This window comes from Hetaerina americana, unplaced genomic scaffold (assembly GCF_022747635.1).
Source record: "Hetaerina americana unplaced genomic scaffold, ioHetAmer1.1.p SCAF_1, whole genome shotgun sequence".
NCBI classification, from domain to species: Eukaryota; Metazoa; Arthropoda; class Insecta; order Odonata; family Calopterygidae; genus Hetaerina; species Hetaerina americana.
Window position 1 is genome coordinate 51,650,738 of NW_027286069.1, and position 72,089 is coordinate 51,722,826.

At 39.9% G+C, this 72,089-nt stretch overlaps 1 protein-coding gene across 1 annotated transcript; it reads right to left on the reverse strand.

Annotated features, from left to right (window-relative positions):
• Window positions 1–4,622: 4,622 nt before the first annotated feature.
• spab (space blanket) lies at window positions 4,623–52,994 on the reverse strand. Its single transcript, XM_071589768.1, has 5 exons — window positions 52,376–52,994; window positions 14,296–14,467; window positions 9,968–10,201; window positions 7,754–7,842; window positions 4,623–6,528 (listed from the first exon to the last, which is right to left on the reverse strand). The coding sequence occupies exons 1-5, from the start codon at window positions 52,658–52,660 to the stop codon at window positions 6,391–6,393; spliced, it is 918 nt and encodes a 305-aa protein (XP_071445869.1). The 5' UTR covers window positions 52,661–52,994; the 3' UTR covers window positions 4,623–6,390.
• Between the last annotated feature and the right edge of the window lie 19,095 nt (window positions 52,995–72,089).

Here is a 72,089-nt window from a genome sequence, read left to right on the forward strand (position 1 = left end):
GCATATGAGATGTGATAATTGAAGACTGGTTATAAGAGATTTGAGGTTAAAGTTTGGCTGCGTTGTCATATGATACGTTTTCTCAAATAGGAAGAATGCTGTGCTTTTTCTTTCATTAAATCTTAGAAAATCAAAGTTACTTAATAGCAATAGATACTACTTTCTGAGGACATGATGCATCAATTTGGGGTTTAGAGGAGCAAGTCATGGGAGAGGCAAATCAAGTCCATTTTTAATTTAATTTTTCCCTCTCATCTCTTTGGAATGTTTTCTCAAAAGGGAAAAATTTCTTCCCAGTAAACAGGTGATTACGGTTTTGATTTGCTATTTCAAGAAAATGTTAGGTATGGATTTTGATCCCCATCATTTTATGGAAATTTTCACGCAGTGAGCGAAGTCTTGATAACATAGAAATTTTCACTGCTTCTGTGGATTTCCATTTTAAATATTACTATGGTTATCCATGAATACGGGAGTTGATAGCTCGTGTTCTAGTGGACCTGGAACATTATTAAAAGTGGTCCTGACGGAAGGTACCAGTCAGGCAGAACAAATCATTTGTCGCCTGGGTAACTCTTCCTAAAGCTTAGACACCTTAATATTGTAATAATATTCGGCAAGGGTGTGAATCAGCGCACTCAATTTCGTTGTAATTGGGACAGTGAGGCACCGGGTCAAAGCATGAAAAATTCAGTCTATGTGTATCGTTCTGGAGGTCGTCCATTTTGTCTAATGCTAAAAAAAATCTGTCTTCAGAGTTAAATTTTAAGCTTAGCCGTTGAACTGAAGCCACTGTAGTTGAACACCAAGTCATCGACACAAAATCAACTACGTGACGGCACTAAGTCGAGGCGGGGTTCGAACTCCTGGCCATGCGAAAATCCTGATATCGACCAAGTTATCCGGTTCGATTTAGTGTTCCGGATTAGGAGAATAAACATAGTTACGCTGAAACGGGCCAGGATACAGACAAGATCTTTAACGTTCTAGTTTCTTATACGTGGTTTCATACGTCGATCTTACTAACCCCATCCCAACTATGTCACAATATTAGAACATTTATCGTATCACATTTAAACGCGTTTGCATAGCGATTCTGCTCGTACGTAATTTCTTTAGCATTTGTGGACGGTCGAGGGCAGGCTAAATTTATAAATTTCTTGATTCGTGAAAAATGCGATGATTACAAGAAATGGTGGCGGAAACGAGCTGTTAACGAATTGACATATTTCAACAGTATTACCATAGAATACCCGTTTCCAAGAATTGATCTTATTCACAGAGGAACTAGAAGGGTCCCAGTGGCGATAATCAAACAACATAAACGTAATGATAATATTTAAAACTTTTGTTGTTAATTCAGTAGCGTATGCCATATATTGTCAAGTGTTCAATAACAATTTCAAATACTTAGTTTAAAATTGGAGCGGTTTATAAAAATGAATTTTTCTGAAGTGCGTGGTAAGAATGCCGCTATTGTCTCCTCTCTAATGCATTTCGCAGTCGTTAATCGAGCTTCACTCGAAGCAAAGATTGCCGAATCAAGCTACGTACGAGGTGTATGGCAGGGGATGAATACGCACCAAACTAATTTTGACCCGAATATTTTTACATCTACCACGGCCGGACAATGTTATTTTGATCCCTTATTGTTCGTGGGAAAAAAAGAATCTTAAAAGCTAGCTGTTCTACACTTGATCTCTCAAATTTTGTTGACTGACCTCGCCTGCCGTAGTACGATAGGGTAATAATACATTTTCAACAGTTGCTAAAGAGACATCTTTCCAATTAATACAAGAGATTTGATCTGCAATTTAACCTTCGCTAAAATAATTCCCAGCCTAGCTCCTCTATTATTGTGGATACGCTACTAATTTTATCATAACAATTTTCTACATATTTAGCTCCTCAACTCTCCACGCGATCCAATACGGCAATCAATCTAAAATCGTCAGGATCCCATATACTGACAAAGCTGCTCTGTCCTTAGGATTACGTATATTTCGGTAAACCACTCCACCGTCGGCAAATAAACGTATCTTGCTGGGAAATACGGAATCAATGTCGGTAACGTAAATAAGGAATAAAAGAGGTCCGATAACACTCCCCTGGTGAACACCTGAAATAACTTCTACTGCATTTGAGCTAACTCCATCTTTGACTATCTTTGTACCAGATCGTTCAAAAAGTCTTTATCCAACCACGGGTAATTTTATCTATGCCATATGCTACTAGCTTTATGAGTAGTTCACTATGAGGTACGTTGTCGAAAGCTTTCTTAAAATCCACAAAAATCGCGTCCGCTGGAACATAGCTCTCTCCCGAAGGAAGAATATAATGAGCAAAAAGCGCAAGTTGTCTCTCGCAGGATATACCATTTCGGAAATCGTGCTGATTTTTCATCAAAAACTATTTGACTATCGAGGTCTCTCACGATCGACCTGGCAACTAAACGTTCCATGGCCTTGAATGAAATTGATGTGAGGGAAATAGGTCTGTAATTGCTTGTTTCCTCCTGGTCACCGTTTTTAAATATTGGTGTTACATCAGCCATTTTCCAACCACTGATAACCTTATGATCTTCTAGTGAATTCTTATATATGATTTATGGATATGGTCCAATTTCCGACACTAGCTCCTTAAATGTTCGAGCGGGTGGGTCATTGGGCCCGGAGGATTTTTCAGGCTTAATTTTTTTCAGCAAATGTTGTATTCCATTCTGGGAGATTTCAATTTTGGGCATCGGTGGGCCGGAACGATAAAGTAGGTAAAGTTGGTAAAAATAAACTTGGTAAAGATTCTTTGAAAGAAGGAATTTAATAACCTAGCCTTTTCCAAACTGCTGGTTACTCTTTCGCCATTTTCATTTTTGGGTGAATTAACAGTTTACTAATTTTCCTGAACTTCTCTGACGCATGGCCAAAATGCTTTTGGGATCTCTTTCAAATTTTCTGCTAATCTTTTCCCTTTGAATTCCCTTAACGCTTTCCGAAATTCTTTACTGGCATTCGCCCTAGATATCTTGTAATCATAAGTGATATCATTCCTTTCATCGCTAGAGATATCATCCCTAATATTTTTCATTTTGGTTTGACATAGCCATTGACGTCGTAATGCCGTTCTAACATCTGCTCTGTACCATATAGGTTTTCCGTTCCGTTTTATATTTTATAAATTTACTGGGAATACTTGTTGACTGCTGAGTGCGAGATCTCAAGGAAGTGATTCCACATATCCTCAATATTTCGGTGATTACTGCCTTTCTTAAAACTAGCTAATTGATTCTGTAGCACGCACTGTAGGCCATTGTTGTCCCCTTCTTTAAACAAGTAAACCTTTCTTTTAGGCTTCCTATTTTGGATCTCACGAAGCGAAAACTTATCATTTACTGCCCTGTGTTCACTAATTCCTTTTATAATCTCTATAGTTAAGGCAATTTCGGATATGTTCGTTGCTAACAAATCAAGAATAATATCGACCACCCATATTTGGTGGAGTGACAAGTTGATGCAAGGAGTTTAACCATGAGGAATTCAGTAGCGACTTGCAGGTATCTTTTTCTTTAAATCCCGTTTTAAATTATATAAGCTCCAATCATCAATAGATGGGACATTGAAATCTTCACTCATTATAACGTCGCGGTCATTGTATTGGGGTCAGAAACCTTTGATTTGTTGATTTAATTCTAGTATTGAATTATCTTTGTCGTCCGGCGGCCTGTAAAAGACGCATAAATTCTTTTGGATTCAGGACTTTTCATTGAGCACCAAACGCTTTCCAAGCCATTACCTGGAATTACCTCATCCCTGCTGACGCAATAATTTTTAACTGCAATTACTAAAAGACACCGCCCCCGATTCTATTTGCTCTGTCATTTCCGTTAATGGAAAAGGACTTGGAGAAAATTTCACTGCCGGTGACATCAAGGGATTACCAGCTTTCTACCGCTTAAAATTATTGTTGCTAATCATTAGGAAAATCCTTGTAGAAAAAAAGATTAACCGCATATAATAGAAAATTATATAGATTATCTACTTCATGTTGTTCACTTACCTTACATTGACAGACTAAGACGATGAACTTTAAATGCAGTATAACAGAGATGGGGTCGGCATATGAGAGGCGTAAAAATCTGCCAGTGATCCTTGTAGTGGCCAAGCACGATTCGTAGTACCCAAATGTCTGTCTGCATTCCCAATCTCAACATGCAGTGCGCGGTGCGGGCTATCTCGAAGCGGCAAGCTCAGCCTGTTTCACAGTTCATAATTTTCGCAGTACTTGTATTCGGAACGAATTAAAAATGTTGAGTGAGGGTTTTCAGTCGCAGAAAGCCAAGTGTGAATTCGATTGGAATGAAACCCGAGAGAGCTTATATAAGATTTTTTTACATATTTTATTCTCCGTTTATAACAATGAGATAAGATCAAATAGAATATTCAATCATCTATATGCGGTCTACTTTCATGGTTTAGACTCATTGACTACTTTAATTTACAATCTTTCACGCTGTTCTGGATACTTAAGGGCATGCTGCGATCCAGCGTTCCCATCCAGCGATGGGTATTTATAGGTATAATGTAGTTGAAAAACTTCATGGGAAAATTAAAATAATAATTCTGATGTCACACTTTGCAAGAAGTTTATTTTACAGTGAGTTAAATCAACATATATGGCACATTAACCATGTTAACATGAAACAGTATATTAGTTGACTTTTTAAAGCCAATCCACAATCAAAAATTGACAGAATCACTCCTTAAATACCACATAAATTTGTTTGGCGTATTTTTTGGATGAGTCCGCCGACCTTTAAGAGGACCTAGAATACTCCGATCCTCTCCAGGTATCACGGTCATTAAAATATATATTCATATCCAACAGCCCAAGGACATAATTTATCAAAAGAATAGTCATTGTGATTAAAACTCTGTGAATATTGATATGTATCTTTTGATATGTTTACATTTAGGCCCGTGTACATTGCGGCCCAATTAGAATAAGTAAGGCCATTTAACGACAAGAATCACATTAAAGAGTAAGAGGGCAAATTTTGCCTCATCTGGACGACAAACGAATCCTACAAGTAGTCTAAAAAGTCCCATCCACAGCACATTAAATCCTTGCCATTATCCCTTCTTGCAACGACTCTTTTTTCCTTGGCATCGTTTCCGTAGTCCGTTCACTCATTTTCAATCATAATAAACCGTGCTCACAAAAATATTCTTCAGTGACAGATATTTATAAATATAAAAAATAGACGTGATTGAATATGAATTGTCTCATGCTGTGATATGGCATGCATTTGATGATCCATTGATATGTTTAGCGACTGAGCGTTTGAAATTAATGCTCTCCGAATTTGATTGCAAATCATTCTCTATGCTTGCATCATTTCGGATTCGTTTGAAGCATCAGCTTTCTTTGATGCCGTTCAAACGTTTTCCAATAATTTTATTAGGTTGGAACCGATTTTTAGAGCTTATATTTACGAGAGCGTCTATATATCAGCACCATTTCATGATCGATCCTAAACACGGAACCCATATGCTCCGTGGTATTGTGACTCTCGTAACAGGATGTGACCACTGATTATTTTTGCAATCTTTCAGAATGTTGTCAACAAATCAATTTAAATTTCCATTAAAGAATAATGGCGTGCTCTATTTCGATACAAAAATTCAATGAAATGCACCTTAATGATTACTGAATGTTGAATTCTGCTCCTCCAAATACAACAGCGACTCAAAAAGTGTCCTTTGCAAGTAATCTTCTAACGATGAACGGACTGTTTCTCATTCTTGTAACCCAGTCTCATCCTCATCTCAATACCTTTTCGAAATCTTTATCTAGCTATTTGTTCGCCATGTTTGGCGTGATATGTCTTTACCACCGTCAAGGATGTGGGACAAACGAGGGTATTAATTTTTAAGTACTTTGAACCTCCATCAAATGACGATCAGCTTAGCAGGAGATATCTCACACAAAAGTGGTAAGAGTGGGTGAAGGGTAAGAGTGGGGAAAGGGTGGGGTAGTGGGAAGAGGAAAGTTCTTACCGGAATGAAAAATGGACGCGGCATGATAGCTTCTTGAAGAACAACCAACGAGAAAGGGCGAGGGGATTGAGATGATCAAATCGCACATTATCATAATGGAAGAGAATTATTTGTTAACGCTCACATTAAGTTTTCATTATTTTCGACTTTCTTTTTTCTTATCATGACCATCCTCTAATGAGCTTGGTGGGTGTGGGGGAGGGGTGGGAAGGCGGAGGCTAGCTATCTTTTCTTTTATCCTGATATATTTTTTTGCCGAAAAAAAGAAAAACTCAAGAGGGCGATACGTGCTTTAGTTCGCACGTTGCCCTCCCTCCCGTCGTCTCTTCCTCGTCGTCTACTTCCGGATCCTGCCGAAGGATCCGGCTTTGCCGGTGATCCGCTTCTCCCCAGCGGTGTGGCGAACGGCTTCCTTCACCCTCTCTTCAGCGACGGGGCCGATGCACGTGAGGGAGTCCTTGAAGTAGGAGCACACCTGTGGGGAGAGAAGAGTTGATATTAGTGGACGGTGAGCTTCGCCCTTATCGAGGAACCAACCGGGTTACGAGTCCCGGATCTGAGCTTCATGTAGGATTTGTACTGTGCTGATAATTGATTACGATGCGGATGGAAGGTCGCAACCAGGTTTGCAGTGTTGCAGAGTCGAATGTGTTTCTCTTTTTTTAGAGTCAGGGATAGTCTTTCGAATCCCTTTTTGTGATCAATACAACGCTCTATTGCATGTATCTCGTCAGCATATTTTAATCATAATTTTATTTGTTTTTTCCAAAGTTTTGTAATTGAACACGCGGAAGGTTGGGGTTATACACATATGGAGAGTATCGGCTCGGCCCTTTCATCCCCATCTGCGACACTTTACGCTAGCTCCGTAGCGAGTATGGTAAGGTATTGGTTATTTACGACTGATGCAATATGTTAAACTAATTAAATTTCAGAAGTCAGTTTACAGATATTCTTTTATGACTAGATTATGGCATTTAATCCGTTAAATACGACTTTATTTATTTTAATCACAATTTTGAAACAATGGTGGTTCTGTGACATTAAAATAACAGCATATTGCGACGCCTACATTCAAATACGATGTATGTGACACGGCAGTGGTTAAAACAAAGAAATCGGCCGCTGTAAAATAACGAACTGACATTACGATGCCCATTGCCATAGATGAAAGTGATAAAATAACATGTGAAATAATATGAACTTTGTTGTTTTAGATGGAACGAATAAGAAACCACGGGGCAGAACGCTCAAAATAATACGATTTATTGTCAATCGTGAGATCAATTACAGAAAAAAGCAATTACACTGAAAGACGATAAAACCCCCACGATAAAATCACACGCCGCATAACAATGAATCATTTGTACGTCATAGTAGAGAAATAGGTGATCGTGAATTGATGGGGAATATAATGTCCTTTATATAATTCAATTAAAATAAAATGAATAAATTAATTAAAATCAGTATTGCCAATTTTAATTAATGATACATCTTGATTAAAATCAACATTTTCAGAATGTTTAATTTTGCTTTAACAATAAAAGTGAACTGGAAGGAATAGTTGGTATTGAATGGCATATAAAATTAAATATACAATGCAAAGGGAGATCGAAACTATTTCATAAAGGATAAGTCAAATATTTTCAAGATTTTAGCCCATCAACACATATTTTCGGAGACTCTCGTTTCATCATTACCTTGCGCGGAGCTTGTCGGTGCCTTCTTTGAAGTTGGCAGCATAGGCCCTTGCTGATGTCACATTCGCTGCTCAGCAGACATTCCTCTCCTAGATCAGACAAAGGAAAAATGAAAGTTTGTCAGAATTGTATTTCTCGAGATGCAGAAATTAGCACTAAAACTTACTAAGGATAAAGATAGTTAAAATAATAATAAGAATTTTCATCATTCAGAAAAATCCATACATTTCTTATTTTTGAATTATGAGAGGTAGCGTACGTGGAATCAGAGTGCAATGCTGCATATTAATTACCCCTGTATAATCCGACTGCATTTATCTCTATTAAGCTTGTAACGGGTCTACATTTTTTGGGTCGCTCCATATGGGTATACATGGGAAAGACTACAGAGGTATTAAATTTAAATTGAAATGGAAAATATAAATAAACCCAAAATGTAAATTGACGCAAAATGTAAATACTGAAATGTAGATCAACTCCTTGAAGCTCGATTAAAACTAGAATGCTGCTTTTTGATGGTTTGGCCATTTTATTGGCCAATACAAGAATCTAAAGTTTTGCACTTCAGTTTCGAAACCAATATATTAAATACCTGCGTGTATCTAATCGTAGAAAAAAATACTTAATGGTACGACTAATTACTGGACAGATATGAGATTTGTCCTATCCCAGGCGTTGGAATGTTTAAAGGGGGATTACACTTAATCCAGTTTTCCCTTTTGGATATGCCAAGAGCCTAATAACTATACAGCCGAAACGCTACCCTTAACACTAAAATTAACGGATATGCCAGTTTTTTTAAGGACGTGGAATATTAAACGACCGATCGGCAGCGCTTACAAGCGATCATCAAATAATTAATTGGTGGCCATCTGAACGTAATTTAAATGATTTTTCCTCCATCGAACGTATTCCCCCTGATGTTTGGTTTCTTTTTTATTGACAAGCTACCATTTTAAAATCAGGGTTTAAGTTTTAACTTTTAAACTTAAACCCTGATTAACTAAACCTAAACCCTACTTAACTTTTAAAAAAAGCTATCAGGGTTTATGAGTACGCAAGCTGTTTTACCAGTCGTAAATAGTGAAAACATTTTTGATCTTGTAACTTGCAGCCGAGTGCCATTTCATTCATTTTAGGATGTCGGCTATGAAATAATGTAGAATCGGGGTTAGATATTGGAAGGCCGTGGTGACCCAGTGGGTGCAAATCCGGGCGATATCCCTGATACCCCAATTTAAAATCCAAGTGCTTCAATTTTTTGGTAATTAGAACGTTGTCGTAAATAAAATGTTAACAAAGGGGAGGGATTTTTCCTCCCACTCTGAATTCGTGAATTTCAGATATCTTTGAAACAGGATAAGCCCCACCCACACCAATGAAACCGAACTTTCGGATAGAATGCTAGTTGGTTAAATATTAGAAATGGTAGGTAGAAACGTCATGTCGTGGCTGCGCTGGTATTGAGATGTGAAATCTTTCGTGGATACCTCATGGTAAACTAGCAGCAAATCAGCATCGTCGTCCGTTAAGCATACCGATATACCTATTATTTTCTATACCATAATGGATAAAACCCCTAGATTCACGACTCTCGAGCTTACCATGTGGGTTATAATTTCATTTTTTTAAATCAATGCAGAAAATAACACGGCTGTTTTGCAAAGCAAAACAAATAGAAAATGGCGTTCACGAAACACGCCATCTTGGAGCTGGTGTTTATTCTGCATGCTATAAAATTTGGTATTACTGCTATGGATACCACGGGAAGACACCAACCATTTAGGAAAAACAGCCTAATCCAGCCACCGTAACGGAAGCGACAGAAACGAACTTTTAGTAAAAACGGTAACACGATCACACCATGCTATCTGTAAATGTTGATGTTTTTAATATTTACAAATATACTAAAATTGTAAATGCACTTCGTGAATACAAAACCAAACCATGGTTAATACGTTAAACAAGTTGTTCAGGCAAACCTTGCCTTTCTGATCTCAAAATCATCCCTGCAATGAGAAAAACAAGCGTTCAGATGGCGATGACTCGAATAAAAACTTTTATTGTAAATGGGATCATTCTAATGTCGTTTTAATCACTTAACCATTCAGTCGAATGATGGCGGAAGCGTTTTAATGAAAGAAATTATTTTCTCTTGGGGCGTGTACCGGGGAGGAATGGAATCGGTGCCACGATCGCGGCCTGCCCACTTACCATAGAGCTTTCTGGAGCGAGTGGGCGGCTGGCACGTTCGGATGATGGCGGAATCGGCCACCTGTCGTGGGGCGGATCTTCCGTCCGTGCTGGACACCACCCGGCCGATAACCACGCCACTGGCGGTTTCATCCTCGTCCTCGGCCGCGCAGAGCAGGCCACTCTCGCAATCCCCGTCACGTCGGCAGAGCTCCCCTTGGCGGAGGCCGAAGGAGAACAAGCAGGATCCCACAACTGGAAGATGAACGAAAGGATCATTTCTATAGCGTTTTTTAAAAAAATAGTCGCGAGACCCGGTATATTGGTTTTACCAAGCTTTGGATCTGTCCAAATTTATTACCTTTCGCATTACCGAACAGTATCACTAACCTTCCTGTACTCTATGATTCTAGAACACAACATCAAAAGAAATTTATCCCATTTTTCGGTAGTGAAAACTTTAAATATTCTGCGTTAGAGCCAGCAGGGTTTTAGAAAAAAAACACCGTATTAGAGACAATGAGATATTTTATACGCGATTTTTTGAAAATCAGGGGAAAAGTGGAGGCAGTATTTTTTGGTTTCAAGGCAGCGTTCGATGAAGTCCTTTATAAAGTTTGTCATATGAAAAATCTGTTCCATTTTCCCCCTTGTAGACTTGTATCCCTATATTTTACATATCTGGTGACCCAATTGAAGGATGCTAAACTTAATAAAGGCGTATTTTTTTGATACATTTTGAGAGTCTCACATTTCTTCGGAAACTTTTTGTCAATCCCTTCCATCCGGTAATCTTTCTCGTCAAGGCATACGATTCTTTCTTGAGGGGCTATCAAAATGTCATAATGCCGTACATAGGCAGCTAGAGCTGCGAATAGGGTATATGCCAACAGGGGCAAATATGAATTCTGACGTCCCTCCTTACAAATTGTAGACGTTGAATTTGCTTTTGCTTTTCCCTTTGAAAATTTCCACTCGTCTGTGTTGTGTTGAGTGTGTCAAGAAACATTCAGTGTGCAGGGAACTATTTGCAACTTGAGCACCCCATTACCCCACTCGGCACCTGGTTCTCGTGCCCCACCCTGTTGTGACCCTGTTGGTGGATGTAAATGGGTAGATTTTCATATATAGAATTTGAATATCCATGTACATCTTTTAAAAATCAACTCGATCTCAATACACCGGAACCCTTTTATATCCCAGCAGAGGCTCCACGATGAACCTTGACCACTCAATTTAAGATATTATAGGCAAGCGCATGGAAAAATATCAACCGCTGATAAAAAAAATACTTATTACACAAGAGACCATTTTCTTTCTCCCGTGACTTATAAGCATTCAACGGATCGGGTTCTTCTACAGCCTTACGTGTAGAGTGAAATTCATGGACTGCTTTCGTGGTGTTTTTTTGGGCCCAGGAAAACGGAAACTAGAACCGCCACCACGGAGATGTTGGAGAAAGGGAGTTCTATTTTTCTTTCCTTTATCCCCGGAGGTATAACCTCCAACCGTTAGAAAAAAAACTCCGTCCTCACCTCCCCACTAGCAGCGGTCTTTCGCCGCACTTTTATTCTTCCTTCACTCACGTCGGCAGAATTTATTATCCTCCGGAGTCACGGAGAGGAGGGGGAAAACTCTACCCGTCCTGGGCTCTCCGATTAAAGCCACGGCCTCGGCGATATATATTACTCCTATGGACGGCAGCCGGGGTCAATGGGGTGGCGGGACGCCCGCTCCACTCGACATGTGTCGACCTCTCCCGTGCGTACGACTGAAGCGTCATCAACCCCCCTTTAGTTTTTCATCCCGTGTGAGGCTCTTCCAAGATACTTAGGTTGGTTTTTTGCCGGGGGGGGGGGGGTCTTGAATCTATTGGAGAAGAGATATGACGCCTCCTGTGCCTTTGGATAGACAGGGAATGTTCGAATTACACCATCAGGCCAGGCTGGTGAACGCCTGCTGCTGACGACCTATTTTTACAGCCGCGGAAAAGTAAAATTCGTATAATATGAAGTTTTAACTTCCCACTTTAATTCTGTTAAACGGCGATCACAGAGAGGAGTTGACTAGTAAGGTCAAATTTAATGTGTGTCATGCCTACTTTCAAACGAGGGGGCCGACGACATTGATCGGCGGGGCCCTGATATGGCAGCAGTAGCTGTCGTTCAAGTCTTCGTCCGGAATGATTCGATTACTTCGATCGCATGGGGTCGGACTAGTAAGAAGCCGAAACTGAAAAAATTTTATACATGTTTCCTTCGAACTATTAACTAATTTGATGATTAATTCTTTATTTAATTCCCGAAAACGTTTTGAAATGGCATCGGCGTTATTAGCTCTGTAACTATATTGAGCATAATTTTGAACGTGTACATAAGACATCTTCCAATAAGGTCAATTTTACATTCGATTTGATAATAACTGATCAGTGACGATTCAACTCTCGAGATGAACTCGGACTTGTAAGCATGTACTGAGAACTTCATTTAGCCAGTAAGCGACCATGAATTGTAAGCGCAACGCCGGAAAAGTTTGAAGTACATATTGAGCGATAATTAGTGAAATGAAAAGTGGAAGATAAACAGCGACTCAAAATACGATGGTGCTTTCGTATGAACAGTGGCATTTTGCAATCGCGTGGCAATTCCTGCAGAGAGCCGAGATACCGACATCCGACACCAACCTGATGAAATGAATTGGTTTTCACTCGTCGAGCGCTGAACCAAAAGCGTGACCTTTGACGTAGCAACTGAAGCCATCTAGAATCCACAGGCGACCTTGAGTATTCAGCCCATAAGCAGAGAGCTGCAAAATACGATTCTGAAACGGATTTTTCATTTCCGTTTGAATCACCCCAAAGGACTGATTTAATCGCCAGCGCTTGGGATCGAATCTTGACACGTACGACTGGAATGTCATCTATAGACGGCAGGGATATCCGGTGCCTCTCGATCTACACCAGCAATGTCATTTCACCTGGGGGCATCCATCTCCAGCTAACGGAACCCCCTGTGACATTACGAAATAATTTCACACCCAGCCATGCGCGCGAACTGCCGAATCCAACTCAGGTGAACTGGCCTAATACATTTGAAAGCGACTCTACTGGCGCATTAGCCTAGCACATATTGGCATACAACTTCCAATGTGTGCTATGTTTTTACATATGGACTTGTGGAATGGATCATGGGCTTTGATCACGTGAGATCTTTTGTTTTCGAGCATGCCATTTACTTCTCCCGCTTATAACCCTCAACCGAGGTGAGATCTATGGCTTTTGGCGCGGTTATTTATTCATATATGTATACTTTGACTTACTTTCCCCCATTGCTTTCATTTAAGTTTAGACTTATAAATTTTATTTCTCTCATTCCCTGACCTCACTAAAATATCCTCTCTCCCGAGCTGCATAAATCTGCCGAGAGTATCTTTTAATTTTATTGTATATTTTTGGGCAACCATTAGAGATGTGAAAATACCATGAAAGCGCTAATTTGAAACTTGGATTCAATGCGTATCCGACGATAGCACGCTGGTCGGTTGAGGGGCGATCGTTCAGGCGGAGGTCGAACGCCTCCTCAGTTACCCTGAAAGATCTGTAACGAGCGAGTAGCTCAGGTGTCAACCGTTTCGGAGTTAACGCGCTATTATGCAAATGCGACTTATGCGACACGCGAAAGTAATGTGACGATGCTGCTCCTCTTTATTTTTTCGTGGTGCTATATTCTAAATACTCTGTTGTGAAGGAAAAATAAAGTGCAGCAACAAGAAAATGTTCAAACAATACAGTATTGGCGTGGTAATTACTTAAACTGAATTACTTGGTTATTTACGTTAGTGATGTTTTTTGAGAGGTTTGCATACGAGTTGCTCGTATTACAGATCATCAAATCATTCTTAAATATTTATTATGAAAATGATTCTTCCTTGATATTCTATGAACACATTGTGGTTCCGAATACATGCAACAGAGTCAGGCGAGATATAGTGGAAGTTTACCATTGTGATTAAAACAAATTTCACTTTTCCACAGATTTATTTGTAACGTACAACGCGTTTCAGTTTAGTTTTTTTCTCACAAATCGTGGTTGTAATATGACATTGTAATTAAACATACACTGCCTGCCAATACCATTTTCCTCTACCTTAAAGTTAATTGGACCGTTGTTGACAATTATTAATCAAAAAGTTTCTCACAAGAATTTATTTCAGCTCAGCCTACCTATATTGACCTAGTTATATAATATTCAACTTTCAGTAATGCGTTTGAAATAAATCGTTTCATTCATGGGAATTCTATGAAATGATTCATCGCGAATAAAGCAGGCAGAGTGCCAATCCACCCTTACCTCCGTCCACGTCCACGCAGACGGATCCCGGGCAACAATGTTCGTTGGAGGTGCATTTCCGTCCGTAGCAGGGATCAGGCATCTTTCCCCTGCTCGCACCGTCCTCGTCCTCGTTCTCTGCTTCCTCAGCCTCCCTCACTTCCTCTTCGAACAGGTCCAAAGGATGTACCTTCTGCGCGGTTCCGGGGACAATGTAATGAAAGAAGAACATAATAATTATTTTCATTCTATTAGTACCGTTAATTGGCTAACAACAAGCACTATTCATTCATTCATTCCGGAAAACTCTTGCTTTCCTTTTAGGAGCAAGGGCGAAGCCATTATGCACCTCTTGCTCAGACACACCAGTTCACAGTAATCAACCCGAAGGTTGGTTTGATAGGGGAGCATAGGCTTCACCTAGTGCTGAGCCCAACGGCGTGTGGAATGCTCATATCAGGGTGGGAGGAGGGCTAGTTCCCTTCCGTGTAATTTCCCAGGAAGGTCTGGTGCCCGAAAAATCACACAATTTGGGTGAAGTCGAGGTGTATAGAGGCGTCACCCGGAATCAAACCGGGTTCTCCTCACCGTGCTATACCAACTGGACTACTGCGTTCTTTCCGGCACGCACTATCCTGAAAATTTAACTATCACCCTATTTCCCAGATCAAATAAAATGGAAGGGAATGGGGAAGGAGCGCTTAGCAGAACAAATAATAAGCTGTTGAGTATGGTGTAAAGGATTGAGTTTAGTGTAAAACGCCCAGAATAAACAGTTGAGGTCCCAATATTTTGGGTTATTTTGAGGTCTAAGAAAGTCGGTATTCAACAAATACTACGATTCAAGTATATTTTCACTAAATTAAACATGTCAAACTATTGCAAATATTTTTCCTTGCTATATGAGTTGTTGCTCAGAGCGCACTATGGTTTGCAAAATGCTGTCTTCGAAGTTTCCCAATATATTTCAGTTTTATTTATCATTTTTAAATTTATTATTGAATTTATTACTTCAGTTATTATTTTATAAATGAATCGTAATGTTTCGTTTTAACGAACGATTGAAATTCCTGAAACAAAGCTGTAATGGAAATTTTAAATTAGTTTGTAATGATGTTTAGAAATATTTATGATGACATAATAAACATTATGTATTATCCATCTTAGCGGAGGTGAAATGGGCTGCTTAATTAACTGAGCTGAAAAAGGAAATTTATCTTTAATTATTCAGAAATGTTTTTTTTTCGTTTTGCCATCTGTCAATAGTGTGCATAATAAAATACAAAAGTGATTAAACAGCTTTTAAATTTATTATCGTCGGTCGGAAGGGTTTAATATCAAATTTCATGCCCCCTGAGAAGGAAAATTTGCACCGCACTATACTCTGGCGATGGAGAGTGATTAGCTTAGCGGAGTCAGATTTAGCCAGCTAATGCAATCTTACAATATGGTGTGACCTGGGGTCAGGAGACCGAGGCCAGCGTTAAATGTATTAAACTTGTGGTGGGCATGGCGTGCGAAAACTGGTAAGAGGAGCGAGAAGCAGGAGTTATGGGCTCGGAATTTAAGTGGGGAGGCCAAGTGGATCCACCCTAGATCGAAATAGGGAGAAGGGAGAGAGCGAGGGGGAAAAGATTAGAGGAGGGAAAATGATAGACTGCAAACGCAGGACCTATTGTGGAGGAGGACGAGGGAAGATTGGCTATAGAGACAGTGGCTCCACCTGTGGAGGGCCAGCGCAACTGGTGTCCTCGTGGCCTTGGAGTGAGTGCACGTTACGCTGATTGAGAGAGTGGTGTCGGGCGTAGTCGACCTTTTTGTTGCTGGAGGGACCTTGGTGGAACATCTCACTTCAGCCCTGAGGAAGGGAAGTAGTCGTTTTGGATGCCTTGATGGAATAGCGTGTGGGATTCTATTGTTTTTTTTAGGATTTCGATGTCGAGTGCCGTTGCTCATTGATTAGATGATTGGCCATTTTCACTTTTAGTAGCTTTAATCTTTATCAGGTGCTCAGTTATTAATTTTTATTTGTCCCACTTTGGGAGTCATGTTTATCTTAAAAAAACACAGATTTTTCATTCGTCCTATTTTTTCTTATCATTTATTAATGGCCTACAAAGTGTATGAATGATATTTTGCGATGTGTAATTTGCAATTTTTTTAACACAATCTTAAAAATACTTGCGCAAATGAGAAGAAGCCGAGCACTAATTCAGAAATAAATAGATTATTTACAATTGACTTTTATTCCATAAGTTCGGAGCTTTACGAAAAGTATGACAAATTCAAATTGACACACACACACGTTGTTGTACGTGGTCATAATGGCTTTTGAAGTTCTTCGAGGGTTGATTCCATAATTATACATTGGTGACACTTGCGGAAAGAGTGGTACGTCGACTCTCTTAACTAGATCAGCTTCATCTGTCCGGTCTGTTTCCTCCTAGTGCCGTCGGCCAAAATTGCTCTAAAAAAACTGGCGCATGAGAGGTGCAACTGCAACATGCAACTTTCTTTGCCTTCAATCTATTTTATCGCGTCGAGTAGGCCGAGGCCCGCTGGAGGTTTGCTCAAGTGCAGTGTGGCGGGGAGTGCGGCCGCTGCCCGAGCACTCGTCGAGCACGGACGGAGACCGCCGTTCTCCTCGTCGCTCGCTTCTCACATAAGTAATGTTGGTTGCCTACACATTAGGATATCATTATTTAACCAATGGCGTCTTTTGAAACCTATTCCATGTTAACGATTCATTGTCACACAAAGTACCCGGGTTATCATAGATGTATTAATGTATTACTATAGTCATGAACTTGGTGAAAAAATTACATTGTTAATGCATAGACATCAAAGGTACACCAACTATAACCATAAACACCTGTAGAAATTCTGCATGTAAGAACTTTTTAATTATGGAAGGATTTTACTACCTCAATTCAGGATAAGCATTTCAATCATTAATACTTTTTGAACAATTTTCTCAGTGATTTTTATCTCATACCAATCACAAAGAAATCCTTCACAAACAGTGCAAATAACGTTACTAGATATGACATTTGTATTTCGTATCTTTATCAGTTCCAAAAGATGTATGAATTCTATGATAGTAGGTTATTTCATCAGCCAACAATGCACACGGAGAAGTTAAGGTAACTTGCGATGATTCTCCGATATTCACGTGTTAACTTTACAGACGAAGTATTTTTTTAATTTTGCACATGAGTTTATTCGAGTACAGTTAGGTAATAGATTCGCCGACCTATTCAAGCATTAAATTTTTCATTTAGTTCATGCAAAATATTTCTGCTGTATTACCTTAAAAACCATCATAACTATGAAAAAGGACCACACAGTAAAAATGCACAACCTTGTCTCCATTCACGAAATACGTATGCTAAAATTATGGAGTGGAACGGGGAATCAACTATCTATAATTCTAGAAAATAGTTGTAACTGTTAAATAATTATATGCTAAAAGTGCTTCCCAAGAGAATTATGCCTGAGTACTCTCTTGAACATTACGGCTACATTAACTTCTTGACGAGGATAATATTTCAATTAATTGCACTTTTTAAGTAGCAAACAATAAAAAAAACGCGTATTCAGGAAATCTTCAAGAAATCCGCACCATAACCTATAATTTTCATCAATGACAAGCTAGGGAGAAAAGTTTACGGTTGGATAATTCGTTGTCTCAGGCGTGACTTCATGGAATCGACTTAACATAATGAAAGGAGAAACTTTGTAATTCCACATAGATTTATTCGACGGACCGTCGAATAAATCTATGTGGAATTACAAAGTTTCTCCTTTCATTATGTTTACGGTTGGAATCTCACTATTTAGTCCAAAACGCATTTGGAAGCTGATTAAGCGCAGTTAATTGTATAGATTCAAGTCGGTTAAAAAAGTTCCACTTATTCTTTACGTATATGCATGTGTTACATACATGTTAAATGCTGTTAAAACTTTTGTAAATATTCATTCAATGGAGGATCAAAAAATCGCGTCCTTGGAATTAGGCTTTGATAGTAGTCGCATGTAATCGGTGGGCTACTAATTCTAATGATACAACGATACAGGATTTTAAGCGTGGGATTGTGCAGGTGATATATATATATATATATATATATATATATATATATATATATATATATATAACACTTTTTGAAAGTCTCACGGACGTGAATAATAATGTATAACACTTAGCACTAGTGGACACAGACAAAAACACACAGAAATGAATGTTTTGAGTTTCAGTGGAGGATCAGAGGGTGAAAGGGATGCTATGATGGATGCACTATAGCATTTATCAAAGGGAGTGTTGTGTTCGGAGGCGTGTTTGGGGATTGGGAGCATACCAATTAGGGAAGAATTTTTGCATGAGGCTCGATGAGGCTCGGTGGTTGTTAATTCTGATATTGAGGGGTGTGGTGCACTGCCCAATATAATAGGCAGGGCAAAGTTGGCACTTCAGAAGGTACACTTCATTGCTAGATGTGCAAGTAGAGGAGGGAATTGGTGGGAGAGAGTTAAAAAGCGGGTGGGAGAGGGATGGGCCCTCTGATCCTCCACTGAAACTGAAAACATTAGAGCAATCTTTCATCTGGCTCTTCTGTGTGTGTATGTGTATGTATATATGCACCATCTTCCTCTAGGGAAGGATCTTTCGAGCGACGATTCCCCAACCCCCTTACAGTCTCAACTTGGCACCACCAGATTATTTCCTATTCCCAAAAGTAATACCCTCCCTCAAAGGACACCACCATGGGACCCTTCGGGCCGTCAAAGAAGCTTGCACGTATACCCTTGAGAACCTTCTGGAATCCGCCTACCAGGGAGCCTTCGAGTCGTGGAAAAGCTGCTGGCAAAAGTGAGTCGACGCTCAAGGGATGTACTTTGAAGAATTTCGAGGCGTCGTAGCAATATCTGAAATAAAAATTTTCCTGATACTTGTTATGCAAAACTTATATTGTGTCAATATTATCTTTTGCTTGTAGAATTATTTAAGGATCCAATGAGAGGAGACTTGAGTGGACGAGTGAAGCGTATGACGGATATCTTGAAAATGAAACAATTAATCAAAAGAGAAATAAATTATTATTGCCGTAATTTCAATGTTACACCAAAATAGGTGCAGAGCCACGCGCCTTAGTTTCTTTACTTATATTCACAACGATAGTATTTACTCTGCTCTATGATCATTGAAATAATATTGAAACTGGATTTGCCGGCTTGGTGTTGAATATTATATTTTAGGGGCACGGGACCGGACCCCCGAAGTTTCGAAGTTCTTCGGAAAAGAAAAGTTTCACTTGCCTTCTATAGGCACAAGGTTCCATTTCGTAATTTACCCAGGCTGATGGAACTGTCTCCGAAAATAACTTATGGCTCCACTAATTTCACGGAACAATTAGTAAGCTTCATCTGCTATCTTTTTCTGTTTCTGTGTCGTTTGTTTTATTTCATCCCTACGTATCCAACTTGCTTCCCGAATTAATCCCACGTGAATCCCATTTTCATTTTCCCTGCTTCTCTTTCCCCATTAAGATCCCCGTGCTCCACTTCTCCCAACAGGGAAGTTTAAGGCACTTCATCACGCCCGACTGTTCTCAAAGGGAGAAATAGCTGCTTTGTCCTTGGAGCGAAGATGGTCCCAACAACGAGAGAAATTTCTTCCTCCGACTGTCATGACAGTACCTCATTTCAGGAACGTCTGAAGTTGTGTTTCAAATGTGTTTTTTAAGTTGTGAAACCTTTACTTTTGTTTTTTAACCTTACTATCATAAATAACAAAAATAGAATCCGTCATTGGGGAAAAACATCGTTGGAAACATAACAAACGGAGAATAAGTAATCAAATGAAGGGAACGAAGTTAGGTTATGTATAGGATAGGTACACCTATAGTGAAGTTACCATTGGATACCAGCCGTGACAAACTGTAACGGAATTAGTCCAACATCAAATGGTGTTTTCCTTTGGAAGCTAGTTTTAAAGTGTATTGCCTTGTGTGAACCTTATTATCACTGCTACATTAGAGCGTTAAGATTTCATGTTTTTAATTCATTGCTATGGTTGGTATTAATCTACGTATTATACCGTGAAGATTAAACACTACGATACTTTGGTGTTACTGGTGACTTCCACTACTCAGTACATACATATTTTATATGTTTTGCATTCGCTGACTTCTGTTTGCATATGTTATTCGACCTGAATGATACAGAGACTTATTATTGAAGATTTTACAATGGAATCTCAAACGTGATTACCGTTAGCTCTTAAAATTGCCTAATATAGTCTAATTTTGTCCAAAATATATTTTTAGCTCATCATCATTTTTAGCGTTATAGGTTTATTACGTTGCATGAATGACAAATAACAGTTATAAATATAAGTGTATTGTAATAAGTACCCCAAAAATAATGTATTCATGAGGCAATTGTTAATTATCGGCATAATGAAATATTAAGGACTAAATCTATGCATATATGATAGAATTTTTACCCAAAAATATGAATTCGGTTCTAACTGACAGGTTATAACTTAACCTGTATGTAATACCTGAATGATTCGGCGTTTCTCGGGACAACGATATGGCACATGAACGCGGACAAAACACGTGACTTAATCACGAATCTTGGACAGTTGAACAAAAACTCAGTTATTCAACAAATATAAATCAATATATTATTCATCCCGAATGTTTAAAGCTGGTCACAACTCTTGAGATAGTGCACATTATTTTAATACGATTAATTTTGAAAATCAATAAACATTTTGTGGCCACCATTTTAGCGTAGCCACTGCTTTAAATGTTTTCATTTACTACGCATTTTCTTATCCTTTTGTTTTTCCTTTGCGGGCTGTTATTTGCTCAACATCTTGGTCAACCGGAATTTATATTGGTATTTAATATTAATTCAATGGACACATTGAAAAATCTTCGATAGTGGGCCAGTACTTACTTGGAGAAGTAGCAAACCTGTTGTATTATACACTTGATCAAAATTCCTAGTTGAAAAGGCTTGCTGACTTTGAAGCAACTTAAGGCATACATATATAATAAATAAATTGTAAACTTAATAGCATTAGGTATAACTTCGTGAAAATTATGAATATTTAAGTTATGCCTAAATGATGAATAATTATGTATACATGAGGCAATATTATGCGTTCACTACTATATTAATGATTGCAAAGTCTATGAATGAAAGAACTTAAAGATAAAAATAGATTAAGTTTTAGAATGGCACCATTATCACTATTAATCACTGTTTATTTGTTTTCATTACTGCATGGTATAAGTGCCTTCGCTAAATATAAAAAAAATATATAGAAGAGAGAATTCCTTTATGTTTGAGTTGCGGGCTTTTTGGGCCTCGTCTCTAGTCAACTTAAGCTGCTTGAAGTCCTTAGGGAAACTTCGAAGAGAAACTATTCTGTTTTCTCACAGCCTCCTGTGTTTTGAAGTCGCGGTTTTCTTGACTTTTCTCTCCCTTCCCTTGGGGCATGAGTTGATATCTTTGCCATGATTCGGATTTTGCCCCTTGAATTCTATTTTAAATATAGAAGGGCGTAACGCATCTCTAGTTCAACTCTCGTCCATATCTTTTTATTTTACATCCTTCTAACTCTTTGGCTTTCCTGGAATACAGAAAGTACGAAGATTTTACGGGGTTCACACCGTGTAACATTACCAAACGTGGACGTTTTAATGGCTGATTCCGTCATAATATTCAGGATGAAGTGTCTTAGATCGAAGTCAGATTCAAACTTAAAGGTATCCATTGATTTATTCCGAGATAGTGAGTGTATGTATATATATTTATATACACACACACATATACACACGATATAGACCATAAACACAGTAATCAACCCTAAGGTCGGTTTGGTAGGCCCGTAGCCAGTTCCTTTCCCTTTGCCGGCTATGGTTTCCCAGAAAAACCTGGTACCTATATATACTTGTGTGCCCGGTTGAAAGTTAATGTCTTGACATCTCCCGCAGTTTCTTTGAATTTGTCTTAGGTAAAACCTCGTAGACCGTAGAGCTTCGCGCACAACTACGAATGCCAGTGACATTGTATGAACGGCATTTCGTCACAACATCTTTTTCCTTTGAAACCCCCAAAATTTCGGAGTTTTAAAGGAAAACTCGGTAGCTTAACTGGTTAAAACACTCGGCTGGGCATCGAGAAATCTAGGTTCGAATCCCGGTCAAGGGGAATAATGTGGACACTCTGAAATTTCTGCATTTAATACGGAAAACCACTAAAATGACAAAAACGCCAAATAAAATGAATAGATATGACGGATATCCTATCCAAATTTATTGTAAATAAGTCCTTCGAGAAAGAGCCATTGAGAAATCAACATTTACACGGTATATCCTAAATAAATAATCGCGGTCAAAAATTCAATCCGATATCTTCCACCTGAAGACGCAGGTTAGGACACCAACGAAGCTGTTGTCAGCAATTTCAACGCACGTGGTGAAAACCCGAAAAATAGTAAAAAAATCGATTAGATTTCTCACGTTTACACCAATTATATAAGAATTTCGAGGCTTTAAGCGCGCTCTTAAAAATATTCACTATTAAAAAAGTATTCTCGCCATTAGTAATTAATTGGTTATTCATTAGACTCGTATTTACCGTTGCAAGTGGCGTAATTCTGGTTTCCCCTGACTATTTCAAATTCAGATGTCATTAGCGTTAAATGGGACGAGACTCACAAAAAAACATAAAATATCATGGGAAAAGAGAGCCAAAATACGTTCCCCATGCGTGATCAGGTTGAGGTACCACGGCCTTTCTTCCTCTTTTCTAGACTATCATGCAAAAGATTTCGCCAACTGGTACCTAAATACACATCTCCTGCATTGAGCCAAAAGTGAACAAATAGATCTTCGTAAGAGACAGATGAGAAGTATTTTCTTTACTGTATCACTGTAACGGCATTTCTCTCCCACTCATTTTGTGGTCTTTTTTTAGTTTCCTTCCAAGATATTATTTTGTAACGTACTCCCAACTTAATGAGATTTCTGTTTTTTTTTTCCCGCCTTGTTCACTCCTCCCTCAGGAAGGATGGGACTTCACACTCCGTGTTATTCAAATTTTCAGCATCTATCAATGCGTATTCTTCATGTGGATAGTGATACGGCGTCACATTTTTGTGAGCTATATTAATTTCATACGTGAATAACGGGCCAAGTTATGTACCCGAGGAAATTATTGCTTTCATTTACTGGCGTTCATTTCGTGGAAACTTTCCTCCGTTATTTTAATGAGCTGCCGCATCGGTTAAAAGGATCAGGAATATCTAATAATTGTAAGTCAGTATACGACATTATGCTGTCTGCTTTAGAGGTTCAGTTCTAGGGGATACCCTCTATGCCTCGAAGTACACTCTTCGTCTATTAGTCTGGCTTCCCTCCCATATTTTCCGAAATTTCACTTCCAGAACCGTTACTTCCCATCTTTCACTCTCGCGAGACCGTGTTCAGCATCCACCCCACACTCCCATTTTCCCAAATCCTAGGCCCTACGGCTACCTCTTCGGTGCTTGCCCGGGTCTCACAGTTCCATGGGACCAACACACCGTGGGGCGCGAGGGAAGGCTCCCGAAGCCCCATGAGATTCGCTTCAGGGCCCGAATGGGATTAGAAGAAAATTAAATTGAAGTCTTTACATCTCCGAGGTTCTCTCTATAAAGAAAATGGTGGACGGATGCTATACAAGTCAACGAAATGTTGTGAGTGTGATTGCAGTGAATAATGGATATGAAAACATTTTTTAAAATTCATTCCTTTCTAACTTTCTTGCTTTAGCGCAATTTTAATAACTCCCGAAACGATACGCGCTTTTGTCTTGTGCAGTGCCGAATCTTTCTGAAAAATAATAATAGTAAATGGAGTCTCGCAAAGTCTCTCAGTCTCGGCCAGATGAAACAAAGACTATCCATCTACGAGTGGAATAGTACCTATTTGGAGGGCGTTGGGAGATCTATGTAGAAGGCGGGAGACGTTGGGTTGGCCCGGAGCCTCCTGGCGTGGGGTGAGGGGGGCTTATTAGGATCTAGGAAGTGGGGTGGGGGCGAGTAGGGTACTAGTCGCGAGGGGGAGGGAGTTAGGTGGCCGCCGCAGGCAGGGAGGGGGGTGGTTAGGTACGGGGAGAGGGAGTCGGATTTGAGGAGGGGAGAGGGGGGCGAGAGGATGGGTGATGGGTGGAAAGGGAGGGGAAGAGAGAGCGTGAGAAGGGGGGGATGGCACGGAGAGTCCTCCGCAATGGGATCGATAGATTCAGAGCCCTCCCACCCCGCGTTCGCCCCCATCCCCTCCCCAATCCATTCACATTCGCTTCACCCCCAAACCCACCGAAGTCACCACCGGCGCCCACCTTCCTCAACCGCTGCCACCCACCGTTCCACCTTTCTTTCGTTCATCCATTCCGCCATGCTCTCTGTCAACACATCTCTCCCCACCTCCCTTAAATTACATCTTCCCCCACTTTATTCCATCTCCCCTCGGTTGCCAACTTGCGGCCTGCAACTGTCTCCGGTACGTGAAGGTGGGGACAGGGGGTGGAACCCCGCTACCTTCCCGCACCCCCGGCTCAAAGTTCAGAAAATGACGTCATTCCCGTGATTCATTTTGAGGGACTTCCAGTAAGGAAGGGAACGTGAGGGGTCTGAAATATTTTTCGCACTCGGCCGAAGCGTGTCTGCGATGAAAGAGGAGAAATAGAAAAAAAAGGCTGTCGTGCCTTCATTTCTCTTCAAGTTGTATAAATTCCTCACGGATGCAAAATTGTCCCGGTCTTATCATATTTCGCGTGCGCGTGTATCTAAAGGAAAATTATATATATATTCATACTATGTATGTATTTTTTATGACTATTCCTTCATCTCTCGATCTCTATGTTATGTTTCCTTCTGCCCCACTTCCATTTTTTCTTTGGATCCATTTCAATTTTTTTTACAATTTCCAGCCGACAGGTGCAATCTCGAAAAATAAATCACTGGATGACCGAGTGGTTTTTTTCCACGGAGAATCTCACGCTCGATCTCTGATTATGTGCCCGCCATTGGCTGATCCGAATTGTTTTTCCTCTCCGCTAATCTCCCCCCCCCCCACCTATTCTACTCACAAAGCTATCATCGTCACGTAGCACTGCTGATGGAGGTCGGATTTTCGCTCCGCAACAATGAGAAGCTCGAAGAAAAAAAAGAAACGAGAGCTTGGCGTGATGCAATGAATGGGAGCGGTGTTTTGCTCCAAATTGTACGTATCAATTATTCCTCCCGTACATTACTCGGGGAAAGACGCAGCGACCAGTTGGGAGCAAAGTTTATGCGTTATTTTTCATTTTAAACGTTGGAACAATCACGGATTCCTGGCTGAGTGGCACTTAAAATGGAATGGGTAAGTGAAAAATTTGTTTCTTTTGAGCGCAGATATCGTGTCTCTAAATAATCGCTCACGTCAGCCGCTCCTAAATGTGCGACATAATTGAAGTGATTAGGAATTTGGAATCGAAATGAGCAGTTGTGAATTATTCATTATTTGATAAAGTTTAATTGACCAAATAAATCCTCTTACCTTCTGGTACCATGCAATGAGAAAATAATTTTTTATCACTATAAATCTTGTGTTTTTTTCCGCCCAAATATACGTGACTATTCTGTGGGATCCACAAACGTAAGGGTTTATCTCTCAAGGACATCAGCACGATAAAGCGCGAGTCAAGATAGCCAAACTTCCTTCACGCCCTCTTTATTCTTCCACATTATATCGCCGTCTTTATTTTTCCGTATTAACTTCTTTTCTCTTCTTTTTCTCTTATCTCTATCAAAACTTCTTATTGATGAGACTTGAGGGAGCTAGAAAATTATATCGTTGAGGCAAGACGAGGGTTTCAATTTAATCATCGTTTTGTATCCATATATTCGGTATTGTATTTCTACGGTGCTTTTCTCTTCCTCTCTTTTAATCAACTAACCACGTAGATAATTTATTTTTTATGTTCCTTTTTGTTTCACTTGCTATTAAGTACCTGCCATAGTAGTAATGTTTTTGCTGCTTGTATTTCTCATCAAGGTCAAGTAATATCAACGTGAATTGATGGCTTTAATTTTTTTATAAGCAGGCGGATTTTCCTCTAAAGGGATTTTGAACTTATTTAACCGATGCTTTATCTTCTGTATCATATTCGTGTAATGATATTATGGAGATAATTTATTACCAAAGCTTCTCAAGTGGAAAACTCGTCCACTGAAGTATTTCATGAATACGATCGTATACCAGTATTTTAAATGCATTTTAAGAATTTAAATTTCACTCTCTTCAAGGAGTATGTGCTTGAAGATACTATCTAAAGTATCCGATGATGACGAGGAAAATTTAAACAATGTCATCGCCAATGCCATACAAACACAATTACGATCTTTAGGATAGTTTGCACTGCGATCTTCAGCATATTCTAAGCATTGCAAGGCCTTGGGGCGAGTTTCAACGCGGAATGAAGAGGGCTACTCGTGTGTTTTTCTTTACCATCCGATTCCTCTCTCCTCCCCCAAGGGGATAAATAACTCAAAGGATACTTCCTTTGTGTCTCCTTCCCCCTACAAAACGCCTTAAACGTTCACCTGGACTTACTCCACGCCTCTCTTTCCCTTTCGGCACCCTTTAATCAATCCTTCCCCACACCTCTTTCCCACGCCAGAACTCGTTGACAGCTCCTCGCCCACTAAAAAACCTATCCTCAACCCTCCCATTCTATGCGCTGCATCCCTCCCCTCTCCCCTTTGTGGTTTTTCCATTGTCTTTCCTTAACTTCGTTTTGTTTGGACACCACCTGATATCTCCTCTGAAACACCTACGAAAAAATCCTCTCTCCTTATTTCTTTTCGTTTCCCTCTTTCCCTAATCCTCCGTCACCTGCGACTCATTCCGCCCTAAAGTCAGACATTAGAGGAAGAAAAAGAAGTTAGGCTGAATCAAGCTCATCGTCATTTCCTTCATTTTATCGGAGCCAAACGGATGGGAGAGGATTTCTGAAAAATTTGTCCCCGTGACACCGTGGTTTACCGTTTCTTGCTAATTTTGAACGGGGTGGGAAAGGAAGAGGTATATAGGATGGAAGGCGACCTCTTCCATTTCATTCCACGTTCACCTATTAGTACATTCATTTCAATGACTCTCTATTCACCACCAACGGGACTCATCTTGTAAACGGGGTGACGGATGGGTCGGCCGAGACGAAGCCGGGATCCTTACCCGCAAAAAGAAATGGGCACAAAGGGAAGGGAATCAGTGCTGTGAAGCGAATTCAGTGGGGCTGGGCGTAGGATGTTCCACGGGATGTGATCGGAGCACCAGTCAAGGAGGAGAACTGTTGTGTTTATCTATGTCACCATTTTGACGCGCTTCCAGCCACAGAGTTTTTTAACATGTCGTCGGAAACCGGTCGAGCGGACATCGAATTCGATTCTGGAACCCTGAATTTCCCATGCAGAAAATATAAAGCTTAATGGGCTTGAAATGTGTGTTCTTGGAAGGTATTAGAAGATGCCTTCAATATTGTCGGTCATCGTGAAGATGTTGAAATCCAAGCCAGAGGACCGGATATTTCCGAGGAATCAATTTCCTAATTGATTTTTCCCCTGGACCCTTGCCCACCTCGACGAGCTAAATGCTTTTGTTACCTGAAGAGTATATTCCGACTTGTACCATAAATAATGGAGTGTGTCATTCAACCGAATACATCTTTTGCGTAGAAACTACCGATTGAAAGAAAAAATATTTAGAAAAGGTGCACAAAAATAGGTATCGCCTTGGATGTTAAAAATCGGACTGAGAAGTGCTGACGCGGGAAGAAAAAACTACAAGAGAGATTGTTTTTTATTTATTTTTTAATTTCCGGCCGCATTTGGCTGTCCAGGTGACTCTAAAATTCCGATAAATCACTTTGTAATCGAGTTTTCCAGCAGCCTAACCACCGAAGTTGACACAGCACCCTTGCCCGAAGTGGGACTCAAAGCCAAAAACTTGGTGTTTGCAGGCGAGCGCGCTACCCTCCTGACCGACCCGACGAAGAAAGAGTGAAAGTAACAATGCCCCTTCTCGTTTCCCTCTTCCCGTCGTCGTCATTTACGCGTTTTGCATCATAGCATGTAGGAAAGAGTTAAACGACGCATTTACGTTTGACCATTCATAGTTGAAGTGAAGGGGATACATGAATGAATTTCAATATTTGAAAACCGCTATTTGAAGTGAGGAATAATTCGTAAAATTTCGCCATTCGTAAAATTCGTCGCCTAAAATTCGCAGTTTGTAAATTATAGTCAAGGCCCATTGGTCTTATTAACATCAGTCACACTGACGTTACGGTTAAAGTGGGGGAGCAAGAATCGGAAGGGTCATGGAATGGGCGAAGGAAGCCTCGCGTCTAAATTTGGAGCTGTCGCTTGATTCCACGTTATAGAGAGGGAAAAAGGAACGCATCTCAGAAGGACGTCGACACGTTTCATCCCATGTTCCCCTATTAGGGAAGAGAACAACTCCTATGTGAACTCAATGGTGAAAGGGGTCACGGGATCAAACACGTTGATGACGCGAAAAAGAGGAAAAGGGTGTTTCACAAAATAAAAATATTAACTTACGAACGTTATATATGCAGATTATCACCGCCCGGTTTAGCAAAAATGATTTAAGGAAACGGTTAAGTTATCCCTTTCTTTAACGCTGTAACTCACTCGTCATTCTCGCTATCATATCGCTGAGTAGGGCGATATTAAAATCCTATCGGTTCCAGAGGCGACGCCGACTTGCAAAGGTGGGATCGTGGACATAAATGTTAAAGGTATGTTCTCTTATGTTAGCTTTGAGGTCATCCCCACCCCGCTTTGAGGGTCCGAAAAAACTTTGGTCACAGGCCTGGGGGCTGTTTTATTTCCGGGTTGAAAAATGAAGCAAACTAGGGGTTGAGAGGACCTTCGAGTGTGCTCTCTCCACGCCACTTCCACTCACACCCATTCTTTCCGTTGCGCGATTTCCAATTCTCCGCGCTTCCCCTCACCCCTTCAGACCCTCGACGGAAAGAATGCGTTTGATCCATTTCCAAAGTCATTTCCGTCCGTCGCGCTCGTCCCCTCGTGTCGCACAAGCGTTAAAAATCAAACTCTTCGACACACTCTCGGTCCTAAAAATACCGGGCAGATGTCCCGCTCGAGGTTGATTCGCCGTGATTCCCCCGTGATTTTTTCACTGCTATCGAACTCTTTGTGCGTTGGGGTTGGAGGTTTGAACTTTCCAAACAAACGTGAAGCGGAGCGAATGCCATTGTCTGCGAAAAAAAGAAACGACGACAGTTTTATAAATATTTTCTCGTCGGCGAGCATTCTATCTCGCCACGCGCTGATGAGAAGTCAAGGTCGACTCAACCAAGGTTTCCAAGTGTTCTCTGACATGTGCTTGCCATTGGCATCTCGAGGATGTATGCGTGACAGATTCGTTCAACGATATGTTATGCATTTAATCAAAACTTTAACTTACAATTATGTTCGATTGTGTGAAATCAGCTTTCCAGTTAACGATCCATTTTAAGTGAACAATAAAGGTTTTTGAGCTTAACAGAGAGATTTTCAACTGAATTGCATTAATGAAACATTTAGGTAGCCATTATTAGGTACCATTATTAAATATATTTATTATTATAATTGACAATTATAGTATAACTGAGTTATTGTTATAAATTTTTTACTGCAAGTGGATTCTGTGATATGACATATTAATCAAAATAGTGCTTTTATTGTTTATTTGAGATGCTGAAAGACCTATGTGGTAGAGTTGAGGTCATTTTCGTGTTCCAGGAGTCGTCCAAGAAAGTCAGGCGGCGTTGTAGCTTAGTGGGATGGGTGTCCTGCCGCTGACCGTAGTCTCTCGTATTCAATTTGATATTTTTAGAGATCCCTGGCGGCTATTTCATTTTCTGGCCAACAGAAATTTCTCGGTAACCGCAGATGATACAGGAAAAGGGAGGTCTGAGGTGTAAATTTCACACTCCGCAAAACTTGGCACTCGGAGCATCTTTTTGCAATATCGTCACCTATTCAATCATCACACGATGAAACGAATCGTTGGAATTCGGTGTATTGGCATCTATTCTCGAATAATTTCTTATTTTTGGTATAAAATCAACCATGAAATTGATGGTTCATTTCGTGTAGGTATCCGACATTCCGATACCGCAAAAATATTGATTTCATTAAGTTACAATGTTTTTATTCTTTTATCGGAGTTACGGATAAGTATTCCTGAAATCTGAAATACCTATCTGAAATTAATTCACGAGGAAAAATCGCGGAGGCGATAAATATTATCACCCTAAAGGATTTGGAAGACGCTCCTAATGTATTCGCCGTGAAACTTAGGTCATTGTATTCGCTCTGAGTCAAAGGTTGCAACGGTCTATGTTTGGGATTTTTAAGACAGCAGTTATAGCCTCCTTCGTCTGCTATACGATTCTGAAATCACCACCACCATGAATGCCGACTGTTGTCATTTCACAAAACCCATTGTCGTAGAATTCGCTTGCGTTACATCACAGTAATAATGTCCCCCCCCCATTACATTCCGTCCGTTTACCTAAAACGAGCGTCTCCTCCTCATTTCTACATCTCACCACACGAGCTGTCACGAGAGAGATGAAGTGAGGGACTCACGACATCTTGTCATCCGCGAGCGTAAACAACAGTTTCCTGCCGATCCGATTACATTTAGGGACGTCGTGACGCAGGGAGTGCGAATGTTTCCCACCGGAGACCGTTCTCGTTGCGTCTCTCGCTCCTCCCTTCGCATCTGTGTGCTCACTTCTCATCTTTCATCCCCATTTCCCCCCCCCCCCTCACCCACACCCTACCGTGGCCTAAGTGCATTTACGTGTGTGTGTGCACACTCGCGCGCTTTCATTTCGCACCGCCGCGACCCCGCGCTCACCACCCTCGTCCCCCTTGAAATGTTCGCTCGACAGCCGGGAGAGACTCCAGCTCCGCCCTCTCCCGGATTACACCGTGCTCTCCTACCTTGCGGACTTCTCTCCCGTCTATTTGTGCTTACACCACTAATGCATGGCTGTGACGTGAATGTTAAGGTGTCCGAGAATCGCGAGGCAAGCGAGGAGTTGGGCGCTCTAATACCCATGCCGAGGTGTTTCTCCGTATCCTATTTCGAAGCAGTGCTTCCGGATACCTTTTCTAGATAAATTGTTTTTTTTTTGCTAAGAATTTTAAAAGTATGATATTTTTCGAGCTATGCAAAATCCATGAAATGAGGAGAGATTTTTAATGGTGTAATACTTTTTGCCTCACCGCGCATTTGTGTGAGAATAGAATTACACCAATTTTATGGTGACTCATCGGCTGAGGTAATAACGCAAAATATAATGCTTTTGTCGTTTATTCGAGCACAAGACTGATTCTCCCTTTTGGAAATATATCATTGAATGTATCATACATGGATCTTGGAATGCATCATAAATGATTAAAAACAAGATGGAGTTTACAATTGTTCAATTACGTAACCAAGTAGTTTTCTTGGGTTAATTTTCCATCCCCATTCTCTGAATGTAACTCTTAAAAGAATACTTTCATTTAAATGCCCGCAAGATGTCTCACAATGACTCATTACATTCTATTTACAATGAAATCTAAGAGTAGTTCGTAAGGATTGTTTTTGAAAAGGTAGGGGCACAAGGATAATCCGATTTCTACTTGGTGAAACTTGCACTCAAATTTTCACGCGTTCATTCTTGGGATCTTTCCTAGACTGTGGTGCAGAAGTGATCGTGCCACTTAAGGTGCCAATGATTACTTAGTCCTAATCAAAGTAAACTAGTCTCTGCTGCAGCTGCGAGCTGAATCTGCGTGGCGCTTGCATTTCCTGATCGTCGATGGGATTAATAACGGAGTAGCTTAATAAAACCGCACGCGCGCGTAGACAAAATTGACGCTTCTCACACTTTGAAACTCTCGAGCTCTTCGCTCAAAGTTTTTTCTCTTTCTTCCTCTCGTCTCATTCTCTCCTTTTACGAAATCCATCACTCTGTCCCACGTGCTCTTCCCGCAACTATCTCGCAAATTCCTCGCGCCCAACCCCGCCCGCTCGCTCTTCTCCCACCTGCTTCCTTCCGCGGTGATTTCCCAACGACTTCTCCCTTTTCGTCCCCTCGCCCTCATCTTCATCAACCATCGCTCACATCCAGCACTCTTTCTCGCCCCAGCCCACCACCCTCGAAGGTTCCATCGCGCCCTCCCCCGCTCCCTATTCCCACCCAATTCGATCATCACCCCGGCTTTTCCCGTTCAACTGTCTGCCTCTTGAGTGCACGGTCGGTTTGATGGATGTATTCAATTTTCTAGGGCCTCTCTGCCGTTGGGTATGATGGTTTTGACTATAAGCAATAGTCTAATCCTCGCCATCGTCAGAAGAGAAGCATGCAAATATCGTGAAAACTAATCGCGGATTCATCCATTTCCATATTCCGCCCTTTCTCTGCCATTCATCGTTTCTACTTTCCTCCCCATAGTCTCAATTCGGTATTTTATGTAATGAGCAGTTGTATTTTGTTTCGAATTAGGTTTTCAAGATTTTGGATTTGCTTCATTTGTACAGAGAGAGTTTTGATTAGTCCATCTGCTCAATTTGGAAGTTTTCGTTTGTACGCATATTCAATAGTTCAATGGCATTAAAATGACATATGTGTGTTGTATCTAGTCTATGGTAATTTAATTGAATTACCAGATTAGCACGACCTCTGATTTTTATCGAAAATGGTGGTCGAATCTTTTTACTGTTATTTATTTTTCTGTCCAAAATCAATTGCCAAACTTTAGTAAACTGAAACATTTATTTATTCGGAAAAATATACGATTGCGAATGAAGAAGATTAAAATTTCCAAAATTCTACCAAAAAATACGATTTTTTCTGCCCCTCAGTTTACTAGTATTAAATAAATATGCATATTCACGTAGCCTATCACAGCAGCAACACGCCCATGCGGCCACTCGCGGTGTTGAATTTAGGAAAGGTCTTAGGAAAATTTTATTGGCAGTTAGAGCTGTCGAATTTTTCAATTCCCTACCTATTTTATTATTTTTTCCCGTGGACCAAATTTTATCAAATTCATAAAAATTGGATCGTTGAAGTTTGCATGTAAGTTCGGGGAGATCCACACACTTATTGTATGTTTGTGCTCCGAAATAAGATGATGGTACTTACATTCCATATTTCCTTTCTTCCACCTCTCACCCTATCCACCTTTGCCAAAAATATGATCGTTCTGTGAATTTCCGCGAGACATATGCCCTTTCCGAGAACCCACGCACCAGAAGGTTACCTCGATTTTCAGCCGCCAACCTCTCTCACTGTTTCCTTTTCTAATTCCTTTCCTCATTACCCTCTTTCGGTCTCTTCCTTCATCCCAATCACTCACTCACTGCATCCTCCCTTAATCTCCCCCCCCCCACCTTCGGTTCACCACCACCCACGCTCAACACACCTCACCCTACAGCCCCCTTCCATCCATCTCCCATCACTGTCCGCCCGCCTCGAACTTCATGGATTCCGATTAAAATCCTTCCTGCCGCACGTCCCTCATTCCCCGTCAACACTCCATCCTTTTTGCTCCTTTCCAAGCCAAGAATCCAAACGCCCACTTTCCCTGCCGGAGTGAATCCCCGCTCATCCGCAAACCCACCCTCATCCGCATCCCTTTCCACATCCTCCAAAATCTCCATCATGCCCAAACCTTTCACAGCTCCGACCGAGAAAACTCGTTCACTGCGGAAACGTCGCTCCAAATTACTCATCATCCCCCACTCGTCCTCCGGCTCTCCCGCCTCCCCCATCGCGTCGTCCGCCTTTATTTTGGCCCTCACCAATTTCACGCCACCTCTCTCTTTCCCTCCACCTCAGCGTTGTCTCTTCCTGCCCCTTTGACTCCTCCATCCGCGAACCCATCACTCCCATTCCTCCTCCCACACTCGTCATCCTCCATCGGCCTCGGCTCATCCCGCGCGATCATAACCATCATCACAGAGCTTCTGTCAGAGATTCATGCGTATTCAGGGGTTCTGAAACTGTCAGGACCGGCGCAGCACTTCAAGCGTGTGCCTACCTTTCAACGGCTTAAAAAATAATGTGGCATCAGATTTGGTTTTCCAAGTCGAGACCAGACTTTGCCGCAACGCTGAGAGCCCTTTGGAAGGGATTTATGGTGTAATGAAGTGAAATGGTCTTGATATGTACAGGTATGTATTTTGGAAGCGAAAATGGAAGAGGCATGATTAAACCACGCTCACGCCTGTCACCGAACTTGGTAACGCATCCGTGACGCGTAACTTCATCTCCTCCGTGTGTTGGGGTCTTGCAACCTCGATGCCGAAGTGTAGAATATCATGGGTGTTGAGCCCATCTCTCTACGCCCTGATATTTGGATGTCACGTCAAAGAACGTTTAGAAGGGGTGAGTTTAGAAATATGCGAGTACTCGTATATGTAAGGAGTCGAGCCTCGTCGCGTGATGAATATAAATGCATGCTACAGAGACGGAATACAATTTATCCACGGTTCTGATTTCTGTATTCAGAATTTTCAACTAAAAGGACGGTAAAATTGCCATGCTAGAATGTACGAGAGGCTGTACTATCATTTTAAAAACAGTAAATTATGAAATATTGTCTAATACTTACTTCGCATATTAGCGTCTCGTTCTAGATCCTTCCGCAGCGCAGCTTAGCAGTGGGGGTTCTTTTACAATTTAGAATGGAGGTCTATGAAGTTCCCGATTGGGCTACATTCGTAATGGAATAGGGGAAAGCAGTGTCGTTGGTTGTCACTATTTTTCCACGATTCATGGCAGCAAAAGTCAATAATTTTACTTCAATGGTGGGCATAAACAAAAAAACTAAAGAATTCGTATCGTATTTTTTTCGTTCACGAATATCATCGTCGTGCAAAAAAAGTAAATAAAATGGCTGAGCATGTAAGCACATGTATCTACGAGAAAGGAAAGGAGTGTTGCCTATTTTAATTAGGATTGGTTAATTTTTTACTCTCAAGTGATCTTCGAAGCACAACGGTCATAAACTCTGAACCACGTTAATGAACGATGGTCATATTTCCTTGGTTGGCATTTAGTGCAAGAAATGTTCGTTTTTCGCGATTTGAAATCCCTAATTTATCCCTAAAAATTTTGAAACGTTCTAAAAATTCAAAATTATTGATTTTTTTTCAAATTTAAAATTTTATTCCATCGCTCTTACGGTATTCTATTCTTATTCCTCAAAATCCTCTCCGGCAATGAACTGACTTCTCAACACCACCGACAAGAGCAATGATCATTTCTCTTTTCCTTGATAGCAATCTTCCTTTGTTTCCCCACCCGGCTGCAAAGACCCTTTCCTCCTATCGCCTTATCCCCTTATCTACCATCCTCCTGCCTCTCGCCACGTCTTCCGCTCGGGAAGAAGCCCCACCCTCCCCGCACGTAAACTCTTGACGCACCTCCTCCACCCGCCTTCCCTTAAATCATCCCCACGAGCTCTCTTTTCGCCCCCCCCCCTTCCCACTTTCGCAGTCGCCATGTCCCTTTCTCCTACCTTTCCGATCGTAAGACGCAGCACTCCCTCCTCGCCCCACTAAAATAAGGACGTCGCACAATTTTCCGCTTGTCGGCACGAGGCGCAGAGTCGGGAGACCATAGATGTGCGCGGGCGGAGGACGGGGCGGCGCCTGCGAAGCGCATAAGCGGTCGCCCTGCTCCCTGAAGAGTTTACGGAGAGGATGGGGGTGAGGGGGATTGGAGGGGGTGGCGGAAAACGAATATCCTTCATGGCAATAAAAATAATTTGGGTTTTTATCGAGTACGGTGAGATCCGTACTCGATGAAAATCCTCTCTTTTGGATGCGCCGAAATATCTTGTAATATTTGTAGATTCCTGACTGAGCATGGGGTTCTTAAGTCAGATTAAAAAAAATATAAATGACTCGTACGAAAGTTTCACAGATGTGAATAATACATGTGATTCAAACAAAGGAGCGAGATAGCGTTAGCCAAGGACAATATACAAAAACGCTTAAAAAAGGGCGCACGCGTACTCCAAATTAATTTCACCTTCCTCTACACAGAAATATATATGAATGGAGATAGAGATGGAAATAGGGGCGAAGACCTCTCCGCTTCCCTGTACGTGAGATCTCCTATAAAGGTCATAAGAACCTTCTCGTGAAATAAGAAACGAACCTCGTTTGCGAAGAATAAATAGTGGCTCATCTAGCTGATCTTTAGAGGAAAAGAAGAGGCGCTTTGTCGTAAACACGTGAAAGCTCCTCCCAATCTCCCTATATTTTTCTCAGGAAACCATATCACCTTGAGCATCTAGTGGCTTGAGATGAAGTTTTTATACTTTGGTTGATGGGTGTGAGAGGGTAAATATCCCTCCCATCCGCGAAAAAAGCTCTCTCTTGTTAAGGATTAATGATACCAAGTTAGATATACTATCTTTTTTCAATGATCTGGGTGAGCTGTGTTCATTCTCGTATATTCAGGACGAAAACAAACACTTGTGGATTGATAGGAAATTTTCCATGACAAACAGGTAGAAAGGATTTATTTCACTCTTGATTCATTGAATTCAACTTAGGATTTAAAATTATGTGCATTAATACGATTAATTAGATTTTGGTGACTTATGGACGGATAAAATGAACCTCTCTCTCCTTATTTCTACGTTTTGTTTGGCTCCGAAGCTAGTTAAATTGTACAATGGTAAAAAATAGAGGCCATATGTGGGCCAAACTAATTATCTGCGAAGTATAAGTGCTATGAAATTGTAATAGTTTGTCATAACTAAACAGCGGACAACATTTTAATGAAATATTTCTCACACCTAATCCTTGACCTTGCTGGTCAACGAATATAGTCGTTGAGGTGGGTGCTGCTGCTTTGGTCAGTGGTTTGATTTCGGGCGAGCAATACTTTTGGGAGTTCGTTTTAGAGCGTCATAGTATGAGTTTTTGAATGCTATTATCTCTCTTGACAGTTTAGTCATAAAAATAATGCCTTTAGTGTAAGTGGGATCAAATTTCAGCAATTTTAGTCTACTTGTTTCCGACTTGTTCCATTTCCAGCAGTTTTCCTAGATATTTTAGGCCCCTGATCAAGTGATTTGCGTAGAAAAATTTCAGAACAATACAAAAATCAGACTGGTCGCTGTTAATATTTTAAATCCCTAACAAAACTTATTAATGGTTGCCTAACCCTGTGTTCTTCAAACTCTTCCTCTTTCACCCGATTCGCCCATTGGAACTATTAATTGGCGACATATTTTCCTCATTAAATCAAACTTTTGCATACTTCAGGGCAATAAGAAAGTGTGCTCATATTATTTGTCACTTAAAAAGAGACTCTACTAATTTTTAGCATTTAAAGGCATATTTTATTAGACTCTAGTGCTTACTTTTTTATAGATACTTTTATTTGAAAAACTAAGGCTATCATCTTCGTTTAGCTGATTACATCCAGGATGGAGTGATTCACTTCAGTATAATTATTAAACTTTGATAGCCAAAACTTTTACTCCAAGTTTCGAAGAGCGAAAGATTTTACGATTTCCCAATTTTGGCCGGGTAAAATTTAACCGCCTAAAAACTGTAGCTCGGAAAACACATTTGATCACTACTATTGCGTGGAGTATTACGCTGCTCGAACAGAAATTCTCTCTTCGTCACTCGTCTCTTTCATGCTTGGATCAAGGGGCGGAAATTTCATTTACCATATGGGGTCAAGTCGAAACTGTTAAAAGTCCAGCATTCTTTTAAATAACCGTTTTTATTTTTCAAACACACTCAAGAGTGTCACTCGGTGTCGAGTTCCTAGCACATGGAAGTGATTCGAAGGACGGTCATGAGAGAAACTCTCCATTCGTCCCGGCAGTGCACTGGGGACCCTTGTACTCCTTTTCCGTTTCCCCGGAGTCTCTTAACCACAGGCTTCCCATTTAACCACTCCTATTTCTTCTCAAGTGCCCACATTACGCCTCTTTAAACTCCTCTCCTTTCCAGTCCGTCCGTCTCATAGAAGGATTTCTTTCTCCTCCCTATCTCCCCGCTTCAGTCTAAGAGAAAGAATTTAAGTAAAATAATTACCCTCAGGAGGAGGTCGAAAGACTCGTGAGGGCAGCGGCTGTGATCTGGAGAGCTCATGGTGGGGAGAGACGCTGGAAGGATGAAGAAAGAGAAGGTTCAAGGAAGGTTGGAGGGGGGGAGAGAGAGAGAGAGGAGTGTGCGAGGGAGTGAGGGGGAAGGTCGGCGGGCGGCCACTCTCGTCTCGCTCGCCTCTCTTTCAATTCCGTCGCCGTCGTTCAGAGCGCCAGGATATTTATTTTTCACAACGCACACGACACGCAAGGCTTTTTCAATGGGGCTGTTTCACTACTCTGTATATCGCGTTCATTTCTTTTTGTCTCGTCGTTCGTTCTCCAGCACCCCCTCTCCCCGCGGCCAGTCTGGAGGCAGCGCTTGGGCCTAACTTTTCTCACATAGGCGACTAACCCAAGCGACTCGAGCGACCGAATGGAAAGTGAAAGGAGGGATGGATAGAGAGTAAGAGAGAGAGAGAGAGAGAGAGAGTATTTGTCGCTACCGGTGAGGAGTTGAAATTATATTTTTGTACCTCGCGTCCAACAAGGGTGGATCGGAGGAACGAAAAGATAATACCAACCCACGTTCTCCCGCCTACTCCACACCCTTTCTAAATGAATGCCTCCCCCTATTGGAAGCGGGGCGGGACGAGACGCCTCTCGTCGAGCCTCATCTTCATCCAGTCATGATATCATTTTGCCGGAGAAAGGAATCCTTATCTCTCCCCCACCGTTCACGCCCCGTTATCCCTCTCTCCCGCAACCATCTCGCCTCCCCTCCCCACTCACTTCGTGAACCCCCCACCCCCCGACTACATCCGATGCCTCCATCTCCCCCTTCCCCATTCCCTCGGGAGGGAGATTTATATGCGTAAATGCGATTTCTTCTCTCGCCGCTTTCCCTCGACCTTAACCTCCCAACCCCAAACCTCCTCCTTCTATTCTCACAACTTCCCCCTTCCCAGAGGTGGGACAAAATCTCTCCCTCCGCCTCCCTATGATCACTCTCTCTCCCCCTCCAGGAGCCGATCGATTTTTACCTCTGTCGGGAGAACCGCTGGATATGAGAGGGGTGGAGGGGCTGGGGCGAGGGTTTTGTTTAATCTCGGTGGACATAATTCATTCTCTTTATTATCTTTTTTCATGCGCGTGGCCTATTAGAGTGGGAGGATTGCTTTACACGCTCGGGCGGGTCATGTTTTCGGTAGTATTTTTCACATATTGCCACCGACCTACGTTTTATTTCCTCGATTCAACTTGGCGTGGACTTATTTTTTTCATCAATTTGCGGAAGTCATTTCGCCATTCGCAAACAGTTGTGTAAATCCATCTCACGGGTAATGAGTATACATTTCTGAGGAGAAATGCCATCACATAGTCATTTCGTCCATTGTTTGTATGGGATAAGGTAATTGGAAGTGCTTAAATAATAATGGTGAGAGATTTATGAGGCACTCTTTGATAATGTCATCTCTCTCTCTCTCTCAAAAAATGTACACCTCGTATATTTTTCCTTTGTATGATTTTTTTACGCTCTTAAATAGTGGATTCGTAAACCGTAAAAATAATGGAAGAGTTTTCGACATTCCTGAAGAAGATGACTCATACCTTATTTATACGTTTATAGTACACCCTAATTGCAATTTTTAAGCCATGCATTTAAGTATAACAACAAAGGATTGAGGAGAGTGATCTGGACAAGTTCTTCTAAAATGTGACGATGTAGATATTATTTCAGTACATTAATTAGTAAACATATTATAGGAATAAGAAATATTATAAGAAACATTATGCTACTACCATTATTAAGTTTCTATTAATATTTGAGCCAGAATGCAAATGCAATATGCAAGGATGAAATTACAGAAAAATTCTACGAAAATTTTATTTCAGAACTATTTTCTGACGTGAATTTAATAATGTCGTAAATTATGTGAACCGTCATAAGAAGTCAGTTTCCATCAGACGCCTATTATATGAACAGAAGTAATTTCTTTGCTCTTTAAAAGCTATTGATAGCACGCTATTTGGGAACGAAGTCGAAAATCTCAAAGATTATCAAGATGAAAGGCCGTCGAGTAGAGAGGAGTTGTGACCACACCTTGGAGAATTTACATTTCGCCGTTACTCCTTGCGTCATTTTGCCGCCACCGCGTCAAGCGATGCTTCAATTCTTGCCCGTCGGATTGACGCCTGCTTTAAAATACTAGCCTACTTCCTCGTCGTGCGCATTTTTCATATTTAGAGGCGTTTCTCAAACAGTTTCCGGTCGAATGATTTCCCACTTTAGTCCCCTCGCCTCTTAGCTGAACTCTCTTTCTGGTGGCCCCTGACCTTATACCTCAACGTCCCTCCCCCCAAGGACACAAACGCCACCCTTCGCCTCCCCCCTATTTCCTCACTGCCCACCCTCTTTGCCTTCACCCCAATTCCCCAGGACTCACGGGTCATAATGAAAAACCGATACACTTTTTTTTTTCTCTCTCCGCCTTTCTTTCTCCCAGATCGTCGAGTGAGAGAGTTAGTAGGGGTAGGTGACGTCGCGACGAAATGTTTGCTTATCCTTATACGCCTCTTCGAGGATGAGGGGGGGGGGGGTGAAAATCCGTAGGAGATCGTTGGAAGGGGAAGTAAGGAGGCCATTGGCCGCGTGAAATTGAAAATAAAAAATAATTCGTGCTAATCTTACTCTGCCGTAGGTGTCATGAATTTCCAAGTTTATCCACCGACAGAATATTGGGAAGTTTGCTTCCCTCAAGCACCGAATAAACGTGACGACAAACTATAAATAAAAATTGATTATGGTAATACGCAAAGGAACTGTCAAGGAACGGATATTGGTGTCTCTTAGGCAAGCCGAAAGTAGCAAAATTTTATCAAATTGAAGGTTTTTTGTTCTTGAATAATACTTGGCGCCTGAGTTTTAGGGTCAGTGGCCTACTCTAGTTAAACTGCTTAGTTCATCGGTGTCTGTCTATACACTTCTAGCTTTCCGTGTACCGAGTTTGCCAAAGTTTTTTTATATTTTTGTTGGAAGCAAATTTGTTGACGATAACTTTTCCAAGCGGCTTTTCCTACCTTCGGTCTCAATTTACTTTTTAAAAGTATCCATAAGTTTTTCTTTGAGATTCTTGGTCCCTTATACCAGAGACCCTTTTCTCAAAGCTACGACTCACATACAGTGTCTGCTGGTTCAATACATGCCTGAATAAAAAAATTAGCAGACTTAAACGTTTCATATTTAATGTTAAGAATAAATTCGGAGAATCAGACGCGATATGGTGGAAATGGAACATGGAAATCTGATATAACCGCAATTTTCGTAGAGAAAAGCATTTATTTCGACCTGAGTTTCCAAGTCTCATCGGTTGAAGACAGCATACAAACTTGTACGCTTGGGTCGCCTTATGACGAAGGTCGAAATAAATACGTGATTGAAATAAATTCTATAGCTTTGAGAGAAAGGGTCCCATGGAGCGAGGCCATCGAGGGCTACGCGTTTCCTCTTTTGCAGAAAAAAAATATGGGACGCGGGCGAAAAAAATATTGAGCAACGGGTCATATTTTTCGAACTCCTGTCTCCAAAAAGAAGCCACCCTATTGATGTCCGTGACAGGAGTTTAAATTTGCGAGAGACTGTAGAGGGGGGGGCCCTCTCGCAACACCGACTGAGATCAAACCTCGTGCCTTTTCATTGAACGTTATTAAACTCGTTCCATTACCTCCGACAGAAAAAGAGTGCCCCGCTCTTTTTTAGGCGTCGGTGTGCAAGGGATCACTGGCATCGAAAATAGAACGCTTTTTGCTCGGCGGATCTTTGGTTAATTCCGAGACCCGAGTGCTGGGACGGAAGAGATGATGGGCGGAAGGAGAGTAGCGTGTCACCGCAAAGAATTTCTCAGACGCGGAGTAAAAGATGGAAGACGCAGGAGGCATTGATGGATCACTCGACTCTCTCTCGCCTTCAAGTTTATCAATGCCCGAGTTTCATTGTTAGGCAACGGCAAGAAATGCTCTCTGAGGAATTGCTGTAGGGAAATTGTAAGCACGTAGATAAATTGTCCCCTGCTGTGCGACGCTGCTAAATTTTATCACCTCGGTCAATTGTGAGCGGTTAGAAGATATGACTATGAATATCGTATCAAAATTTATTTATTGCATCTTCAGAACAATTTTCGCCAGGATAAGCATCTACAAATTATTTTTTGCGGCTATTAAACATGCTGTACATCACTGAATTGAGGTTTTGAAGCTTTTCCTCAGTTTCAATCGTTAATTATACGAGTGGCTGCTGATTGTTATTTATTATTAACCATCTTGATAGCAATATCGATAGTCCTTCAGATAATAATTTAATGGGTACATTTTTGCGAGAAGAAATTTTTAATCGATTGTTTAGTGTCTTCCCTTCTCATTGCAACGTTGAAAAATCTCATCCTGATCACATTTGGAAAGATCTCGGAATAAAATAACATTATTATGCCCACGAATAGTTCGTCATGGAAAAGATATTTTGCAAAGCAAAACACAGAGCACGCAACAAACAATTTTTTGTGATTTGTATATTGAATTTTATCTCTGTGTGTAATATTATAACAATCTCTTTTGAAGGAAAAATAATTGCTCGTTAATTCAGTTAAACTCTATATCCTAGGGAAATGGGTATAATCTCGTAGCTTTCTTGTGTTTAAAAATAGAGTCACTAAGTTTTTTGAGCCTGTATACTTACTGTCTCTTTGATCACGAATGTTCTTGCTACTTATAATCTCTGGCCGTTAGTCTTCTGACCTCTTTAAGTTGAAATATTAATTCAAGCAATTATTTTGAGGAATCCTTCACCATTTCACGTTCTCCACCGTCCTCCGATCTTAAATGCGCACGAGTCCCTCCACCATCTCAACTTGGGAAAGCGTTTATGTTTTTTTCTTGCTTAGCTTTGTTTCCCGTCATTTTTATCAGCAAACTTATCACAAAATTAAGTTCCGTTACACGCGCGTATTTTTAGAACCAAACCTTGCCTTATCGTTGATAGCTGAGCCACAACGAAGCAGAACTTGGAGAATTCCGTGTGCGAGTTGAATGGATCTCAGGGGTACTATAAGATAAAACAAGGATGAAATTAACTTGGGAGAGATAAGGGCGAAGGACTTTCTCGAGCCAACTTACAGAAAAAGAAGAGACCTGGATACGGAAATGTTGATTTCTTTTTTCTTATCGATGTCTAATTTCCTTTGCGATGTTTTTGTCGCCTTCGACCCTGTTGAATTTCAGGGCGGAAGAAGTAATAATCTTCACGTTCGAGAGGAATTAGCTTTAATCTGCGGAGCAAACCCGACGTTATCGTCCCATTTTTTTGCACGAAGTCAGAGTGTACGTGAAGCAATGGATTATGGACGCTGGAGTTTACTAGTCTGAAATTTCTTTTTTCTCACGAGTCCTGGATTATTCGAATAGAATGGCGTCGCGGCAAATGAAAATAAGTTAGGAGGGGGACGAAATTTTTGTCCGCGAGTCCGCGTGCCTTTTTTAGTCGGCCTGAGATACGCGTGCAGCGTTAGATCAATACGTGTTGTTGCGCGGCACCGCGGTTCGTTTGCCCTTTACAATGGGCCGCCGGGTAATTTATATTTTTTTACCTCGGCCGGAATGTTTTGTTTGCCTGACAAAAATGATTCGGAGCACTCCGTTCCGCCTTTGCCCCTCGATTATCGGCCTCCAGGTCCTTTGTGCCAGCTTTCACCGCGTGTAGCAATGAATTCGGACGAGGACTTGAATCGACATCTTATATTAAAAAAATATATTTTCATAATATCCTAGCAATTAAACTTCTTTATGCTTTATACCCTCATAACAATCTTCATGCACCCATTTTGATGCCTTTGGCGCTAACAGGTTGCCTAAACAGGGGCATGATATCGAATTCGCGGTTAATTTCCTCATGGAACAAGTGATAAATTTTGTCCTTCTCTAATGTTAGGCGTGGCTGAATCAACAGATATATATATATATATATTTATATTTATATATATATATATATATATATATATATATATATATTTGATTTTAAAGATGAAGTTAATGTTCGTACTATTAATTTCATTTCTTTTATTCCTGTTTACTCTTAATCTTATCGTAAAGTTGAGAGAACCGGTTTCGTTAATTGCAACATTTGCTAGATGTTTCTATTAGAAAATCGTACGCTTCGATCCAACTTTATGATTATCTTTTAAATACATCTATGTAATCGCATCGCAACTAGAGACGACTCTGTTTTGTGAATTATAATATAGCTCTTCTATAGAGTAGAAATTATGAATGAATGTAAAATCTATGAGCTGAAAACCACAATTATTTTATTATTATATTATTCATTCCCCTTTTTTCAGCATTTTGTGATGACTTTGCCTTAATTAAAGACAAGGAAATCAAACTTATGTTCATTCTTAATTCACGTAATTACAGAGAGATTAGTTCAATTTAACTTAATTTTACTTCAACATATCAATCATAAAGCGTCATCAGTAGAGGAAAACCGATTATATCGTCTAGATAATGCATTTTTGCAGTATCCAAGAATTACGTCATCAATATGTTTAATGAAAAGAATGTTCAACTTATCATGCTAAAATCCGTTGACGTAATTTCAATTCTGAAGTTTTATGAGCGGTCGAATTTTCTGAATTTATCAATTTCAGCGCGGATCTGTTACATTTGTGTGGGAGATTTGGAAGCTGGAAAGCGGTTCACGAAAGGGGTGACCCTTGCCTCACTGCCGCGAATATACGATGGGGTACTTTTCAACGTGAGGGGATGACAAGAGGCCTTTTCCGAAAAGCAATTTCCTTTTATGATGAGGCTATTTGCGGTACGGACGCAAGCCGCACTAAGATTTAGGGCCTAGGGTCTTAATGAATGGCCTATATTCTTCACGAAGCACCGGGGCTCTCGAGAAATGGAGACGCTGATGTCATCACTGGAGATTAGCACGCTTTAATGTCAGATAGAATTGACCGCATTCCATTGATAGTGATTGCTGACATGATATGTTACAAATTCAAGTACTTCAATATTTGAAACCAGGATACAGCATTCGCGTGCTTTGAGATGCCATTTTAAAAACAAGGAAATCTTAGAACTCCGTAGTTTTTACGGGATGTATTTCTTTATGGTAACCTCATTATTTTTGCAACATTACAGATGCTTGCTGAAAGATTGACTTGGCCGATATTCGTCATATTATGGTGTATCGGTTTAACTGAAGTAGATATGAATGGGGATGTCAGGCCTGGGTCTGCTGCGTGTGGTTGCGAGAGGAACGTCTGGGAGCGGTTTGTGTGGCCGAGAGTGGAAGGTTTGGGAGCCCTGGTTAAGTGGGAGAATGATGAGTTATTCCCTTGCTTTGAGGAAATATTGAACGGAACAATAGGGCGTGGTTTATTTTAAAACGGGGTGGTCAGGGTCAATATTATGTGGTGAAATAAAATAAAATATTAGATATAGATTTCCGAGCCCCATTCATGGCAACGTGAATGCCACAACAACTTAAACCGTGACGTCATCTGTGATGAAAACTTTTCATCCAACTTTTGTTCCCCAGCAATATGTGCGTTCACTATTTAAATTAATTCTTCTACCTCAGCAATTTTGTTATTTTCACTGTATTCAGAATTACGATGATATCACCGGATTCGTGAAAAATAGAGCTCGAATAAGTTGGCGTGGTAAAAATAATTATTTCACGTGAAATTATTAAATTCAGCGAACAAAATATATATGTTTAGAGGACCCTGGAAACAGAGTTTTCCGAGAAGTGTAGGGTGAGTTGAATGTCAAAGCAAGATGATTTGCGGCAAACGAAAATAATATAAAGGATAAAAATTTTCCTTTGAGAAGCAATAAAACATTTTGTATTCTCTTTGACCGAAAAGGGGCAGATTTTGCGATAAAAAATTTTAATTAGAAAACTTGATAATTTACGCGTCATTGGAAAATATTCCGAGGGTAAAGGATGCAAGAAAGTGGAATGATGAATTTCGGACCGCGATTCATCGTATGACAGCATAGTTACGATTATTTTATTCATATTCTATTGATCAAAGAAATGTTTTCTATGAATCCAGAAAACTGTTACACAACGCCGTGGACAGATAAAGCACTTCCACGTTGCATAAACACATTTTCTTAAATTATTTCTCTTCTTAGGTCCTCAAGTCTTGCTATCCCCCTTCCTGTTCTCTAAAATAATAGTTATTGTCCTCCTAATTCTTGCCTATTCCAACCTAACCTTAACCCCAACTATAAGGCAGTCTTCGACTTTCAAATACTTCTAAATATCATTTCTTTCTGATTTTTGTTGCCATGTTTGAGTTTTCTTCAAACATTCCTTCGTCTCTTACCATGTCTGACACTCCTCTTTTCCCCTCTTCAACTATTTTCTCTGCATGCCATCAAATCCTTTCAAAAGCCTCCATTTATGCCCATCCTCTTTCCTGTTAATATCAGGTTTGGGAATCATGGACCGCTAAACTTTACATAAAGGTTTTGACTGATATTTTCTTTAAATCTTCAATAAAGTGTCCTTTACGCATACTCATCAATGCCCTTCACTTCTCTTCATTACTTCCTTCGCTAATGCAAATATTTTCTTCATTTACTAACCGCTACGTCCATATTGCGATAAAATATCGCCAAAAAAAGGTGGATTTTCAACCTTCTCTAATTTGTGTTCTCATAATTGATGGTTTTCGGCGTAACTTTATGGAATCGATTCGTATTGGAAATGAAAAAATAGTAACTTAGTGATTCCACTGAAAATTTATTACGAGACGACCCGGGTTTTGACGTTCAACGTCATCTTTAGTGTTCACCTGGCTTCAGGGTTCATCTGAAGATGACGTTGAACGTCGAAACCCGGGTTGTCTCGTAATAAATTTTCATTTGAATCACAAAGTTACCATTTTTTCATTTCCAATTGTGTCCTCATTCTTTGATGCATATCTCATTACTGTTGAGAATTCAAATACTTTAATTTTCTTATGATTTTCTAGAATTCAGTACATGAACACTGATTCTATAACTTGTTCTATTATGATTATAATCAATCAATTAGTTGTCTAGCTCGCTGAAACTCGATCACAAAATGATATCTTTACCTACTTCCATTTTCACTACAATTATTGCCGAAGGCTAACTTGATAATTCCCCGGGATGCAAGTTGAATTTACGGTAGTAGACGATACTTGTTCTCCTGCTACCTTCTATCTTCCATATCACTCCTCGAGTAATCAATTTTTATAACACGTTGATCTGGAAATATAAAGATGATGGAAATTATGAATATGGCGAAAGAAATTGTATTATATGTCATGCATTGATGTAAAAAAAATTGCAAATAAATATCACTCACCTGAGGGTGAATTTGAATGCGGTGCGGAGACATTAAAAAACAGCCACGGCAGTACTCGTTTATTGTATTTTTGCTAAAATTTCGGTTCCTGTTCCTTTATTCAAGCCGGAAGTACTTCCCATATCCGTACAACGTAATGAAGTACTCGCGATATGCGTTCGATCTAATTCAAATCCGCTGATTTAAGGGCAACCTTCGCACCAAAGGAGGTCGCTCTCTAGTTCCTGTTTCTCAAAGCTACAAGTCCTTCATACACCATTTTAATCACAAATATCAAATTTTAAATCTGGTATTCGTTGAATGGGCCTGTATTTACATATTTAATAGACTCTTATTCGTTCGTAGGTTTCCTCCGTGTTTATCCATTGACCTCTTATTTTTTCCTCTGATTCCTCACTACTATAGTTAACTTGAAAGGTTTTGCAAAAATTCTCTCAAAGTTACAGCTAACGTCATTGGGTCGTAGGGCACATCAAAGCAGCGATTGCAGAACTCTCAGCTATGAAGAGGTCACATCCTTCTCCTTCCCCACAATACATCAAAAAGGGCGAAGACGTTATCTAATCGGTTCATATCCAAGCAACGAAGACGGTCCAATACGCATCCCATTTACTTTGTTTTTTTCTGTCTTATACTTGACGTGGACATTTGGAAACTAGGTACTTGATGGTCGAAATAATTTTGAGGCTTGGAAGAGATAAAGGGGGTCGGTTTTCCTCCCTAAAGTCAACCACTTGCTTCGTACGCAAACAAAAAGCTAGCATTCACCTTTCACATAATGTACACAGGAGAATGCCGGCGGGATAAAGTTTCCAGGGACGTCGTAAGCCAACCTCATGCCGTTTACTCTGATCACATAGTCATGGTTGATCCCTTCTGATTGGGAAAAAAGGAGACTTGAGAAGTGGGAGTGGGTTAAAGGCTTTCTTTTCGACGCTGATTTAAAGCTGGTTGTAAGGCTGGGGATGAAAGAAACGTCATGTTCCAAGGAACGAAATCACAATTTCACGCGCGAGTGACACCCAATATAATCGGTGGTAAAATGGAAATTAATATATGTAAGTATCTGTGGAAATAACCTAAGATTTTTTCTAGTTACACAAATAATAATTTACGTACTGAATTTAGAATTTTCAAAACACATCGCAATATGATTCTTAGCATAAATAGTTCTATGTGCTGCGGCAGTGCTCTAATTGAATCTAGCTACTGCCCATTCCTGAAAGTACTTCATATAGAGAAGACAATAAAGGAATTATGGGCCCCTCTTTTGACCCCATAATTTTCATTTTAGAGTTTTTCTAATCCATAAAAAATAATTTTATATTTTAGATCGATAGGGCTATTCGATGTAAAATTATATATCTACCGCGAATTTTTGGCTCGAAAAATGCCTTACTAGAAAATGGTATGAATAAAAATTTGGTCAGTCTATATTGCGAAATTTCTGAACGAGCTCAACCTCTAAAACTTGGCTGGGTCACACATGAGTTCGCAACGGTCTTTACGAACACGCTTATTTACCTTTGTTGAGCGAACGAGTTATATATGTCAAAACAGTAATTATATTAATTTATAAATCACTAAATTGCTTCATTCGCAAGTATTTGTCGTCCACAGTTCATAGGAAATATTTGTGAAATTGGATGTATCTGTGTGAAGTTCCGATCGATTGTTTATTTACGCCATAGGCGCGAACGAAAATCTACACTCTGTTTTAGTGGCATCTCTCGCATCTGAAAATATTTTATCGTATCGGTGATGGAAAATGTTTCACGAAACGACCTGCTTCGGAGATGTCAGTCATGTAGTATTCAAGGGTATCGGTCTTTTAATGTTATTACTCTTTAACAACGACTACTTAAATTGTGACTCCTAGTTGTATTAGAACAACTATTGGAGATTCATCTGGTCGGAGAAAATATTTATAAAAATATTTCAAATCTCACTTGCATTATAGTTATTTTGTTTAACTCTTATTTTGCCAGTAGGCCGATATGTGTATGAGCCGACTGTTTTTATGCTCGCACCTTTGCATTTCTGTGTGTCCCATAGCTTTTGTAGGCAACTTTTTCAGTATCTATCATTCTTCCTAATCATTTAATGACGAAAGTTATTATGACAATGAAATAAATATATGTTCGTTTTTCGGTTAAAAGAACATAAGGTGTTTTCTGCACTTCAGTTTATTTGATTTTGTTGTGTAGCGGAGTCCACGTAAGCTGATATGTAAGCATTATGTTTTATCATCCATCTCCGTATTACTATCAAGCTCGTCTTTGTATGAAGTGAAAAGTAGCCTGAAGTGTAATCCCCCCTACCATACACCCTGTGATGGGTACCATTTAAGAATGAATGAATTTCTATCTAGCTAAAAATTCTAGTCGTAAAGACTTTTCCAAAGACTCACATGATTACTCATCTCATTTTAAATTAAACATTTTATCTTCGTTGTGACATGGGCTTTCTCTGTGGTAGCCCATATAGGCGTTGCTTAGGAAAGACCGCAGCAGTGAGTTCTCTCCTCTGATAAATTCTTGTAGGATTTTATAAATTTGCTAAGGATTGCTACCAGTAAAATGTAAGATATTTCCCTTAAAATATAGTTCTCCCATTATTGCACGATTTTTTTGCCATCTTCACCTAATTATTTATCACATTAAAAACGTAAATTGATACAATTAACATGTAATTTGTGCATTTAATAATTCACATAAAAACTATTTCCCTTGAATTTCAAAGCATAATTTGAATGGTTGTCAAATTTAATTTTAGATTTTCCTGTAAAAATATAACAATTTTCTCCACCCCATATTGGCCTCAATTTTAATTGAGATTATTATTTTAAATTAAGTGAAGTGTCAGACCAAAAATGCAAATTTACTGTAATATTATAATACCACAGTATTGATATGGAAATAAAAACGTTAATATTGCAAGATTTATGGGGAAATTCATTATCAAACGCTTTCCCCTGATTTTTATTTATTTAAACTATTTGGAGCAGATATTAACAGCCATTTTTAAACCTAATGTAGACACATTGGTTTTTGGAAATGAACATTCGTCAGTAGCTATACCATTGGTTTTCTTAGTACGAGAAATATTCATAACTTTCAAAATTTTCAGATAAATTTCCGCTTAACTAACAGTAATATTATTACCTCTCAAAAATGTTTTGATTTTTTCTTCACATTTTACTCAGCAAAACTATTCTTAGGAAACATTCAAATATTAAATTAACTCTCTCATTAAATTTAAATATAGAAGGAAACATTAAATGGCAATCAGACAACTAAGAAAATAGCTTGGAAAGAGATTACATCATTTAAAACATTTGCCTTTGAAATTAAACATACTATATAAATTTGAAAATATTCATGCAGAAAATTATGTATGATTTCAGTTCAAAATCCATTAACTTCATAGAAGTTTAGGTAAAGCTCCATTAAAGTTAAAAATTATTGCATTTTAGGGACGAGTTTATGAATATAAATACATATTTTAACAAATCTCGTTCAACCTGAATACTTTTATACCGACAAATGCTTGCACTGCCCGCTGATTTGTTTACTATTTTTCTGTAATTAGGTGCTTCCTTTGTAATTTGGAGGTCATAGCAGGCCTCGATGAAGATGATGGAAATAATTGGTGTGATAGCACCAGTGACTTCATCTGAGTTTTCTTCGGGCTCTAGTTAAAAAACTTCAGCTTTCCAATGCTCTGAATATGCACGCGTGACTTTAATCTAATCGAGTTGAACCATCCCTTTGAGGCAAGCAAGTAAGACAAGGCTATAACTGGAGTTAACTTAGAATAAATAATTTTTATTTTGAAATGACGGTCAAACGTTGGGAAAATTTACTGTGGGACACAATGAAAACGTGATGATGCGATAAAACTTTAACAACGAGAAGTGTTAAAAAATTATAAATCTATTGAAAAACATCATCTCTCATACTGGATTTATACTGGAATGATGATGGCATTTACTGAAGATAATACATTTTAAACTAACAGTTAAGATTGAAATTAAATTTAAAATACTTCGCCTTTCCACATTAAAAACTTTTATTTACGACCTAGGTTTCGTTATGGTATAACATCATCAGGTGATGATGTCGTAAATAAAAGTTTTTAATGTGGAAAGGCGCAGTATTTTAAATTTAATTTCAATATGAAGAATTTCCACCAAGTGACGCCAGAAACTGTTTCATTTAACATTTAAGAGTTTAATATCGGCAAAAAATAATCGTATGGAAACTGAATTAAAAACTGGATAAAAATACATCAACGAACAATTAGGTTCGATAGTGGACGGGAACTGACATTCTGCGGTTTTTGCATCGGATTTCCATCCTCTCAGACGCGCGCGGCCTACTTCGGTGGGAGGATACGTTCCGCTTAGAAAAAATCAACGCAACGCAAGAAAGCGGGCGGGGAAAGAATGGGGAAAGAAGCTTCCATCGACGCGTTACCGTCGCCGCGAGCGTCCCCACCTGAGAGTTGAAGGGTGAAGACCGGAACACGCCGCCGCCAAAGCTGAGGCCGTTGGTTGCCCCGGCGCCGTTGCCGCCGCCGTGGCCCCCGGCGCCGTATGCTGCGGACACCCCTCCGCCTCCAAACCGGTGGCCCCCGTAGCCCAGGTTGGAGAGCATTTCGGGCGAGAATCGGTTGAAGAGGCCGCCCCACGCTGCGGCAGGGGTCACGGCCGAACCCAGGGCCACCAGTAAGAGCGGCAGCGCCGCCCCGAGAGTAAGGACCCCCCTCCTCATGACGGCCATCGGTCTGATTGCTCTTCTTCCCTCCCAAGGAAACAAGTCTCGACGACCGAAGTTCTTCCGGTCAATGAAGGACGGTTGACGGCGCGGGACCGAACTCTTTCCGCCTCCTGAAAGACGCCTGCCTCTTCCTCTCTCGGGGAAACAGCGACGACTAATCGGCCTATCTCCTGCCCTCTCTGCACCGTCTGACTGCCTCCTCCGTGCGGTCTTCCCCCTCGTCTGTTCAACGGGCGACCTCCGAACTCACCTGCCGACTCCTCTCTTCCGCTCGTTTTTCCTGCGTGTCGGAGCGCGGGTCACGGAGCAATGTGTCGTCCCTCTGCCTTCAGCGAGTGTGTCCATTCGCCGCGCGCGGATAGGGGGGAGGAAGGGAGGGTATGAATGTGTGTGTGGGTGGGTTGGTGTCTCCAGCACCGCCCTCCAACGAGGATGAGGGATGGGGGAGGAGGGTCGGCGGCGGCAGAAGGCGCCGGCGTACTCCGTCGAGTGGAGGGAGAGCGTGTCGGCGCGGTCGAGGGGAGAGTGCGGAAGGGGGCAGGAGGAGTAAGAGAAGGAAGAGAGAGGGAAACGGGTTCCGTGAGGAGGGCAGGCGCATCTACGGGATGGTGGGGATGGTTCGCGAGTTCGGGCGGAGTTGGTGTGGGGAGGAAGGGATGAGGTTCGTGGGTGGGAGGACACCTTTTGTTGGGAGCGAAGGGCGGTTGGGGATGGTGAACTGTGGGAAGGAGAGAAGAAGGAGAGGAGACGGGCAGAGCACGTGTGACTAAGCGGGCGGAAGAGGGAGGTTCTGAGCGTGGGTGGGAGGGTGGTGGGTGCCTCGTAAGGAGGGTGAGGTTGGGATGGCCGCAGTGGGGAAGGGGGGGGGGGAGGGGAGCTAGGGAAGAGGCGTGTGTGGGCGTTTAGTACTATACCTACCATATACATGCATTTAATATGTGTACAGTACTCCTCTCTCGTGGATTTTGAGGGGAGTAGTGAGGGAAGAGGTGGTTGGTGCTACGGATTCACGTTTTTACACGGATTGAAAGGCGAAGTAGGGGAGGGTTTTGTGGCGTGGACTGCGTTTTGCCTCGCACCGCCGCACTGGACTCCCACCCTGCCCACCCCCCGAGTTACTCCAACCCTCAAACTCACCGTTTCCACCCGTGACCCCCCTCACCCTTCCTCTCTTACCTCGTGCCGCGTAACGAGTTCGGTATTTGTCTTACTATTTTTCTCATCGCGCCTCTGCTCATTTGGCCGATGGTGTGGGGCGAGGAGGGGAGAAAGGGAGCGGGGAAGTGTGGTGGAGTGGGAGGAGAGCCAGGGCGGTTCTGGGGGAGGGGAACGGAAGAGAAGGCCCTTGAATGGGCGGGGGAGGAGTACGCCCAAGGAGAGGAACCCTGCTTTTGTTTTGTCAGACGAAAGCGTTCCCACTTTTTTCGTCCTCCCATCGTTTCGATTTTATTTTCCGCCCACCTCTTCCTCACCTGGCGGGGCGTGGAAGAGGTCGCAGGAAATGGAATTTGGGAAGAAAGGAAAAAAGGTTTTGGACTGAATTACTCGTATCTCCATCTCCGTTCTCTTGCTCCTCTCTTGGCTATTCTACGTTTCTCCCGGAAATTGAAGATTTTTAAAATTAAAATGGAGACCGGGAAGGATTAAAGATGCGGAAGACGAGGCGAGGGCGAGGTGTCTGCTTATTTTACAAAGCAAATATTTTCGAAAATACCTTCCGTGATAATGAAAACTTCGCAGGGCCAACGGGAAATTTGGAATTAGAATTTTATGCAAACAACATAATTGAGAAAAGGCTGATTGCTCATCCGTTAAAATTTACGACTTCTCAATAGTTACATATTTGAAGGGGATATAAATATCTACCAGTCACAGCCAAACTAAAATCATGGAGATACGCTTGGCAAACGTAGTGAATACGAGCAGAAATTATAAATATTTTTCCAAAATCTTGGATAAATTTCTTCCTGTCAGAGCTGATGTATGATTTTCATTCAAACTAATCCAGTCCATCAAGTGTTTCCTACTAGAATTATCACGGAAAAAATGTTTGACTGAAATCTGATAAAAATAGCAAAGAATCAATAAATTTTGACTCATAGCAAAATTAATACATTTCTTAAACTCTAAATCCGTCATATGATACTGGTTTCTACTGCTACTCAATTATTTTAATTTTTTAGGCAGTGAAGAAAAAGAAGATTATCCCTTAAAAATATTTCCTCCGGGGTATGAACCTTCAAAAATATTTCAGGATTATTTTCATAGATGTGTTAATTTACTGCTTAAGTTTATAGTTATTGTTCTTCATAATGTTTTCGTGATTTAATAACGGCCTAAGGCAGGGAAGTCAAGAAACAGCATAATAATACAATTAAAAAAGACAATTCTAAAATACTACAAAATATAGAATAAAAATATAATTTTCGTTTAGTGATAGTTGTGCTTTGATCCAGTGATATTAAACATTCTGAAGATAGACACTCTATATATCACATGCAGTATTCGAAGGCAAGATTTTCAAACTGTTTTCTGGAATTAGCTTTCATTATGAATAATCAGTCATGAAATGGATCAAGCAATAGTATCTCAAATAAAAGTAAAGATTTTACGTTATCCAATAAATACCATCTCAACGACGAGTTGCTAAATATTTCGATTAGGAATTGAATTTACGAGAACTAAACAAAAATTGTTTTATGCTAGAATTTGTTTTATTTCATGTGAACACGCCCATTCACATTTATCATGAAACGATTAAATAAAATATGAGTAGTGGAATTGGTTGGCACAGACGCATTCCCAAACCTGGGTGTAATTAATTTTTTCAGTTCATTCCCAAAATTATATATCAATCAGTTTTTGTTCCAGTGAACCTACGTCAACTCAACGATTGTATTAAGGGTAAAATGTAATATTTGCTACGAGCGCATTTTTTATCGTTCGTAAACATCTGATTTTCCAGATTTATTTGGTGAAGTATAACTTACTAGAATAACGCGCTGGAAAGGTTCACAATGAAAACGTGTTCTTCTTCTATCACTTTCATCAGTGAATATAGAGGTTTGCAAATTAAATAAGGATTCAATTTTACCAAGGTGTAAATTTTGGGGAGCGTATGCTAAACTAATGCTTTTGAATCATTTTTACCGCTGATATGGAGTCAGCTAAAAATGATGTAGCACAACTTATCAAGAGCGGACTGACCATATTAAATAATATTTCCTTAAGCCATAAAGGGTGAAAAATAATTATTTAGTATAGTCGGTCTTAAAAGACCGTTATAAGTTCAATTTCTTCTTTCTATTATTAGGAGCACTTATATTTTATGAATAAATACCGTTTGATTGCTAAACCGTGTGCTTATGATGCATAGTGGAGTTTGACCTAATGGTAAATTTATATTTTATAGGGCTATATTATTTTATATATTTATATTAATATATAATATCCACGTGCCTGGGATACGAATTGGAAATTTGAATTGGTTTGTTTTATTTTTCCCCCTTTTTAAACTAATGTTTCTCCCAATAAGCATATAATAATTCAAGACTAATTGCATGCTAATGCAAATGAAATTGGATTAATTAATAGAGTACGGCCTATAACATTAGAACAAGGCTGAAAATGATTGTTAAATATTCCTGGAAAGAAGAAACCTATAACATTAACTTTTTATTGTTTAAAATAGAAAACTGTCATTAAGTTATCTCTAAAAATATGTTTTTCCAATTTCATTTAAATATTTTAACGATTTTATAAATATTAATAATATGCACATGCCTAGCAGTGTATGTTGTAAGCTTAAGTAACTTGGCATATGCAATAATCTAAAAACTTTGGTACTCATACTTTGAAATTACATTAGAACAATTGAGTTCATCATAGGAGTTAATGTGAACATACTCTCATTTGAAATAGGAGAGACGTGGTCATAATAGTCGCGCATCTCAATACAACCCGGTATTTGGTTAGCCGCGAAATCAATCCCGGGTTGAATTTTCTTTGACTCCTTTGATTTAAGATATGATGCAGTTGGCCTGTGTTTAACGTCCTGTGTAGCGTCCGTAGCTTCTGAGTTCATCTTCATCTACAACGGTTTTCAGTCAATAGAGCCGTTTGCTATCTTCGCCGAACACTCGCCTCTCTTAATTTTGCTATTTATCAACTATTCTCTCATTCACATTTCCCATCGTCTGCATGACGCAGGGGCGGATCCAACGAGAGCCATGCTCTGCCCATGGGGGAAAATGTTTGCTTTAATATGAGGACTGTTTAATAAAGAGTGATCATAAAATTTTCACTCATATTATGTTTATGCACAGATGTTATGTTCTATTGTCAACTAAATATATAATGTGTAGGTGGGGTTCATTGATTTGAATCTGGCACTACGCCAGTGACAGCCATTGCAAGTTGAAATATGCTCAATTCATCCACGCCCACTTCTGATGAAAAACGCTCTCCACGGAGGTGTTTCTTCACCTCGGAGAACAGATTTAAAAGTCACGTCGAACTAGGTGTGGGGTATCGGAAGGATGAGGAATTAAATTCAGATTGATTTTTTGCGATGTAATTGTAATTTCACGGAACCCCACCGCGTACAAACGACTCTCTCATGAAAATTTTCTGTTTCCATCGAGTGAGTGACACCCAATGGAATCTTCAAAATTTCTGAGAGTACTGTTAAAGTTATTCGGCCATCTTCTCTCACGATAGCGGCAGCGGTGTAAATGTTTACTTCTGTAAGTTCAGAGGTTAGAATTTCAGGTCTACCCTCCTTTGAAACTGATTGTCTCACCTCCATAAGCATACAGAGCACTCTCCATCAGTCTCCAGAAGCATAACGTGCACTGTGGCTGACGGTGTTTTCAGGAAAAATAAATTTCAGTGTATTATCTCCATCGTTTCCGCAGGTGAACTGAACATGTTTCAACTTGCGACGGCTGCCGCTGACGCAATACTGGAAAGAGAAATCAACTTATGCCATATACAATTTAAACATTAAAAAATCAATATACTTAATTAATGAATGTAGTTTTTAGTAATACTAGGCATACATTTAGAAAATAATTTTGAATTTTTTGAATATGAAATGAAAATCACGACGCGACCTCATTGAATATCTGGGAATAGTTTTTAAACGCCTTACATACCGAGGAAGAGCACATTCCAAACGGACTGAAATATGGCAGTAGAGAACAAAGATGATAAATCGGAGTAGATGAAATAATTTAAGACGGAAAATAATGATTGCATAATCTTACGGGTACTCTGAATCAGTAAGAGTCACTCGAGGTAAAATGTTCAAAAGGTAATTATGGAATTCTGAAGAGAATTTGAAAATTAGGAGTCACAGATTATCAAACAATAACAAAATATGATGCAAACATTTATATGCAAAATCAAAATGTGAATTTTTTGAGGGGAAACCAAAATCGTTCTGATCATTAGAATATGAATGAAAACGGAAACCTAAAATGTGATAAGGAAGGCAACGGTACAGCTGCTGAACATAACGTAAGTAAGACCAACGTTATGAACTAATGTCGTCATCTAGAGCCTCTCCTGTATTAGGGCTGTAAGCAAACCCTCTCTTAACTGCTGATGAGAAAATTAGTGTGACGCGTCGCTCATTTTCCGGGATGTCACGACATTATAAGATCCCGGAAAGGAATTTCAGAACAGTTCCACAACATCAAAGCATATTAAACCCCAGGCCCGGAGCATATCCATGCCAGAGTGCTAAAGGAGCTTCTAAAGACATACTCTACTTAACGAAGCGTATTCCTTAAGCTTATGAGAGAAGGATATTTGCTTTGAAATTTTAAGCAAACTAACATCACCTCAATCTACGGCGGCATTAAGTATTTATCAGATTAATTAAGAACGGATAACACGAACCTCGATATAATTTAATATTTGGGAACGCATTAAGCAGGATTTGTTTTTATAAAAGCCCTTGTCAAACGACAAATAAAACACAAGGTTAATTTTTTTGGAATCAGTGATGAAAATATATGGATAACTAAGGAATTTTTTATCCCACTGTATGCATAAATTAGTCATTGAAGAAATGAGATCAATAAAATTAAAATAACGTTGGGCGTGCTTCACTAACATATGTGTGAAGATCGCTACTTCTCCCAATATACCTACATCGTAAGCACTTGAGTAAGTGAGGCCATAAAATAATTTGCCAAGTCACAGAAATAATCGGAGAAATAAGAAGTTTATAAAATGGCAGCAATTCACGATTTTGGAAAATATGTATATAGAGTGAAGAATTCTGCATGTCCGGGTTTTCACCGCGTTGTTGTTTGAAGCCGACAACAGTTTCGCCGAAGTTTCATCCGGCGTCTTCAGGTCGAATGTATATAGAGTTGTGGCAAACGTAAAGGAAATATAATATTGAGGTCAATTATTGAGACTAGAAGTAAAATCAACCGATAGATTGCAGTTATTGTTGAATCAGTGTGATAGGTATGGGATGAAAACTAATCATGAGCAGTCATGGTTTTAGAGAAGATATCAATAATTAACTCTAGTTTGCAAAGGATGAATTATCGTAGCATGGAGTTTTTTTTTGAAGGTTGTGTAATAAGATATCATTTGCATGGACAAGGGAAAAATGAATAACAAATAAATGGAATACTTATTTTTTTATTTTTGTAAAGCGATTCATAATTAAGACCATTCTTTTAGGCGCATATATGGATGCTAACGTAAAATTAAACTCACCTTTGTATTAGAAATCCATTTAAAATAAAGACATTAATTTTTATAACTAGCCCCCATGAGGATATAGGATTTTGTGGATATAAAAACTAAATTAATGAGAGGAATCCAAGACAAAAAATTAGGTATCCCTATTTTATGCTATTTATTTGTTCACATTACTTCAATTTCCGTATCGCTGTGGCTAACCGTGAGCCGTTGGCCTAACCAACTGATGTTAGTATAGTGGTAACGAAGAGACTCGCCTTGTACGCCTCACGCCCATGAATGAAGAACTAGTTCCCTAAGCGGAGGGAAAAGGGCAACTGGAGGAAGAATTGTAAGAAAAAAAGAGAAAGCAAGCTCATTTTCTTTGATATGGAAGATAAAATTTCAGTGTTGCATGATAAATGGTGAAAAGTTCCAAAACTATCATTACCATGAATGAAAATGACGACAGTAAACTTTATACGGAATTTATGTACCATTAATCAGAGAGGCGAAGGCTTTTAAAACAGCGATACGAGGAAAGGTAAAACTGCGAATGATGAAAAGCTCCTTCCAAATTGTTTCAGCTGGAAAAAATGTTCAGAAAATACGCAGATATGTACATTGACCACGTTAATTCGGCAGTCCTAAATAGATCGGCTTGTAGGGAAGAATTTGAAACTTTCAATGGAAGACAGACGGATTTGATGCACGGCTTAATTACCGGATGTGCGGGAATTAAAATTTCACTCTGCCTGTTCATCATTCTATTTCGTCTGTTTTTGTAATAGCAGTGATATGAGTGACCAAATGGTGACCCAAACACCACTTGCCCATCCAATCCAAAGTTAATCGTACTGGCAATCTCTCTGTATTAAGGCGCCTGATCAATACGGGCACGTAGATGATTTACAGAGTATATTGCACATGACATGAGCGTGGTATATCCACTTCCCATTACGCATGGTTCAAAGATAATTATTTCACAGCTAAGACAACTAATGCTTTGTACGCAAATTTAAATAAATGCGATTTAGAGGCGCCGCCGACCTTGATATCCAAAGTAATTGTCAAAGGACTTCTCTCTGGAAATTTCATGTCCAGGACAAGTCAACTCTCTGGAAATTTCGTGTTCTTCTATAAATAATTCGGAATTTTCAAGACAAATCTCTCCACAAATATCGTGTTCTGAACACCTCAAGGCCCATGGTTAATTGGAGAACAACATCTTTGCTTGATATAAATCTCTAATAAAGCAAACTATTTGGTTGGAAAAAATTATTCTCACACTATCTATATAATTTGCAGGGCATAACCTGTGTTTATGGAATCGTGATTTTGCATTGGTTTGTGAATACTTTTTCACATTTTAAAATGTTTGTGACTTAATGAGGAACATTTGATAGGTGATTATTCAGTTTCAAAAATGTTTAGCACCTTCGAATTAAGTTTTATGCCGTTTTTCACAGACTTTCCTAGCCGTAGATGAATATTGTACTTCTTCAAGATATGCGTTTTTCATTAAAATTTCATTCATAATAGCCGTTGAGATTTAAAGAGTTTTTTGATGGTTTAATATCAGAAAACATGCGGTATAATCCATATCACCGGAGCACAAAATCCATAGATTTCTTCCCTCACATTGCATATAAAATTTACTCAACTTGATTCTTATTGAGAATAATAAGACATTCTTCAGTCGTTTCTACTGGAAAAGCAGAAGCAGCATTAAATTCCATTTCATGCAAAATTTTATTGACAACATTTTGACCTGTTTCAATGAAATGAAACGCCCAGTTGAACAGGCCCATTATTACCCGTGCTTTTCAAAGTTTGTTTGGAGGAAATTTTAAAAGAGTCATTGGAAGAACTGGAGATAGAAATGAAAGTTAATTGGGATTTCATAAAATCAATTAGGTTTTCGAATGAACAAGCTTAAGTTAGTCAGTCAGCCAAGTGGTTACAAGCATTTCAGAGTGTATTGGAAAATCTGCATGATGGGTATGGGATACAGATTAACATGAAGAGAACAAATTTCATGAGGTTTTCGAGAAGCAAGAATGCTAAGTCAAAGATTAAAATGGGAGGGGAATAACTGGAGTAGATGGAACGATTTACCTTTGTTGGAAATATTCTGGACCAAAATGGTCAAGACGATAAATTACATTAGGCAAATACGCTTTCAAGTGAAGGAAATAATTAATGACAAGGACGATAAGAATGTGGGTTAAAATAAAGTATTGTAAACTTGATATGGAACATGGATTTGTAGGATGTGGAAACATGGTCATTGAAGCAGAATGATAAACGTAGCTGGGAGGCTTTTCAAATGTGAGCTTAGAACAAGATGGACAAGGTGAAATGGGCAGTAAGGAAAACAAACGTCGAGGTGCTGGACACGGTAAAGAAAAAAATGTTTGGGAACAATCCAAAGGAGGCAGGAAAGATGGATGTAGATTATTTTGCTAGACGATGAACTGCTGAAGACTTTGGCAGAGGAGGACGTTAAGGAAAGCTAGGTAGAGTTAATAAAAGTATAGGCATGTTGGACTGAATGAAGGGAATCGGAATGGTGCGGTGGCTAACAACGTAAGATCTAATAATAAAAAATGTCTTCACGGTTCGTAAAATTACTTCAATATCTCAGTAAGTATATATATCTGCATATAATTGGTAATGGTTGACCTTGGAATTTAAGCTTGACTTCATAAATGGACAACAAATATTTTTAAATATTATTTGCAATCAAGAAAAGCACATGTCCAGTGAATATCTCTCTCTCTATACTCTTTACCCTTTCTAATTTTATTTTTATTGGATGAAATTTGAGGTGAAACAGAGTAAGTATACTTACCGTTGTTACCATCACGCCCAGATAGACCATCACGCCCAGATATAATGTAATAGAGCAAATTCGATTAAGAGAGGGCATTTTAATACCCATTGAAATCATACCTTATTGATTTTCCGCTCCCATACAGTCTCCATATATAAACGGAGCTTGTGTACTTTCTAGAGGAAGTTGAAGTCCGTGTAAATATCTAAATTGATTTATAAAAGGATCCAGGGAAAATATGAAAGTAATTTAAATAAACTTTATATGGACGACGTCTATGATAAAATGATGTTTATATCTGGTTACTTTGTGCGTGTTTCTGTGAGTATGGACTAGGACGTTCGAGTTAGACAATATTTAATCATCTCACAATAGCTATTAACGATTCGCTTTTAAAGGACATTCGCACGAGACCTTCTGTCCCGTGCAACACACTCACTCAGAATGTGGGACGTAATTAATTTTTCTGGTTGATAATGGATTAGTCGTTTTTGAACGAACGTTACATAAATACGTTTCTTAGAAAAGAAGTCCAATTCCTCTCAGAGTACCCTATGGTTCTTATTTTCGCATTTCGAAATTTTTCTTCAAATTAATTTCACCAATTTAGACGTGTGCTATGAAAGGAGCTTGAGGAATTTATGGGGGACTTGATTGCTTACTAAAACCTGGAATCAAGCAGAGTGATTTGCATTTAATGACCATATGGGAACGATTAGATTAAAAAACACCGTCTCCTCCTTGGAAAAGAGGACCTCAATCAAGTGTTTTTGTCTTCAATGATAAAATATAATTGAATCTGACCTATTCGCTGATATTTATCAGATAAGATGGGTATGCAAACATTTTTTTGGTGGAGTGAAATTTTCTACAGGGATCAATTATTATTTTCGATAAAAGGTTGAATCTGCGAGGAGTGCACGCCCGCGTGATATGTGGTGGACTTATTACTGATAGACTTGAACTTAGCTTGGCAAAAGCGCGTTGGGCAAAAATGAAAAAACAAATTAAGGGTAACAGATCTGATGAGAGATGATGAGAAGTTGATTTCAAATATTGCACATGAAAAATTAACTTTTGAATTATAGGTAAGTAATGGTAGGTAAAAGAATTTTATGGAAATGAACGTGTCTGGGTAAAGAATATCAATGAAGAATTAGAGGTGTAGAATGGACTGTTAAGAAGTAATGAGGAAGGGAAATCAACAGACGCTAAGAATGATGATTGGAGGAAACTACTGGTCAGGATAGAAGATACTTTCACTAAACTGAATTTGGAAAAAAATACACGAATATGATGAAGTTTTAAATTGCAGAGTAAGTACTACAGCCACTGATTAATTCAAGTAAATTTGCATTTAACTGGAGGGTAACTTAATCGTTCGGCAGATTATGAATGTGTCATATACGTAGTTCTGACTTCATTTTTCGGTCAACAACTAGATGACAGCACTCACCATTATCACTAAAATTTGGCGATGCGAAGATCTGCGCTGAGCTCGTCCCGGGGGTCTTGACGGACGACCAAGAGCAGAGTTGAGTGTCTGCTTGCGAAGACCTTCTCCAACGACATCGCGACGATTCCCCAACCCCCTCACAGTACCGAATTGACACCAGTATACTATTTCCTATTCCCAAAAGTGAAATCCTCTCTCAAAGGACCCCACCATGGGGCCCTAAGTGCCGTCAAAGTAGCTTTCATGCGTACCCATACGGACCTACCGGAATCCACCTACCAGGGAGTCTTTCGAGTCGTGGAAAAGCCACGGCCAAAAGTGTGTCGACGCTCAAGGGATGTACTTAGAAGAATATTGAGGCATGGTAGCAATATCTGAACTTAATATATTTTTGTGAAACTTATCCCGATACTTTTTATATAAATCATGTAGATTGGTTGGCAGCAGTATTTTTACTTCTCCATTCCTTCCGATCTTGTGCCTCTCCTTTAACTCAATGTAGAAGTGATAATCTCTAAGCACTGTTAGCCCTTCTATGTATTTCTTTGAAGGTCTTCCTCTTGTTTGAGTACCCCTGGTTGCACCTAACCCTGACTAAATTTCAATAACGTAAGAAATGCGTTCCTGCTTTGCCGTTTCTTACATATTCGCCATCGTTGTCGAAAGGAACCCGCAATGTTGCTTTTTTGATCCACTCAACGACACATTGAACTCACTCGCAATGCGCCGTTGACCGGAGGGGACGACGGGCGGGTAGGAGCATCACTCCAGTGAGAAACATGAAGTGTAATAATGGCAAGCGAACCCATCGCGAGTGTTTCCCTCCGTGCCTCCTTCCTTCACCCCGCGGAACCCGTTTTACCTCTGTGATGGTCTTGCAACTTGGCATACATTCAATTTAATACGTCTAGTAAACTGCAATACTTTATTCTCTGAAGCTCTAAACTTTTTATGCAGTTATTGTTCTCTTCTTACGCTAATTTAGCGTCACAAAATACAATTTTGAGAACGCTTCCAACTTGGGAACAGTACAGAGTTCGAAAACATTAATATTTATCCGTGGGATATGAGCTCAGAGAACTGCTCGTGGGAAGGAAAATAAGAAAAAGTGGGGGAAAGACGGGTCCTGGAATATAATTAAACCGTTTCGGGTTGTTCATAAGGTTCCCTCTAGCCTTGTAATGCTGTAGATCCCGTGTTTCTACAAGGCCCAATCCAAGTTTGGGGAAATAAAGTTTGACTCATTTTCTTCAACCCATTGTCGATTTTCGACGCTCCTGTTTGTGCTGATAACATCGACAATGCAAATGAACTGAGAATAGGAGAAAGGTATATGGATTGTTTTTCAATTTTGTCTAGCTTGCACAGCCAGGGCGTAATTTATGAGGAGAATTTATTTTTGGCTTTTTGTACTGGCAAATATGTACGCTCTGAGACGGTTATTGGGCGTCCAAGTTTATTTTGTTGCACGAAAATAACGTAAATTTCATCGATATCTCCAGTTTCAATGACTGAAGATTTTGAAATTTTTGCGCATTTGCGTTATTTTAGAAAAACAACAGACTAAAACGACAGCCGGCATTTAACTTTTTATTGCTGTTCTCACCGTTTATATTCCATATTTATTACGACGCGGGGATCGGGTTGGTGGGTTTGGAAAGTGGGCTTGGTTTTTTACATAAAGGGCCCGGGTTCGAATTTTTCAGTGGCCTCCCGATCCCGGCTTGGGTTCCGCGCAGAGAGCAATTCAAATGAAGAACGTCGCTCCCCGGATGGGACTTTAAATCGTGTTATCCCTTGGTGCCTTTCGTTAATGGAGCGGGCTAATGTCGACGTAGGGTTTCTAATCACCCTTCTCCAATTCCCTGATAGTTCTACCTCAACCAATCTACCCACCTGCCGCTAATGGCGCACATGACTGCTGTGAGTCGCTTCTCGTCATCAGGTACTAGTATTACAAAGCACTTCGCTAGCTTACTGGGTAGAGCTTTTGGATACTGACCGGAAGGTTCCAGGTTCATGTCTTGGAGATGGATAAATTGAACATAAGCATTTAAACGGCGTTAATTTCTGTACATAATGACTTAAAACACCACCTTCGGCATTGATAGGATCCGGACCAGCATTAGCGCTTAAAATGAGGCGAGCTCTATTATCAATGATCAAAACTAACCTAAGATTTTATTTCTGTGGTGATGGCGGTTATATTAATATTATGAAATGAGGAACTACACGAGAGACAGTAACCCTCGGGCGAATTACTGAGAGTTCTCCGATTAGAAACTGATATTTTTTAAATGGAAATTTTCAAGTTCGTGAATAAACTCACCTGAAACAGCGGGAAAGTTTTATCAGATGAATATGTTAAAGAATATATTGGTATTATGATACCTGGGGAGGTTTACAATTAATGAATACCGATTAGGACCCTTTAATCCTTTTCTCCTGTTTCTAAATTAAACAAAATTATCTATATCAAGAGCAAATGGAATGAAAATAGTTTAAAATGCGTATGCTTAGTAATAGAACAGGCTTTTATAACATGCTTCAATTTCTCATTCCCATGCTGTAAAATCCTTCTCATAAAATATTTGTTCAAACCTTTCGTCATTTCGGACTCTCATTACACCTGATTATTGGTCATTCATATTAATGCACGTATAAACATCACTAAAACCCATTGATTGCGGTGCCTAATGTAAAATGAGGTGGTAGAATATTAAAACGCATCGTTGCAAGTGAAAATGTTAAGTGTTGGCATTTAATTCCCGCCCAGGTGATAATTATGTAAACTCTCTACTTAAAAATACACATGCGACAGAGTTCGAGGGAAGCCCCATCGAAATACCTTTGAGTTCGTTACGACCAAAGAGGAGTTATCAATGGAAATTCAAAGAGCATCTCTGCGGGACACATTTTGAAAAAAGACCGATTGCCTTCGAGGGGAAGTAATTTATTCTGAACCTCATGACCTTTACCGTCTCGTCTAGTCTCCTTCAGAGTCACTGCTGTCTCATGTTTCTTCGCTTTCCGTCCGATTGGATCGATCGATTTGTCAAAGGGGAAAAGGTGAACGAGAGTGAGGAAGAAGTAGAGAAAACAGCCTTCCTTCTGTATGACCACTTAGCACTTTTACACACCGGAGGCTTCCGCACATAAAAGCGTTGATTGATTAGAACGATATGAACGAGCGAGCGCGCGTGTGTGAGGGTACATATATATATATATATATATATATATATTATATGTATGCATATGTATACATTACATATACATATATGTATATGTATGGTGGACGGCGAGTGAGACTGGTGTGTGTATAAAGAAAGTGAAAGAAATAAATACAAGCTATATATATACGAGGGTCATCCGGAAAGTAGTACCCGTTCGTGCCGCATGAAGTGCTGACGACGCGAGTAGCCGCTGGACGAGGTCAGATAGCTTCAGTGGCTTGTCTGCCTTCTCTGAGCCAAGTTGCGTGACGCTATCATTGCCTGTGTTGTTTCTGTGATTGTTTACAATGTTTAAAAAAATTGAGAACGCCGCCAGTTGTGAAGTGAGGGCAGTGATTAAATTCCTCAATGCAAGAAACGTTCGCCCATGTGATATTCATCGCCAATTAAAGGAGGTGTATGGAGACAATGTAATGGACGAGTCGTCTGTTCGGCGGTGGTGTCGCAACTTCAACATGGGGAGGGGGAACACACACGACGATGAGCGTTCGGAGAGACCGTCTGTCATTACAGACCAACTGGTGAGCTCAGTTGACGAATTCGTGAGGAACGATCGGCGCGTCACAATTGATGACATCTGTGAGCATTTTCCCAATGTTTCTCGAACAATTGTTCATGAAATTGTTAAACACCATCTGCATTATGCAAAAATTTGTGCAAGATGGGTCCCTCGCGTATCTCAATGAGCTGGCGGCGAAGGACTATGCAGCAGGAATACAGAAACTTGTCACACGTTATGACAAATGCCTTAATTTGCTTGGAGATTATGTTGAGAAGTAGTTTAAAGTATCCTCTTTCAAATAAAATTTTTTATGTTTGTTAATATTTACTTTTGTGTCTTTATTTCACGAACGGGTACTACTTTCCGGATGACCCTCGTATATACACACACACACGTATCCCACGGGTGTATATATGTATATATATATATATATATATACACGTATACACATATGTATAAAAATGTATATACGTGTGTATATATACAAATATATCATGAATATATATATATATATATATATATATATACATATATATATATATATATATATATATATATATATATATATATATATATATATATATATATATATATATGCTTTCGTAGACGTAACACGGAAGTGCCGAATAGTACAATACACAGTAACACACAATATAGAAACACAAAAAAAAAGAAGAACACTCACACGTTATTTCTTGATATTTCGACGGAAACAATCCGTATTCATCTGAAGATATCTTCTTAATTCTGAATAATAATAATAATCATTCTGAATATATCTTCTATATCTTCAGATGAAGACGGATTGTTTCCGTCGAAATATCAAGAAATAACGTGTGAGTGTTCTTCTTTTTTTGTGTTTCTATATTGTGTGTAACTGTGTATTTTATATATATATATATACACACACACACACACGTGGGATACGTGTGTGTGTATATATATAGCTTGTATTTATTTATTTCACTTTCTTTGCACACACACCAGTCTCACTCACCGACCACGATGTTTCTCGGGCTTCTCTCGGAGCGAAAGATTTATGCCCGGCCGCTGAGAAAAATGTGGCTCTGGCAAGTTTTTTTTAATAAACGTTGGCTCTATCTGCTTCGTTTTCAGAAGCGGCCAATCATCCCACGGAAGGAAGGTGTTTGTGAGTGTGGGATATTGCTCAGAAGAGCCCGGAGTAGCGCGAGGGCGGATCAGGTTGCTGTGGAGGGTTCGGAGTAAGGGGGGCGTAAGGGTCACCGCGGGAGTGGGGCGAGTGGAGAGAGGGAGGTTGGACTTGGGGGAAGGATGTGCGCGTGGATGGAAAGTGGTATGGGATGAATGGATTTACAGCCACGGCAGGGAGAGAGAATTTTATCTAACCCCTTATGCTTGTTGACTATTACTCTCAGTCCACTATCTCATGGGTCATGTCGTCTGACTTACGTGTTATTATTCATGGTGCTGGCCATTTGTGTACAGAGGTCACCACGGTTCGGTAACAATTTATGCCCACTCCCTTCAAAATCTTCCTATTCTCCAAAAAATGAAAAAATAAAATTAAAAAATCTGCCTTGATTTAATTATCATTTGATCGCATATCATTTTGCTGACAAGGTATTATGACGAAGTATTAACGGTTCGTAATTCACAAGTATTAATGACTTTGGTTCACATTCTATTTCATTTGTTCGAGCGTCAAAAATGAAATACTCATCAGATCTCCACCTTAAAGTGATCATCAATAATTCTCCTTTTCTAAACTTTAATACCATCTCCATCTGCACAAGGACCCTCAAGTCACTGCAAGGGTGTGTAGTGAGGGGGTGGGTTAGAGCACCACCCAGATCTGGAAAAGTATGAGTTTATACATGTATGTGAGTATATATTTGATCTTATGCTCAAAAGTCCGCACACATACCTATATATCGTACACCATGCAGTATTTGGCGTGTTTGACTAAATCATTAAACTTAGGAGTCTAAATAAAAATATTTGAGTACTTAGGTTCCATTTTGTCATGCTTGTTTGTATTGCGACGGTAGGACGAATGCGTTGTCTCTTGGTGTCATTATCTCTGTTTCTAATGTTCTCACTTTGGTCAAATCTACCAATGTAATTTGGGGCCATTATTTTTTCTCGGTGTCGCAAGGAAACTCTTGTGTCCTGTACCTTTATAATATTCTAGGGCTTACCGGCTCTGTTTGTGAATCAAGATGCTTTAAATCTAATTTCTCCTACTTACCTCGCTGCCCCCACCTTGGTTTTGATTCATATTCCATGCCGCCACATTCACTTGAAATTACTGAAATTATTTTACTTTCCAATTATGCATTCGTCCTTCAACTTAATCCTATCCTCCTGCATCATATTCCTTATCGTGCCATGACACGCATCATTATGAGGGTGCAATAGGGCTGAGGGCCGGCGTTTTGGGGTGAAGCATTCATTAGGTTCCTAGTTGTTTTTCGCCAATGTATGGGAGAATTGTCAACTGTAAAGACTTTCAGATTTTTTTGGAATATTTGAGGTCTGGGCGTACACCACCCAAACGTGGACTATTATTCCGTGGTGAGTTGGAATTTCAGATTTCAATGTACACTAACGGAAGAGTGACGGATCCAGGTACCAATTAAAGAATATCCAAGACTTGAAGATGTCTCCCTAAAAAGTCTTTAAATTCCATTTAGAAATTAATATCGTCATATATCTAATTATTATAATATCTTAATATATTAAAGCGCCTCTTCTATTACATGTTACTAGCTTACGTAAGTAATTGTCAAATCGAATGTCTCTTCCTTTCCCCGTTAATAAAATATATAAAACCAAAAAAATATACCACTATTTAATGAAAAATGAAGTTTTTTATAACTAAAGTGAATTTTGATGGGCGTATGTGCGCTTCGTAGCTTCCGCGGTTATGATTAAAAAATTCGGATGCTTGGCAACGGTAACGGATTTTCATCATCTTTTTCCGGAAATCTGATCAACACCAGAGAATAAGCATAGAATTCTTAGCTCTAAAATTTTGGGTCTAGTATGAATTTCGCTATTATCCCTTCGAGCGACATGATATTACTCGCCTATGAGTCTTTACTATGTCTTTTAATTTTAAATTTTCTTCATAGTATTAAGCCGCTTCACGGCCGGACGGATCTCTTCCTCCGTCCTCCAAGTTATTTTAGTATTATTTTATCCGCTTCACGGTCTTGCTGTCACCCGCTTCCTCAAGCCCAAGTGTAATTTCCCGCTGTGGGAAATGGGCGACCCTCGCCTCCGCTTCCATTTTGTACCGCTCTATGCTCAGAGTGTGCCGGTGGGCAGTTAGTGCTGTTAGTGACGTACTTTTTTTTCTTTTTTGTAAAAAGCCGTTCCCTGTCGGCTTTCCTTTCTTGTTAGATTAAGAATTCATATTTTATTTCTAGTTTTAAGTTTCACTTTCTCGCAAACCGCACTTCCACCTCAGCCATGTTTCTTTATTCAATGCCATGCGTTTCTTATGTACAATGACCGGTAAAGGTGGGACTTCACTCACCGGGACGGTTTATACTTGCCCGCTTGGGCAGTCAATGAACTTTTGTACTTGTAGGCGACTCGACTTAGCAGCGGCCGGCACCAGGGATGCGGTGGAGAGAGATAGGGCCCGGTGTCCCTGCCAAGTCTGCATGGGGTGTGGCGGTATACCTTAGCAGTAAGCTGGAATCGTCATAGAAGAATGCAGAAATAGGGGAAGGAAAGGTATCTGCTTATCTTAACTTCTCATTGACGCTTCTCGCCTGAAATTTGGAATTTATCGAGTGATTTGCTCTCAGAGACTAAATGGACGTACTTTATCGATACCAACCGCGTTTATAGATCAAGTATAGCCTTCCAGACTTGCTTTGAAACCGACCCTATGTGGAGTATCTTCCGCGGGGAGATAGGACTTTTGAGTTTTTCAACACGCATATTTTCCTCTCTTTCGGAATTTATTAAAATTTGGCTTTGTGAAAAACAATGATGTCATTTAATGATAATAAAAAGGTGCTAAGTGTTACTTTGAATATAAAATATCGATATAAACTATTATAGGATGTCTACACTTTTTACATTGATTTCCCTTTTTTTCAAGAACTAAAAGGTTGTCATTTCCTCCCAACTCTTTAATTTTTCGAACGTAATTGGTGCCAATTATTATCCATGACTAATCTTCGTCAAATTTGAATGATATGATTACGTCGAGAGTCCACTTAAAACTTGAAAAAGTTTGATATTCGAACGGTTTTGTACCCTGGACTTCTTCCGTTTTACCGTCCCTGAGACGATTTTATATTATAACTGGACATTATTTAGTTCATAAAATGGCGAAAAATTTGACGTATACATACAGAGCCGCACCAAAAAGTGGTAGGACTGATTTTCTCTGGCTCGAACGGAGCGGTGGAGGGTGGTCTGCCTGGCAGGGTAAGGTGGAGGGGGCTCTTAGCAACAGACCGACACCAGCCTCAGTCGCCTGCGGGCTGTCGTTGAGTGAGGACACCGTTTTTAGTGAAGCAAGTTGTTTGTCCTCGTCGAAAAACAAAATGAATCTGAATTTAGAGCAACGCTATTCCGTGAAGTTTTGTGCGAAACTCGGGAAGACGGCAACTGAGACCCTCGATATAATCAAGCAGGCTTATAGGGACACTGCCTTAAGCCGTTCCACAGTATTTGAGTGGCACAAGTTGTTTAAA

Bases quoted from the DNA above. Each gene is read 5' to 3' on its own strand.
- spab (XM_071589768.1), bottom strand. From the start codon at position 52,660: ATGGCCGTCATGAGGAGGGGGGTCCTTACTCTCGGGGCGGCGCTGCCG. The intron at 14,468-52,375 runs GTGGGGACGCTC...GGAACCGCGCAG, and splicing joins CTTCACCCTTCAACTCTCAG to AAGGTACATCCTTTGGACCT. The intron at 6,529-7,753 runs GTAATGATGAAA...CTCTCCCCACAG, and splicing joins ACCGACAAGCTCCGCGCAAG to GTGTGCTCCTACTTCAAGGA.